Source organism: Peromyscus maniculatus, chromosome 4 (genome assembly GCF_049852395.1).
Source record: "Peromyscus maniculatus bairdii isolate BWxNUB_F1_BW_parent chromosome 4, HU_Pman_BW_mat_3.1, whole genome shotgun sequence".
Lineage (NCBI taxonomy): Eukaryota > Metazoa > Chordata > Mammalia > Rodentia > Cricetidae > Peromyscus > Peromyscus maniculatus.
Window position 1 is genome coordinate 129,873,620 of NC_134855.1, and position 70,306 is coordinate 129,943,925.

The 70,306-nt window shown below is 51.8% G+C and overlaps 2 protein-coding genes and 1 long non-coding RNA gene across 3 annotated transcripts; all 3 read left to right on the forward strand.

Moving 5' to 3' along the window:
* Window positions 1-6,334: 6,334 nt before the first annotated feature.
* Scrt2 (scratch family transcriptional repressor 2) lies at window positions 6,335-23,956 on the forward strand. The gene is made up of 2 exons (XM_042277084.2): window positions 6,335-10,297; window positions 21,159-23,956. The coding sequence occupies exons 1-2, from the start codon at window positions 10,165-10,167 to the stop codon at window positions 21,971-21,973; spliced, it is 948 nt and encodes a 315-aa protein (XP_042133018.2). The 5' UTR covers window positions 6,335-10,164; the 3' UTR covers window positions 21,974-23,956.
* A 9,755-nt stretch (window positions 23,957-33,711) lies between these two features.
* Srxn1 (sulfiredoxin 1) lies at window positions 33,712-39,079 on the forward strand. The gene is made up of 2 exons (XM_006985505.4): window positions 33,712-34,146; window positions 36,885-39,079. The coding sequence occupies exons 1-2, from the start codon at window positions 33,883-33,885 to the stop codon at window positions 37,086-37,088; spliced, it is 468 nt and encodes a 155-aa protein (XP_006985567.1). The 5' UTR covers window positions 33,712-33,882; the 3' UTR covers window positions 37,089-39,079.
* An 11,874-nt stretch (window positions 39,080-50,953) lies between these two features.
* Window positions 50,954-58,676, forward strand: LOC121828897 (uncharacterized). The gene is made up of 3 exons (XR_013050862.1): window positions 50,954-51,134; window positions 57,918-58,043; window positions 58,131-58,676. It is a non-coding gene; the product is annotated as an uncharacterized LOC121828897 (long non-coding RNA).
* The last annotated feature ends 11,630 nt before the right edge of the window (window positions 58,677-70,306 follow it).

Consider the following 70,306-nt stretch of genomic DNA (forward strand, 5'->3'; position numbering starts at 1 on the left):
CACACCACACGGGGGATCAGAAACACTGACTTTGTATGTGACCCCTGAGGTCACAGAATGACTGGACTAGCTCCTACTCTGATTTCCTGTTTGGCTTCCTCGTCTAGGTTCTGAGTGCACCTTGGTCGAGGAGTCAATGGACTTAAAGAGGGCAGGTTCCTCTAACCACCAGCACCAATCCGGGGCTCTGAAGAACACATTTTATATAAAATAAAATTATATCTAGCAAAAAAAAAAAAAAAAACCACACACACATACACCACACATACATGCACACCACATATACATGCACACCACACACACACCACATACGCACACACTACACATACACCACACACATGTATACACCACATACACACACCACACACACCATACACATGCACACCACACATACATCACATACATACACACACCACACACACACCATACACATGCACACCAGACATATACACACACACACCACACATGCATACACTACACACACCACACACATGCACACCATACACATGCACACATACACACCACACACATGCACACCACATGCACCACACACACACGCACACACACACACACACACACACACACACCTAGAACTTCTATATAGGACAGGAACACATGCACACCACATACACCACACACACACACACACACACACACACCTAGAACTTCTATATAGGACAGGAACACATGCCTGATTTCCATCAGTGACGAAGCCACAGGTCCTGCTGCTGTCACTACCTAAGTCTGTAATCGTAAAGACATACGTAAGAATAGTGAGTTTCCGATGGACATTAGTTGAAGATGGAGTATGCCAGGCATGGTGGTGCACACCTGTAATTCTAGTACTCAGGAGCAGGAGGATTGCTGGACTAGCAATCCTGGCACTGTCACATATATATGATATATATGATATATATATATGGGGGGCAGAGGGGCTGGAAAGATGGCTCAGTGGTTAAGAGCACATGCTGCTCTCCCAGAAGGCCTAGGTTTGGTTCTCAGCTTAGAAGCTAACAATAGACTGTAACTCCAGTTCCAGGGGATCCAGCCCCCTCTTCTGGCCTCCTCAGGTACCAGGCATACAAGCAGTGCACTTACATACATGCAAACAAAATACACATACACATAAAATAAAAAAATAAACAAATCTTAAAAAGAAACAAATAACTCTCAAATTTATAATGCTTTACTAGCTGAGTTAATGGTAGGCTTCCTGTTCTTCCTGTGAACTCCAGCTTTAGAAAAAAAAAAAAAAAAACATACCACAAACGTATTAGCGCTTTCCTTCCTTTGCAGACATCACTAGTCAATTACTGCACTCTTTCTCCCTTAACTCAAACTCAGTTCAGGGGGATATCGACACCAAGCACCTGGCAACCGCTACCCAAGTTCTGCTCTTAAGCTGTAATTGACTTGTCATTCCTGGGGCAGGGGCTTAAGGGCTAACAGTGAAATGAAGCTTGGCAACAGCACAGGGAGAAGAATAAAAAGGACGCTTGAGAACAGGGAAAACGAGAAAAGCTTAAGAAGTGTGGTTGGGGGCACGCGAGAGATGGCTCAGTGGTTGAAGCTAAAAGCAGTGTCTGCTCTTCCAGAGAACCCCGATTTGATTCCCAGGACCCATGTGGTGGCTGACAACCGTCAGTGACTCCAGTTCCAGGGAATCAGGTGTCTTCTTTTGGCCTCTGTGTACCAGTCACACACATGATGCACAGACATACATGCAGGCAAATTACCCAAACCCGTACCATGAAAATAAACCTTAAAAAAAGAAAGAAATGTGGTTGGGAGCCCCATCTACAGAGTAAAGACAATGCCACTTCCTTTCTCCTTGAACCTCCTCATTTGTCTGAAGTTCTCTCGGTTCTGGGTCCTTCCTTTCAAGAACATCAGCCAACTGGACCAAGGCTTGGGGAAGAAACCAGGATGGACAGACTCATGTATTCTGCCTCTGGCTGGATCACACCGTGAAGATGCACTGGGACTGTCCTCTGAGAGACTGTGTGAGGAACTGGAGGCACCAATATGAGCATGCCCAGGCTCTTCCCTGAATGTGAGGACAGGGGAACAGGAGAGCTGCAAACTCCAGAGGGGGCCATCTGGGCTGGGTGCAGAGGCTGACCAGGAGGAACTGGTTACCACAGGGTCAGAAGCATGCATGAAAAAGCTCCTTGGGCCGGAAAGCACAGGAGCGCAAATATAAAAGAGTGGGTTTGGGGCTGGGCAGTGGTGGTGCACTCGGGAGGCAGAGGCAGGCAGATCTCTGTGAGTTCAAGGCCAGCCTGGGCTACAGGGTGAGTTCCAGAAAAGGCTCCAAAGCGATACAGAGAAATCCTGTCTCAAAAGAAAAAAAAAAAAAAAAAAAAAAAAAAAGAGTGGGTTTGGGATTCACAAGGGCTGACCTGCACTTGGGTAAAGTAACAGAGATGTTCCTGTCTGGGGACAGAAGTGAGGTACAAAGAGGCAGGTCCCTGGCCGGGGTAGTTGGTTTGTTAGTAGTGGCTGAACAGATTTGAGCCCAGACCACCATGCCTTTAGCCCCTGTGTGCCCATCCCTCTGCTTTTTTCTGGTGTAGATAACAGGGAGGCTGGAAGGTGAGCCATGGGGACATGTGAGGGGGTCCTGACGCCTTAGGAGTCATCTGCCCCACCAAGTTTGGGGTCAAGTACAGGTGAATATCGGTAATCTCCAGAAACTGGTGGAGTCCAGCTGGTGTGTGAGCAAAGTGGAAGGCAGGAGGCAGAGCCAGAGGTGCTGAGCAGGATTGATTCCTCTGTGCCAGGAATCCTGGGAGTTCAGAAATGCCGACTCTGCAGCCCTGACAGCCGCCTTCACATCTGCCAGGGATGGTTCTGAGCTCAGCTAGTGGGGAAATGAGGGAGGCAGGAGAGGCCATCACTGGTGAGAGCCAGCCTTGGCCTGGCAGGGAGCCCAGATAATCCGGAGGAAAACACTCCGCTGCCCCGTGCCTCAGTTTCTCCAGCTGTCAAATGGGGATGAGAGGAGATGATGTCAAGATCTGTGAGGATGCTCAGGCAATGATCTGATTTACTTTCAGGCTGACTCTTCTCTAAGTCTGACAAAGCAACTGCGACCCTGGGCCTCAGTCTCCCAACGTGCAAAAGTTAGCGGCTCAGTCACACAGCTTGAAGAGGCAGTGCTGGGGTTAAAATTCGGCTTGCCGTGCCCCAGGCCCATGCTTTGAGCCTCCAAACCAGCTCACTTGTTTTCATGAGAAACTCTCACAGTTAAGTCCCACACACTCATCCCAGCTGGTGCAGAGGCCTGTCCCAGGTCCCTTGGCCCCCAGAGCCTGGCGATTAGCCTCCTACCAGCCCGTCCCTTCCAAAAGACCTCGGCAAGGTGCTGAAATGCGAGCATTTCAGGAACAGAAGAAGAAAAGGCACTTTGCGGGGGAGAGTGGGGGGTGTCTCTGATCCAGTGATCTTCCCGAAGCTCAGGGCAGCATAAGCGTGCAAAGTACAACCTGGCCTTGGCTGAGGGTGAGTGGGGGCGTGGTCACAGGAGGGAGTCTTTCATTGGTTGGTTTGCTCCCTGAGCTCCCATCCCTTGCCCAGCACGGGGCCAGTGGTGGGGATATGGGGAGGGGGAGGGGCAATCTTTGCAGGAGTCCACCCACTCACCCAGCACTGGCCTAGTGAGACTTTTAGAGAGAGGCTCTGGTGACTTATGTCAGCGAGGCTTTGCAGCTAGGCAGACACATGGCAGGTTCTCCGCTGGGGTCAACTTGGGCAAGTTTTGTCACCTCGCTGAGCCTTGGTCCCTTCATCTGCAAAATGGGGAGACTGATAGAATGATAGAGTAAGATAAGCAGCCCGGAGGGCTAGTTTGGGCTCCTGGAATACAGTAAGTGCTGGGGAACCATCTGTTTGTATTATTAGCCTTTGTGACTTTGAAACGTGTTCTCCTCTCCCATGTCACTCAGCAAAGAGGAAAGAGAAGAGGGCTCTAGGCAGTGGAAACAGAATGCAAAGGGTCTTGAGGTGGGAGACAGAGGAGCTTAGGGGACATAGGAGTCAGCTCTTTCCTAAAGTCTGTGAGGAATCTGAAGGTCTGAGCCAGTATGAGTGAAAACGAAAGACGTTCCCAGAAATCTCTGCCCAGGTCTTTGCAGCTGGAGAGGAGGCAGTGCGTTGGAGAGGTGTCTAGAGTAGACTGTCTGGGGAGAATCACCATGTATAGGCCATGAAACCTAGGGCAAGTTATTTACTCTCTCTAAACTCAATTTTCCTTGCTGTAAAACGGGCCCAGTGATATTGTCTGCCTTCCAGGGTAAGTGTGAGGATTAAGTACCATTTGCAAAGTGCATAGGTCTGTCCCTGGCATGCAGCCTGGAACTCTGTGTTTACAAAATGAATTAAGGAAAGCATGAGGTCGCCGTAAGGTGATGCCCTTGGCTTTTTCTCTGGTGTCAGCTCTCTGAGACCCTCCGTTCGCAGCCCCTTCACCATCCACCGTAGTGTCCAGCGGGGGCCTGGACTCAGCACTGACCTCTCAGTCCCAGGCGGGATTCCTCCTCCAGCTTGCAGGACTTCCTCTGAGCTGCCTCAGCCGGGCCTGCTCTGCTCTGGTTTTCCTTTCTTCCTCTTCCGGCTTCCCAGGGCCAGACCACAACCCTGTGGGATGCTCTTCTCCCGTGGTCACAGATGCTACTCCAGCACCTCTCCTTGGCTTCCCCTCCACCCTCACATCTGTTCCTGGGAAGACCAGAGAGACACAAGCAGGAAGAGATAGCATCTATCAGCTCTTCAAAGCTGGGGGTCTGGCTTCGAGATACTTCCAGTCTCGTCCTTCTCCTCCTCTAAGGAGCAGGGTCTGGATCAAATGCACTTGAGACATGGGGCAGAGTACATGAAGCTTCCTGGAGAAAGCCCCATCAGTGCAGGGCGGATGCTTTTGTGGCCACTCTCCTCTTTGGAATTCATACAGAATTCCATTATCAGCTCTGGACAGCAGCTCAGGGACCATGTTGTCCCTTTGCCATTCAGCAGACAAGAAAGCTGGGGCCCAGAAGGGAGAAAGGATGGAGAAGAGTGTGGCAGCGGCCAGGCTCCCAACCCCCATGACTGTTCCTTCTGACCCCTAGAGTGACAGGTGCAAAATCCCCGATGCCCACCCCCTTGTCACAGCCATGCAGGGTGACCTCAGAACATACTGCCAGCCATCTAAGGTCACACAGCTGAGACTCCTGTCCAGATGCAAGGCAGGACAGAGGGAGATGCTGGGGGGACAGAGCAGGCTGGGCAGGCAGCTTGAAGCTAGATGTATCCCAAGCCTGGGAAGGAAGTGGGTGGTGGACCACATAGACATGGGACACCCCGCCCCCAGCTTCTCTGCATATGGACCAGGAGACCTTAAGCCAGTCATTCACCCAAGTGTGCAGACTTGGTGCCAAGGCTCAGATAAGTGAAAGTGAACAAAGCCCAGATAAACTCTGCCACCCTATCACTGTGGGCCAGGCTTTGCTGTGAGCACTGCACCAGTGTGCTGACATTTGGTGATCACGGCAATCTTGCAGCAATGCCATTGTGTCCAAGGCAAGAGGACTGTAGGCTATACTTTACTGAACTTCACGTCTTTAATTCGGAAGTAAATAGAAACGCTCAAGAGGAGCGTTTGTTGAACTGAACAGTCTTTTCAGTCTTTGGAGAAAACACACAAAGGATCATGAAAATGACCTGAGCAGCCACCTTCCTCTCTGTGCCTGTTTGTTTGGTCTTGGGCTCATTGCCGAGAGAGTTCTGGATGCTGCATCCTTCACTTAACATAAAGCCATGTGCTTCCCAATATGGTCGTCCACATCCATAGAGGATGTCTTCTTGGAAACCCCTCTCCACTCAGGCCAACTGGGATTTTCACCCTGACTTTAATACTGCAGCAGCTGCCCTTGGGAAGAGAGCACTTTTTTCATTCTATGTGATTTGGGGACAAACCCAGTAAGCTCGTATTGGGAAACACGAGGTAGAGGGCCCTTCTTGGTGTCCTAGTGATGAAGCGGCACCACCACAGTATAGTCCAGTATATTCCAACATCCTGAAGAGGTACTTTGAACCTCAGGTCCTCAGCTGGTTTCTTCTTAGCTGCTCTCTTACCTTCATGTCTGTTGCTATGATAGAATATCCTGATAAAGCAAGTAGGGGAACTGGAGAGCTGATTCCGCAGTTAAGAGCACTTATTACTCTTGCAGAGGATCTGGGTTCAGTTCTAGGGGATCCAATGCCTTCTTCTGAGGTGTACATACACACAGGCAAAACACTCATATCCATAGAGTTGAAAACAATAACAACAAAAGAAAAGTTAGGGAGACAGGGTTTTATTTCAGCTCAGAACTCCGGGTTACAGTTCACCATTACAGGGAAGTCAAGGCAGGGATTTGAAGTAGCTTCGTTATACCCAGAGTAAAGAGCAGAGGAAGAATCGAGTGTGTGAATGTTTCTCTTCAGCTTACTTTTTCTGCTAGTACATGGTCCAGGACTCAAACCTCCAGTGGGCTGGATTTTCCCACATCAATTAACGCAATTAAGGAAATCCTTCATAGGCACTATCAGGGCCCAGGATGATCTAGACAGCTCCTTACAGAGACTCTCTCCAGGTGGTTCTGGAGCATACCAAGTTGACAATAAAACTAACCATCACATCTGCCAAAGATGTGTATGTCACCTTCCAAGTGGGATCTTAGCCTCAGCTGGATTCTAGTGGACTGAGATGCATCACTTCCGTGGGGGTTCTACTGGTCAGTGAATGGATGGGCCTGTCCGATTTGAAATCCTGATGAAGGAGAATTCAGTTCCAGCTCCTTCCAGACTTTGTGGACCCTTGGAGCCTTGGTAAGCAATCTGGGCTCTGTTCTGCCATCTCTGAGACAGAGGGTGGAATGGCATGGGCGAGCCTCTTGGCACCCACTTGTTTTATGTATCCTCGGTGCCCTGGACACTCATAGAGGAAATAAAGTCCAAGACCCAGCACAGAACAAGAATACAGCTATACCACAAATAAGGGCCACACCGTACAGATAGTTTCTTCTAGACAGGGAGCCAATGCTACTCTGCAACCAACAGGGCCATCCCGTCTCAGGCTCAATGTCACACTGCCGTGCACTCACTCATTCAGCACTCATTCTGGGCTTCTTGAGAACCCTCTGCAATCTGGCCTTATCACCTCTCACTTCTTGTCATCCCTCAACAAATCCCAGCATGTTGTTCCAGAGCCTTTGAACATGGGGTAGCTCCTGGCCCTGTCTTTGCCTGGTTTTCCTATGGCTGGTTTGCATCTTGGCTTAAGAGGCACCTCTCCTATGAGATCTTTGCTGGCTCCTTGTCTAAAGGACCCACCAGCCTCCATCATCTGTTGTTAGGTCCCTCCCAGCACCAAACACCTCTTTGAAAGGACGGTTTTGACTTAAGCACTCCCTGTTCAGTGTCCATTCACTGTCCTTTGGATATCATCTCCAAGACAGTGGGGACTAGGAATACCTACCTCTGAGTGCTAGGTCCTTCAGGCACAGCTGTATAAACAGAACCTGAGTGTACCGAGCACTTCCTGTATGCCAGTCTAACACATCACCAGTCTAATTTCTTCATAGGCGACAGCTCCTAGAATGCTCCCAGCAACACCTGAGTCAGCAACAAGTATTGTTTCCACTTATTTTTTTTTGGGGGGGGGGTTCGAGACAGGGTTTCTCTGTGTAGCTTTGCGCCTTTCCTGGATCTCACTCTGTAGCCCAGGTTGGCCTCGAACTCACAGAGATCCACCTGGCTCTGCCCCCCCCCCCAGTGCTGGGATTAAAGGTGTGTGCCACCACTGCCCGGCTTGTTTCCACTTATAAATGCAGAACTGAGGCACATATCAGCTGGGCAACTTGCCCAAGATTCTACAGCTATATGGAGGCCTGGGAAACCTGGGCACACATGGTTGAAAGTATGCTGTGCCATAGACGGGCAGTCCTTGTCCTCACAGACTCAGAGACTGGTGGGCAAACAGGCTTTGTCCACAATAAAGGAAGTCAAGGCCACCATCTATAGGATATGCCACCTCAGCTAAGTCATGAGGACAAGTAGGGTTAGCTGAGGTAAAGGACACTCTGTCATCCTGCACAGAGACCAAGAGGGTAGCCAGGCTGAAGAGCTGGAAGCAAGCTCCTTAAGTCTGGAGCACAAGATGATAATGAGGACCATGAGTTGAGGATTGTGGTTATCTGAGGGTAAAAAGTGATAAATAATAAATAACAACAACAAAAAATAATAAAATAAAGTCCCAAGGGACAAAACAGAAAGCCGTGTGACTAGGAAAATAAACAGGGACTCCCAGATTATGCAGAATCTTGGCAAGACCAGGTACCCAAATGTTACTGGGAGATTTCTTAGCCACACTTCCAGGACTGCCATAGCCCTTGACTTCGCGTGGTGCCAGAGGACACTTTGGAAACTGCTGCTGACTCGCTGGCTGTGTGACCTGGTCTTTCACTCCCAACTGGCACTGGAGGACCCAGTCCCCAAGGACATCCCCACTCCATCAGCTTTGCATCCATAATAGATGATATCGGCCAGGAAGAGCCCGGCATTCCCAGAGGCCGGTGCTGGGACTCCGGCACACTGACCTTACCCCACATTTGCTCCGGCTGATCCACCACCCCCGGGTTTGCCTGGCTGCCTCTGAACAGGAGACTGAGCTTCCCAGCTCCTTAGTCCTTCCAAGGAATGAGTGCTCCCCCAGGTTAGGATTGGATTGGCTGGTGGAGTGGGGGGGTCTGCTTAGATCCTTCCAGAGACAAAGGAGCTGACCTGCAAAGAGTTCCAGCAGGAGCCCCGCTTCCCCTCCCTTCCCCCCTCTCCCTTCTCAGTCCACGTGTCTCTATTGTCTGCTCCCCCGCTTCAGGGAAAGACACAGCCTCGGATGTGTCAAAACCACCACCCCCCGGCAGCAGGGAAATTAATTACTGGGCGATTTTCACTTCCTCTCGCAGCGCTCGCTTGAGCTAGGCACTGGAACAGGACCGGCTGAGTGAGGCCGGCATCGGCATGGGGGACCCGCTCCTTCCACCAGTTCTGGAAAAGAAAGTTGAATCCCAAACCCAACAGGGGGCTCTAGTAGCAGCCCAAGCTGGGGGCAGGGAGACTTCTAGTTAAATCTGGGTATCCACACTGCCACTTCGGAACTGGGGCAGAGAGAGCCGGCAAAAGACAGAGGGTGGTGGCTGGCCGCCTCACTCTTTTCATCCCCCTCCCCGAGGCCCCCTGTGCCTGATCCCACCTGCGCGGGGCGCTTACCCTTCAATCTCCTTGTCTTCTCCCTCTATTTCGCACCTTTCTTTCCCTTTCTTCGCATCCCCCAGAGGGTGTGTGCGGGGGGTGGGGGTGGGGGTGACTTCCTTTTTATGTGTCCTGACCTCTCTTTTTCTCCTGCGGGTGCCTGAGTGTGTGTTGCCACTTTCTCCCTGTGCCTTTCTGGTCTGTTTCTCTCTCCTGTCTTTTTGTCCTTCTCTTAGTCTCTCTCTCTCTCTCTCTCTCTCTCTCTCTCTCTCTCTCTCTCTCTCACACACACACACACACACACACACACACACACACACACACACACTTGCGCACACATTCTGATTCATATTCTCTCTCTCTCTCTCTCTCTCTCTCTCTCTCTCTCTCTCTCTCTCTCTCTCTCTCTCTCTCTCTCTCTCTCTCTCTCTCTCTCTCTCTCTCCCCGCCTGTGTGTCCCTCTCACTTTCTCCCCTCCTGCCTGTTCGTTCCTCTCCGCGCCTGGTCTGCCCCCACCGCCGGTTCAGGGGAACGTGTGCGGAGCGATTGTCCTGGGGGACATTTGATGGATTAGAGCGCTGAACAGTTCCATTGCTGGGGGACCACCTGATCTCCTCCAGCCTGCGTCCCATATAAAGCCGGCAGCCGGAGTGCTGAGCACAGCTCCAGCGACCGCCAGTGTGCGCGCCGCCGCCGCCGCCACCGCCGCCGCCGCCGCCGCGCCCGAGCGGCACCCGAGCCGGAGCCGCGGCGGTCGCCACCCAGCCGGCTCCGCGGCCGCCCGCCCGCTGGGAGCTGTCCAGTGCTGAAGCCGCGCCGACAGCCAATCGCGCCGGCCGGCCGCCTCCCCCACCGGGCCTCCAGTGCCCCGCGAGCCCCCCGCCCGGCGGCACCATGCCGCGTTCCTTCCTGGTGAAGAAGATCAAAGCGGATGGCTTCCAGTGCAGCGGGGTGCCAGCCCCCATCTACCACCCCCTGGAGACTGCCTACGTGCTGCCCGGTGCCCGCGGGCCTCCAGGGGACAACGGTGAGTGGGCCCTAGGGGTGAGGGGGGCTCCCCAACTTGGGCCGCAGAAGGGAACCCCGGCGGAGACGTCCCTGGCCGAGTGCGCCCCTGGGACTTACTGAAGGCCTGCCGGGCGGGGCTGGGGCTAGGTCGTACAAAGGAAAGTGGCAGGGTCGGCTGATCCCGCAGCCACGCGCCAGCCGGGACTTTGAAAGTTGTGGCCCTAGAATACGGCTGGAGTGAGGGGGTGACAGAGAGAGGACGCCCCTAAAAAGCTAGTAGGGGCAGCTTGGAGTACCCCCTCACTGTCGAAGGAGAGCGACTGGCTGCCCGTGTGATCCCTGATGGGAAGGTAAGGGACCAGGACTGCCGGTCCCTGGGGAGAGGAGATTGGCTCTCTGGGGAAAGTGGGAGCACCCCGCCTCCCTTCAACCATACTCCCCCTGGCAATGCCAGACAAGTGCTCTCCAGCCTTCCTCTCTCCAACTCTTTTGTTACCCTCTGCCACATGCCTGCCAAAGGCTGGGCCTGTCCTAGGGACTCAAAGGATGAGATTATTGGGAGAGGTTCCGCCCGCGTGTCTCGTGGTCCACTGGACTGCACTCCTCTCCGGCTCCTCACCCCCAGCAACCAAACCTGCTGCTCCTCTGAAACCCTCCACGTCCTACCCCACCCCCACTCCCCATCTCTTCTTAGAGCAAGTTCTTATAAAGGAGAAGGGTTTGGGGGACAAGAGAGGTCATTCGAGCCCCAAAGGGGGTGACATTCTGATGTCAGGAGAAGGGTGCTTCTGGGAGCCGAGGGGCTCGCCGAGGGGGCGATGGTAATAGCACTCAACAGCCCCACCAGGACGGGTGTCTGGGAAGGAGGAGTCACTTCGGGAGTGAGACATCTGACATCACAGGGGTGGGAGACGAAGGGAGACGAGCAAGGCACTAAGAATGAGTCTGAACTGGGAACTGAAGTGGCAGGCAGGAACCCGGGAGGTTGGGAGCATCTCCTAGAGGACTTCCAGGCACTCCGCCACATGCCAGCACGCTGCCAAGCCAGGTAGAGAAGGTGCTGAGCCAAGGGCTCTGTGACCTCATCAAGGTCACAGAAGTTAGGCAGCGATCACAGTGCTTCGTAGAGCCCCTTGGCCTCTGGCTCCACTCAGCTACCCGCACAACCCTCCACTCCTTTGCCCACATCTTCCACTCCGCTGTCCTCTTTTCTTGACCTCCAGGACCTTGGGGTGGAAGCTCAGGGAGATGTCTGGGCTGAGGGCTGGCAGGACCGAGGGTGGACCTGGCGGCGTGCCAAGGCTGGGGAACATGTGCCGGGAGCCGGTAGGAAGTGAAGTCTCCAAGGGTCTGGGATCCATAGGATCCCTTAGGAGACTGACATAAAAACTCTCCTGAGGCCCCCTTGATCCTGTCCCTGAGCCAACTGAGGAAACCCAGAGAATTTCACAGCCAAACTGCAGGCTGTTCCTCAGGAGGGAGGCAAGAAATGCCTGGCCTTGAATTTGGTCCAGGCAGGCTTTGTAAAGAACCTCTGCCTGAATGATGGGGGGTGCAGATGGAGACGGAGGTGTTTTACAGAGGTCCCGTTGGGTTCAGCAGCCTAGAACCACCCCTGCCTTTGTCCCTTTCCTAAAGGGATCTACTCCCTGGCCTCTGGGAAAGACTGGAGCTGCTCTAACCCACATGCCTGGCTTGGGACTCGATACAGTAGCTCTGGTCTGTGACTTGCACCGTGACCTTGGGCAAGTGCCTTCCTTTCTCTGGTCCTCAGCCTCCCCAGCAGTGCAAGAGTTTAGATGTTATGAACTAAACATCCTTCCAACTTTGACAAGCTCAGTTTCTGTGGAAGGTGAGCTGATGGGGGGAGACACTGGATCTAAGGGAATGCTGGGATCCACGGTCACTGTTTCCTTGAGGCTCTCTTCACCTGCTATGAGAGGGGAAGTCTTCCCAGATTTGGTCTCTGCCAGCTGCCTCGTGGTAGAATAGGGTACCCATCTTGCCCTGTCCGCTGTGAATGGCCAGTGTGGAAATCAGGAAGGATGGCCCTCTAGCCTTTCAACTAGAAAGCATAGGGTCTGTTCTGTCTTGTTTTTCAAGGGCCTCTTCCCTCGATGGGGTGTGGCCAGACTGGGCAATGAGGGCTCCCTGAGTGGGTAAGTGTTCTGAGGGTCCTCAGAGAGCCTGCTGGCTCCTGGTGGCCTGTTGTCTCTCCGCTCTGCCGGAAATAACCTTGCTGAGCATTTGAGGGAAGTGTGAAAAATTGCTGAGCTGACGATTTTCCCCTCTCTCCCAGCGTGTGTAAGTGTGCTGGGTAAACAAGGAGAAAGAAAGGAGGAGGGAGATGAGGAGAAAGAGGGAGGGATGGAGAGAGGAGGAGGAAGGAGGAGGGAGGGCCAGGGGCTGGAGGTAGTTCCAGTTATTAGAAAGATCCTCTTACAAGCCATTTCTGCAGCTTGGGCTGCAGGGTCAGGATGAGGCTGGGGGTGGGGGCCAGGAGGGAGGGAACTAAATGTAAAAGTCAGAGGAACAGGCTTCCTCATAAAGGCATAGGACCCCAAATGAGGTGGATCCCAGCTCTGGGAGTGCCTAAAAATTCTAGAGAATTCCTGAAGAACCCCACACACATCACATACATGCACAAGCTCCCTCCCCCTCCCCCACTCTCTTTTTAGCCTCTAAAGGTAAACATCATGTGTACATGGTTCCAGACCAACTCCAGGCCTACAGAACCTCAAATAGAGAAGGGACACCCCTCCAAGCTGGAAGAACTCAAGAGAAAGTCTTTCGGAGCTCCCGGAAGAAAAGAGACAAGGTCCTAATTCCCCCAGCTTTCATTAAGATGCACCCTCCCCTTGGTCCTGTGTCCCCCTCTACAGTTGGTTTTCTCCAGGGAGCCTTCTCCTTTCTCTGTTCCCAGGGTGACTCTGAGCATAGATTTATCCCTCTGAGAAGTGCCAACGCCTGTTCTCCTTCGTCCTCACAAAACCTAGCCTCCAACTCTACCAAGGCCACCCTCTTGGCTCCAGAGTCCATTGCTGTGCTGGGACTCCGCAGTGAGGAGAAGGCAGCTGCTTACTGTCTGCTTATCAGTGGTCTCTGTGGACCCCGGCCAAGGACATCTCCTCTAGTGCCCACCTCCCTTCACACTTGTCTCTGACCTCCAGCTGGGAGCCAGGGCCCCTCCCTCTCTACCCCAGCCTTGTCCTCCCCACACCCTTCCAGAGTGTACCCTCCCTGGCAGACAGGGATCAATGCCGATCCAATAACACTGTTGTCTGCCCTCTGCAGCTACATTAAGGCTCCCCTAGCCGGCTGAAGAGCGCGCCTCTCCTACCCCTGGGCTTATCTAGCTGACCACATTATACTGGCTTCCACTTCCTTTCACTGCCTCTGATGGCGCCGAGTAGTCGCTCCAGAGCTAGGCTTGGGAGCCCGGCTAAATAGACCCATCCTTCCCACACCTCAGAAAGTCCATCTGGGGATGCAGGGGGCTATCCCAATCCCTCAGCAGAGGGAACCCAGAGAAGGCTGGGTAGGTGCCCAAGAACACACAGCAGGCCCATGTATTTGTAACCACATAGCCTTTGGCATATTGATCTTGGTCTAGAGTTGAGGTCCAGATTAAAGACATGTACATGTCCAAGTCCAATATTTATATCCAACTTCAGATTGAGGACTAGGCCCAAACTCTAGGTCCAAGGTGAGTGTCTAAGGTTATAGGACCAGGTCTGATATCCAGAACATATTCAACGCCTAGAAACTGGTCCAGCTCAAGATTCTGGGTCCAGAACTAAGATCTAGGTTCAATTTCCAGTCCAAGGTCATTCCAGATCATCTTAAGCTTGGCCAGGGTAGAATTTTTTGGATGGCTTTAGCTCATCTCCCTCAGCCTCAGTTTCTCTCTCACGAAAGAGTAAGCTGAGCATGACCTAGTTCAGCTCTGACTGGGGACTCAAGAGTCAGTTTACCTATCGGGGCTCAGTGGGAGTATGGAAAAGTAGGGCCCTTACAGACTATGTGATCTGGGTCCTCTAGGAAGTCGGGAGCTGGCAGTGACTCCTGAGAGAAGGCAGGACAGTACTCAGGGCCCTTGTACCGGTCACAGCACACAGTCTCTGGGGCCACACACGTGTGCACACGTACTCACTCTGCTAAGAAAGGACAGCTCAGGAGAATTGCTGCCGTCTACGGAGCAGAAGAGGTAGGGAGGGGGGCTGGAATCTGAAGAGCATAGATGATGGAGCCTATCACACACCACAGCCTGGGGGCCTTAGTGGGAACAGGGTTGAGAGGCTGCTGAGAGAGCTGGGGGCCCCAGGCCTCTGGGCCTGCTTTCCCGGGTTTCCTCCTGGAGTGGGTATCTGCTGCCAGTCTCTGGGTAAGGGGCTTTGGAAGGGGATCTTTTGATTGTACCCCTCCGAGGCAGAGAAAGGGAAGGGCAGAACCCAGAAACACTGAGGAGAAGGTAGGCTGTGTGCACCTGTGTTCAGGAAGCCCAGAACCAGCCAGGCATAATGCCTTCCACGGGGTAGTAGGACATGGTCTCACCAGCCAGGGCTAATAACTCCAAACCTGGAGCCACATACTCCCCTCACCACAGCCCCTCACAAAGTCCTTCCTATTGATTCCCACAGAGCTGTGGGCCTCCCTATGAGACACAGGAACTGGGTCACCGACAGGAAAGCCCAGAACACAGGGAATTTCAGGAGTCAGGGTGGGGAAGGAAGAGCTGGAATTCTCTAAAAGCCTTTTGGGCCTGGGTCAGTGGGCATCAGCCCCAGGCTCTGCAGCCCTGGTTGTGTTCAGCCAGACCCCTCATTCTGCCCCCTGCACCCCTGTGGGCAGATGTACAGATGTACCAGCTGCCAGGCCTTTGGAGAAGGTGGGTGTCATTCTGGTCCAGTGCCCAGGGAACAGCTAACAAAGATGCTATAATAGGGGGAGGGGGAGGTACCCAGCCCCTTTGCCCAGCTCTCTGCGCAGACAGGAGAAACTATTTTTATCCTGCTTTGCTGCTGACAGACCTGGCTTTCTGCTCAGCTGGCTGGCGCTGATTCTTGAGGCCTGAGGCCCTGGCACAGCAAGGAATCGCTCTAAATATACCCACGCAGCATCCCCACGGCCCCCACTGCAGCCCGAGGAGTCCTGTCCAGGAACCCAGCAGCCCCCTCTTCTGCCCATCTCAGAACGGGGAGGTGGGACTGGGGCTAGAAATTCCCTGGGGAAACTTGGCACCTTGGGAGTCTTGGGAGACACTGGGGAGAAGAGCTTTGGGCCGGGTGCATTAAGAAAAGGAGGCCACCAGGCAGGCTCCCATGAGAGCTGGTTGTGTGACCAGGGAAGGTTCAGGGCCCCTCTCCAGGTTCCAGCTTCTGCAGGAAGGTGTGGGAGGCTATGACCTCAGACTTGAGCTAATGTCATCAAGCCTCAGCAAGGGCCTCACACGCAGTAAATGCTCAGTGTGAGTCACTACTCTGGAGTATCATTTACAAAGATGAACAGGGTGCTGGACCTTTCTCCAGGGTAACAGCTTCTCCCCAGCCCATCACATCAATACCCCATGAGACACAGGCCAACTGTCGTGGGAAGACACCCCCTCCCAGCTGCTTCTCTTCCCTCCCCCACGGGCCTCCAGTCTCTCTCTGGTGCTCTGGAGGAAATGCTGGCTACGGATCCTGAAGCCTGACTCCCCATCTAGTGACCTTGGGCGAGTCCTCTGCCCTCACCAGGCCTCTGGCAGACTCTAGCACCTGTCCCCAGGGCTGGCTGGTGCTGACTTCAAGGCTAGCGGACACGGTGGGACTTGTAAGAGTCCTCCTCTCCGACCCCAGGGTCAGGCAGGTGCCTGAGGCAGTGTGCAGGGGCCCCAGAATGTTACTCGTCATAATTTCTCCTCCTATCACTCCTGTGGCACCAGAACTTTTTTGAATTGGATGTTGCTGTCTAACACGTGCAGACTCTTGGGCGTCCTCAGGTGGTACGCACCCCACCTGAGCCCTCCCCACAGTCATGGAAGAGGCTCTTTTGGTCCCTGTGCCCAGCATTTCGGCCTCAGGACTTAACTGAGGTCACACAGCCAGAGTCTGTGTACAGGAGTTGGGGGTGAGTGAGCCAAGTGTCTTCCACTTGTGTCCCACTTCAGCAGGACCCACTCAAAAGAGACCCTTTCTCTTCTTGTCAACTGCAGGACAATCTTCTACAGCCTAACCCTGAGTGGGTTCTATGCTAAGGTTGAAAACCTGATGTACAGGGTTATAAAGGATTTTCCAGGGTTCAGGCCAAAGAAGCAAGGTGGCTTTCCCAAGGTCACACAGCAGCCTGAGACACTACGTCTCTGGACATCACCAGAAAATACAGGAATAATAATGGCAATGGCTTGAGAGGCTGGATGCTATGTGCCTGGTGCTGGCCTGAGCGCCGTCCCATACATTAGCTCATCCACTTCTATTAGGAAGTCCCTTGTGAGGATGGGGTGGACTGATCCTGAATCCTTTGCCCAGTGTCACACAGTGGGGAGACATCTGTGGATCTGAAGAGAATGGGGAGTGATGAGGGAGTAAGATGTAGAAGGGACAAAGAGCATCACATAGGGATTGATTCCACCATGATACAGAAAAGTCTTCCATGCATCCTAGTCAACATTCTTCCCATGTATGCTGAACCCAGAGGTTAAGCTACCTGGCTAGCATCACAAAGTAAGAGCCACCCAATCCTAACATGACCAAGCAAAGTGTCATCATATGATGTTCCAAAATGATGCTAAATCTCATAGACACTGGACATCAGGCTTGGGCCAGCGGAGCTGGTCCTGAAGGCAATCTCATATGCATCCCTAGGCAAATGAGCGGCTGTTGTTTGAGGAACCCGTTTCCATAGGGAGAGAGAGCTCTCTATCAGGATAAGATGCTGCAGTGCTGCAAGACGACAGCAGGGGGCAGCACAGGCAGCACACGCTTCTGAGCCAGGGCTGGGGGAAGATCCTTGAGCTCCTACTGCACACTAGTTTTTTTTCATCAGAACATGATGGGGAAATTATACAACCCAGAGGAGGAAACAGAGGCCCAGAGAAGCAGCAAGATGCTCCCAGATGAATGCCAAGGAAACCATAGACAGAAATCCAGGGGGGAGACTCCAGACAGTGAACCGGTGTTAGAGCCCTCTAGTATCACTTAACTTCCTTGGGGCTGGGTGCTGATTAATCACACTGTTGCGAGGACAGAATGCAGTCACGCATGCAAAACACCTCAAACAGAGCCTCACATCTCAATGAGGGTCCTTTACTGATGCTGTACAGGCACAGAGGAGTCATGTATTTTGTCCAAGGGCACACAGCTATGGCCGGGAATGTAACTCAGGATCAGAGTGCTCGTCTAGCATGCACAAGGCCCTGGACTCAAAGTTGGGGGGGTGGGGGTGGGATTGAGGTACGATCTGATGGACCAAGGTCACTGTATTAGTTACTTTTCTATTGCTATGTGCTATGATAATGATAAAACACAGTGAACAAGAAAACTTATAAAAGAGTTTTAAGTGGGCTTATGGCTCCAGAGAGACACAGGTCCATGATGGCAGAGTGGAGGTATGTGGCTGGAGTAGGAAGCTGAGAACGTACCTGTTCAATGGCAAGCACAAAGCAGAGAGCATACTGGGAATGGCATGAGGCTTTGCAACCTCAAAGCCTGTCCTCCAGTGACATATTTCCTCCATCAAGCCACACCTCCTAAACCTGCCCAAACACTGCCACCGACTGGGACCAAATATCCAAACGTCTAAACCTACGGGACACAGCTCATTCAAGCCACCACAGTCACACAGTTGGGACCGGTAAGAGGAGAGCCCCATGCAGGCTGACTGCTTCCAAAGCCATGCTTTTAACCAGTGTGTCGCCATCTATTAATACGAGCATACAAAGCGGTGGTTACTGCGTGGCATGGTGGCGCACACCTTTTTTTTTTTTTTTTAAGAAATTTTTTTTATTCATTTTACATACCAAAGATCCCCCTCTTCCCTCCTCCCACCCCTCCAGTCTCCCCCTCCCACCCCACCCCTCATTCCCTCCTACAAGAAGGTAAGGCCTCCCATGGGGAGGTACATTTAGTAGAGGTACACTTAATCCCATCACTTGGGAGGCAGAGGCAAGTGGGTATCTGAGTTCAAGGCTAGTCTGGATGAGCCAGAGCTACACGGTATGACCATCTCAAAAATAATAAACAAACAAATAAATAAATGATGCTGGTCACATAATCAGATCAAATCACACGACCACTCCCAACAGATATCATCTCACACCTCATTTACAGGGACCCAAGGCACAGAAGGACAGATGACTAGCCCAAGGTCACTCTGCTAGTACCTGAGTTCTGGCATCAAACTGCCCTCCAGTTTCCATGGCTGGGACCCTGGGAGGTGCGGGCCTGTCCCGAGAACAGGTGGTCACGACTGCAGACAGCTGCTGGGATGGTAAGCCAGGCTATCTGGCACATCCCTGAAACCATCCCACAAGCACTTACTAGGTGCCACTGGCAGGGGTCCTGGAGATGGGAGGGGCCCGGCCATTACCTGTTCTTGGGGGCTCCCTAGGATACAGGGAACAAGCAGACTGATACAGTGGGTTCCCCCTCTTTGTTCCATAACATGAGCAGGTCCCACCACTCTGTACCTCAGTTTCCTCATCTGTCAGATGTTTGTGTAAGGATTCAGAAGTGGCAGTCGAGCTCTTAGCAGAGAGCCTGGCCCCCCGGGGTGTGCTCAGCAGACAGCGCAGTGGCCACAGCATGTGGGGAGGCTGAAGAAGGGGAGGGTCTGGGAGTACCCACCAAACAAATAACCCAGCCCTTGTCAGAAGTGGCAGACTGGCTCCCGGCATGGGCAGTCCTGGCCTTCCAAACCGAAAGCAGATGGGAGGGGAGGTGAGTGGTTCCAGGCTAGTCACCCCACCTCTTTAATTAAAAAAGTCACCACTACTGCCCCCCTTTGTCCTGACCACAGAGTCCCTTACTGTGGAGCCACCCACCCTGATTCCCCAGTCAGTTCTGTGTGCCGTGGGTCCTGAGCGGGCCACACCCAGGACGGAGAAATACAGACACAGACTAGCGGTGCGGAAAGGTCGTTTGTCCAGATTTCAACCTGGGATCGTCCCAGATGCCAGACAAGGCAGAAGCCTGGAGGATGGTCAGCCAGGCCCTATAAGGGAAAAGCAGCTTGCCAAAGGGCCCAGCCTGCCAGACATGGCTGGAATCTGCTCACAAAGCCCTCTTCCAGCTGCTCCTTCATGGGGGAAGCCGTGGGCAGAGGGGCGTTGCAGGTCCCAGAGGTCAGATGGAGAGGGGCAAATGGGAATGCCACTCCTCAGCTGGGAGAGCGGGGAAGGGCCTAACCTCTATTGTTCTCTGGAATCAAAGGACAATGGGAACACTTGGTAATTAAGTGCTGGATGATAAGTTTGCTCAATGTCTGCCAGGAACCCTCCGAGGAGCCCAGCCCCCAGAGTCCCCAGGGAAAGGACTAAGATCAGAAGAGGCCATGGGAGTCAGAGACAAATGGTGTGGCCCCTGCTCCCAGAAGCCCCTACAGAGTCCCCTGAGAGCCTCAGCCTGCCCACACAGCAGTCACTGAAACACATGACAGACAAGATTTCTCGTGCAAACTCCAGTAGAGCAGGTGGAGAGTGAGTGTCTGTCTGTCTCTCTGACACACACACACACACACACACACCAGGGGTTCAGGGAGCCTTCTAAAGGAATACTAGGAGCTTTCTACCCCGGAGTAGTTACTACATGCCACACTCTTGACTGCTAAGTCCTCCAGAAATTGGGGCAGGCAGGTCTAGCTGGGCTCTGATTTCTTCACCGCAGCATTCACGCATGGCACACCTGCTGTGTTCCAGGCAGGGCCTAGAGAACGCCTCTGTAGTGTAGTGGGAGAGGTAGACAATTCATCTTCATCGAAGCCACTTTTCAAGGGAAAAAAAAGAAGTGTAATTATAATGCTAACATTTGTACTGTGATTGTTGTGCATTCTCTCAGTTTCTTTACGTGTGCAATGGGAACTAGAATATTATTTCCTGTGATGATTAAGTGAGATAACTTTTGTAAAGCATGAAGTTCAGGTTGACATACATGTAAGTGCTTAATACTTACATGTTTATCACCCATCACTTTATACTGGGGTCTACCAAAGACCTGGAGCTGGGTGTCTAATTACAAGCTCCATTGAAAGCAAACATTTTTAGAGATGGGGTCCTCGCTGCGTTGCCGAGACTAGCCTCAAACTCCTAACCTCAAATGATCCTCCTGCCTCAGCCTCCTTCATGTAACACCTATAAGCTCCATTTCGAAGATAAGAAATACGATGAAGGCAAAGGCTGTTTTGTAGTATTGAATGCCTTTAATCCCAGCACTTGGGAGGCAGAGACAGGAGGATCTCTATGAGTTCGATGACAGTTTAATCAACTACATAGCAAGTTCCAGGCAAGCCGGGGCTACATAGACTCAAAAAAGAAAAAAAAAAGAAAAAAGGAAACAAAAGAAAAAAGAAAAAGAAAAGAAAAGAAAAAGGCTGAGATTTGCGCGAGTTACAGAGGTGGAAAGGCAAAATGATCTTGGGGTGGGGGAGGGCATCTTTGGATTGCAGAGCTTCTGCACGCTTAGATTGCTTGCGGTCCCTCTGTGCCTCAGTCTCTCCACCTAGAGCGAGTAAAAGGCTACTTCACCGCGCTGGTGAGCACGCTCGTGACAACGAAGGCCTAACGGGCAGAACCGAGCCAACCTCTGCACCCACAGAGGTTCACCCAGGGAGGCCCGGGTGGGCAGGCCGCAGAGGCGCCGCCTCTCCTCACTGCCCCGCGACCTCACGCCCCTCCTTGTCACCCGCAGGTTATGCGGCGCACTGCCTGCCCCCCAACGGCTACGATGGCGGCGAGCAGAAGCCTGGGCTGGAGCTGGCGCCCGCCGAGCCCGCATACCCGGCCGCGGCGTCGGAGGAGTACAGCGACCCCGAGAGCCCGCAGTCCAGCCTGTCGGCGCGCTACTTCCGCGGGGAGGCGGCCGTGACCGACAGCTACTCCATGGACGCCTTCTTCATCTCCGACGGGCGCTCGCGGAGGCGCCGGGCTGGGGCCAGTGGGGACGTGGCGGGCGCGGGCGACGCAGGCGGCGGGAGCGGCGGCGGCGGCGGCGGCGGCGGGGAGCGCGCGGGTCGCTCGGGCGCCACCGCGGGCGGCGGGCACCGGCACGCATGCGCCGAGTGCGGCAAGACGTACGCCACGTCGTCGAACCTGAGCCGCCACAAGCAGACGCACCGCAGCCTGGACAGCCAGCTGGCGCGCAAGTGCCCGACGTGCGGCAAGGCCTACGTGTCCATGCCCGCGCTCGCCATGCACGTGCTCACGCACAACCTGCGCCACAAGTGCGGCGTGTGCGGCAAGGCCTTCTCCCGGCCCTGGCTGCTGCAGGGCCACATGCGCTCGCACACCGGCGAGAAGCCCTTCGGCTGCGCGCACTGCGGCAAGGCCTTCGCCGACCGCTCCAACCTGCGCGCGCACATGCAGACGCACTCGGCCTTCAAGCACTACCGCTGCCGCCAGTGCGACAAGAGCTTCGCTCTCAAGTCCTACCTCCACAAGCACTGCGAGGCCGCGTGCGTGAAGGCTGCCGAGCCGCCGCCGCCCCCCGCCGGCCCGGCCAGCTGAGCCGCCGCCTCGCGGGGCGCCCGCCCGCCCGCAGAGGCCTCTCCCACCCCTCGGTCTGCGTCCCCCCTGCCTGCGCCCTCGGCGGGGTGGGGGTGAACCCCATCTTGGCCCAGAACTTTCTTTTCTGAACCCCGACCCAGCCCACCACTCACTTCCTGCACCAGATCCCCCCCCACCCCGCATCGCACCCACCCACATTGTCCATTCTGGCCACCACTCGGACCTTGACCCCCCCATGTCTGGCCTTTAAAGGCTCCCAACTCAGGCACCAGGTCCGTACTTCTTCGGGTCTCGGCGCTGGAAGTTTCTCCGGCCCCGACTCTAGGCTGTGCTCCTTACTAGATGTTTCTTCTCACTTTTCAGCTGAGTCATTGGCCATTCCTCTATCAGAGCCCTCACTCGAAACCCGAATGTACCCTTGACTTCCTGTCTGCCTCAGTTTCCCTGTCCACCCGGTCTAATCCCTTGGGTCTCTCTGCCAAGTTTCCGTGTGTGTGTGTGTGTGTGTGTGTGTGTGTGTGTGTGTGTGTGTGTGTGTGTGTGCGCGCGCGCGCGCACGCGCGCGCGTCCATCCAGGAAGCTAATCTTCATCCCTGGAGTCCCCTGCCTGTCCATCCCTGATCCCCTCGATACTTGGGCCTTAGATCCAGCCACCCACATGATCCTACCTGACATCTCCACCCTCTCAGTCTTCCTGGATCTCATCAGTCATCCTAACCCCTGCTCCCTCCAGCTCCTTCCCTCTAGTAGGCTCTCCATCCCTCAGTTTACCTAGACCTGGGAGGCAGCCCAGGGCCCTGCCTTCTCAGGTGACCCTTCTTACCCCAGGACAGTTCCTGCCTAGGCCTCAGGCCTGGAGCTGCGCCTTTCCCAGATTATCTGAGCACTTTCCCTCACCCCAGGACTACAGGTTTGCCTCTGCACCTCACCCATGGACCCAACCCCTCGTCTGGCAGGGCCCCTTCAGCTATTTATTTGTGTATTTATTTATTTATCTATTTATTATTCTATTTAATCTCTTGGCTTTACCCACCCAGGGACTGTCTGGCTTCCCCAGCTGGACTGGGAAGCCGAGGAGCAGGGTCAGCATGGCCATAGCTCGCTGCTCCTCCCCTATGGGTATGGGGGGAAGCCCACCCTTATCAGAGCCTGAACTCCTTAGGATGAGGCCTGGAGAAATGGGGGAGGCGGAGCCTGCTGAACCGCAGCGGGCAGGGGAGGGGCCATCAGAAGGTCCTATTTCGGGGCAGGTCCCCGGCCTCCTGAGCCTTCCACTCCTGTCCCAGGAAGCCCTTCTGGACCCTCCTCTTTTGTTTCTTATTTATTCCTCTTTCAGAGGGACCCCAGGTTCCAGGGACCGACTGAGCCCCGGACCCCGCTGGGGCCTCTGGCCTGCTTCCGGGAGGAGTGCTCTCTCCCGGCCGGCCACGACTATGCAACTCTCCCGGGCAGAAGGGCCGGGACTGCCAGCCAGGCGCCTATTGGCCACCACTACCTCCTCCACCGCGCTTTTGCATGCCCGGGCGAGGACCGAAGCACACACCTCCGCGCGCGCACCGGCCCGGCCCCCTCTGCTTTAAGCACACGCCTCTGCCCGCATCCTTCTGTGTCCCCTTTGTGGACGCGAGTCCTGGACACTCAGACCTCCTCCCCCTCCCCCTAGCCACAAAAGAGGGAGGAGACTGCAGACCCCTCCAGGCCCCTCTCCGGGGCTTGTGAGGAGCGGAGCTTCATTCTGCCCCGGGCTCCTGGGAGGGAGGGCTGCAGAGATGGTGGGAGAGAGAGGGGTCACCAGAAGCAATTATGGAGGGTGCTGACCCTGTAAATAGGAACTTCTGACAGCAATAATTTCCCGTGCATGCTAAGCCTTTGGACCCTCCCTTGCTGTACCCCCAACTCATCCCCCACCCCTATTCCTTCCCCATCTTCGGCAGTATTACTTGTAACGCAATTCAGGGATATTAAAGGGACTTTGGCCACTCACTCACCAGTGCCTCCAGACCTTTGACGGGGACCCGTGTTTAGGACCTCCCCTTCCCCCAGTGCCCCTAGATACTCTATAGGAGCAGTTGAGAGTGGAACGGTGTGCTAATGCCCCAACCGTGACAGCAGTTACGGGACAACCTACCCCCCCACCACACACTGTCTCCAGTGGGGTCTGAGGAGCGCGGGCAGCGGTAATATTCGTCATCGTCTCACCTGCAGCCTCTGTGACTACGCACTGTCCTGGTCTGCTGCGGTATCCAGTTTGGGAACAAGCTCCGTGCTAGACCAGGGGCTTATTATACTCTAGTTAAATCTTTATGAAGCAGAAAGGCAGTTAGTGCAAAGAGCTGGCGGCTGAAAAGAGGCACAGGAAAAGATGGAGGGCGTCCTCGGCTGGCCCCCAGAACTCCATCCCAGAACCTTCACCAAGACAGCTACTTCTTCCACAGTTAGGCGGTGGTGGTCAAGAGCCCACACTGAGGCCAAAGGAGGGCAAATCTCTTGTGAGTTCAACCCAGTCTAACCTGGTCTACATAGTAAGTTCCAGGCCAGCTAAGGCTACATAGTGAGAACTTGTCAAAAACAAAACAAAAAGCACTGTGGACACTGTCCAGGGGTCAGAAGGCCACTGCCGCTGCCTTGACTGATACCTCCGTCTCTGATATGCTGGTGGCCTGTTCTGTAATGCCACCTCAGAGGTCAGCTCCTCCAAGGCCATCTTGACAGCAACCAGAGCCAAATAAGAAAGTGGTCCCTGCCCACATCTATGAACCAGAACCCAGGCAAGTGCATTCCACTGGCAGAATTTAATTTATGGTCAACACTGAGAAGTGGTTTTAACTTCTCAGCCCCACACTAGAGCCAATGCTCTAAGGGAGGTGGGAATGGATATTGGTGCCCATCAGGCTTCTCCAGCCCCATCACAGTGGTCCAGCACCCACCTTGCCTTTTCCTCAATTAGCAGCTTAAGGGATATCTGTAGCTGACTTTCTTTTGGGCCACCAATCAGCTCCCAAATCATGACTCAGAGACTTACTATTAGTTTTGAATACTCAGCCTTAACTTAGCTCTTAATTTAATCTGTTTCTCTTTACCTTTTGCCTCAGGGCCTCTCTCTTTCTATCTCTCTCTCTCACTTACTTCCCTGCTGTCTCCATGTCTGGCTGGTGGCTGCCTGGCTTCTTTTCTGGCCCCAGGCATGCCCTCTCTTTCTCCCTCATTCTCTCCTCCTTCTCCTTTGGCTAGATTTCTCCTACTTATTCTCTCTGCCCACCAGCCCCTCCTATCCCTCTCCTGCCTAGCTATTGGCCATTCAGCTTTTTAATTAGACCAATCAGGTACCTTAGGCAGTCAAGATGAAACAAATGCAACACATCTTTACATAATTAAACACACACCCTTACATCGTTAAACAAATGCAACATAAACATGTAACATACCTTTACACGGTTAAAGTAATATTCTACAGCACAAACAAATGCAACATATCTTTACATGGTTAAAGTAATTTCCACAACAGATATCTTCATTGAAAGTAGTAACATTACCCAGGAGGTTAAGAAAGTAATATACGAACCAGTTCTGGCCAGTGAGATTTAAGGGGAGGGCACTGGAAGCTTGCGGGATTCTTCACTACCTCCCCCATCTTAAAAGTTATAGGCAGTCTCTCTCCTCCTTACATATGAGCAGAGGATCACGTACGGCTGTGAAGGGAACCAGAACTTGCATGAAGCCATGCCACAGTGCAAAACAGGGACAGAAAAAGCCTCTGTCCGTGAGGACGCTGAAAATTGACAAAAAGGCCACTCTACAACTTCATGGTTGGTAGACTGTTTCAGTTGAATAAGGCTCTTTACCCACAGCTCACGGCCCCTGACTCCCTGACTGGCATATGGGTATAGCCTGCTTGTCTTTGTCCCCCAGAGGCCTTCAAGACTGATGCCACACCGGTTCTCTATCGTCTGGCTGCCTACCCAGCAACTGTGCAGCCACACCTAACAGTCTAACGGAGGAGCCCAGGTCCTGTTCCTGTAGTCACTTACCCCTGAGTCTTAATTTCCACCCACATGCACGTGGCCCCCAGCTTATTGTTTGAGTTCCCAGCTCCTCTCTGAACTGCAAGTCCACATCAGCCTGCAGGATTCCTCCACTTGAGACCCAAAGCACCAGAGACCAGCCAGAGTCTGAAGCCAGAACGCAGTCCCCCTCCATAGTTTCCCTACAAGGGGCTGCCCCGCCCATCTAGCTGCAGACACAAAGCCCAGAAATTGCTTTACCCATTCGCCCCCTACCCTACCGTCCAGTCCACTACCGGCTCCTGAACCTTTTTCCTCTCCATGTTCTCAGTCTCCACCTTAGTTGATAACCACCATCACCTCCTAACTGGGTCACTGGACCAGCTTCTCATTGGTCTCCTGGGATCCACTGTGCCTCCTTAACCGCCCCTCCTTAACGCAACAGCAGTGGAAAGGTTTCCCAAAGTGCAGGTCTCCTATCTACCCGTCTTTGTTTGGGCAAATAAACTACGCAGCTGTTTATTTCCCTAGGTGAGCATGGTAGCTGATGCTGGTAATCCCAACACTCGGGAGGCTGAGGTAGGAGGACTGTCTGAAGTTCAAGGCCAGCCTACGCTATAGTGATTTCTAGGTCATTCCAAGCTATAGAATAAGGGCATGGCAGCATGTGCCTGTACCCCAGTGCTGGTGTGCATGGAGGAGGTAAGACAGAGGCTCACTGTTCAGCCACTCTACCCAAAATGGCTACAAGTTCAGTGCACAGTCTCAAAGCTGTAAGGTGAAGAAGAATAAAAGAAAAAACTTGAAGCTAGCCTCCAGCCTCCACTCACATACTCACAGGCGAGCCCAATGGCCCACATACAGTTTTGGGGGTCTAGAAGTCCTAGAATGAAGTTCCAGAAAATTCTGTGTCTGTTGTGGTTCTGCTTCCTGCTGCACAGATGGCCATCCTCTGTCTCAGTCACATGGTGCAGGGACAGTGGAGCTTTCCAGGGACTTAGTGTGTGTGTGTGTGCACAAGCATACATGTATGTGTGAGAGCATTAGGGATGGAGCCCAGGGCCTCAAACATGCTTGCCTTACAGGTAATCGCTGCCCTCAGCTCCCAGCAGGCTCTTATAAGGGCACTGATCCCATCAGCGAGGGCTCTGTTGTCATGATCTATTCCTCTTCTAAAGTTATCACTTCCTAAAACCACGCATTTGCGATTAGGGTTCCGACATATGAAAATGGAGAGACAAAAAAATGATCCCTTTGGGGACAACATTCTGTCTCTGCCTCTCAATCCCTGTCTTCCTCACTATGTAGAGATTAGGCTCTGCAGAACAGCTAGTCCACCGGCCTCAGCCTCCTCTGTGCTCAATTCATGGTCTGAGCCCTGAATAAGTGTCCTATCAGCATGAGCCTGGCCTGTGCCCTCAGTGTTGTCCCAAATACCTGCTCTCTACTTGCAGCTGGATAGGCTGGGTATTTTTCCATTGGATATTTTTGTTTCTTTTCTGTTTACTACATCTCATCTCTGCATCATTTCTTTTGGGGGGAAGAGGTTGGGTTTTGGGATTTTCGAGACGGTTTTTCTGTGTAGCTAGCCCTGGCTGTCCTGGAACTTGCTCTGTAGACCAGACTGGCCTTGAATGCAGAGATTTGCCTGCCTCTGCCTCCTGAGTGCTGAGATTAAAGGCCTGCGTCACAATTGCCCAGCAAAATGTATAGCCCAGGCTGACCTCAAATTTGTGATCCTCCTGTCTCTGCCTCCTTCAGCAAATCCTACCAGTCAGTGTGTACCACCACAGCTGTAGTCTGCATCATTTCTTGCTGCCAAAATTTGACTATGAAGAGTCCTGCACACACACACACACACACACACACACACACACACACACACACACACACACACACACACAGCCCTTTGCTTAGAAAGAGCTTCACTAAATATAAGGTCCTTGCTCCCAACATCTATGGCCCACAGAACATCATTGAACCCATGCAGCCAAGTACCAAAGATGGCCTTTCACTGCTGTCTAAAAACATGCTCCTGTTTCTGAATGACACTTTATCAGTGTCTTATGAGGCTTGTGCTCCAACCAGCACGATGTCCAGGGCTCCATAGGTATCCTCCTGAGGGCTCCTTACAGCCTCTTCGCTTTGAACCTTCATCAAAATCACCTGTGAAGGCATCGCCAAGTCCTTGCCTCTCCTGTTACTAGGTCCAAAGCCATTTCCATATTTTCAGATATTTTAGTATTGCCTCCCTTCTCCCAGTACTAATTTCTGACTACCACAGACTGCTTACAAATGGCTGAAAGTTGTTTTTGCTTTTTCTTTTCTTTTCTTTCTTTCTTTCTTTTTTTTTTTCTTTTTTCTTTTTTTTTGCCTCTAAGTTTCAGAGAATGGAAGGGCCAGCACATTCTTGGTGAACAGCAAGGGCCTACTTACTAGTTTATAGACAGCTGGGGGGGGGGAGGTTGTTTTGTTTCATCTTTTGTTTCTTGTTTTTGCTGTCTCCTCTCACAGTGGAAGGAGAGAACACCCCAAAGTCTCTCTTATGGCACGCTCATCCAACTTCTGACCCCTCTACCCTCATCAACCATTCACCCACTCACCTCCCAAGGGCTCCTGATACCATTATAATGAAGGACCAGACTTTGGAAGATTTTTTTTTTTTTGAGACAGGTTTTCATGTAGCCCAGGCTGGCCTCAACTCTACATACAGTCAAGGCTGGCCTTGAAATCCCAACCTTCCTGTCTGCTCATCAAATGCTAAGATTTCAGCACAGCCAGTGAAGGCAGGTGGAGCCCCCTGGAGGTGGGGTGATGCAAAGGTACCCTGTGCTTGGTCTCAGCCTCCAGGACAGTAATAAAATCCTGAGGTTTACAGCTGTGCCATGTATGGTGTGCTTGGATAGTTGCCAAGCGGATCGGGCGCTCTCAGGAGCCAAAGGTTGTGTTTCACCCACTGGCACCCTTCTCCTCCCCCACCCCAGAGGACCAAACCCAGGGCTTGGTGCTTGCTAGGCAAGCGCTCTACCACTGAGCTAAATCCCCAACCCCGTTCAGCACCATTCTTTCCCAAGAATTGATGGGCTACTCAGTCATGCCCTCTCTTCCCCTACTAGATCGGAAGCTCCATAAAATGCACTGGCAGTGTCCTTTTGCACATCATTAAACCCTTTGGGTCTAGCACAATGCCTAGACAATAGCAACCAGTAGTTGTTCTTGGATGAACTCCACACATTTAAGTCATTCATGATTAATGACAATGGCTCCTGCTTTTAAGAGTTGCTGATATTTTTTTTTCAGATGCAAGCATCTAAGTAGAACCTGCAAATGTCCCCTCTCTCCCTCTCTCTATACCGTGGAACTTAGAAGCTATGGCTTAGACTGCCGGCTACTGACTGACATCTCTTCACTCCTTGCTTAGTGAGAGAACTCCCACTGCAGACTGTCATTATGAATAAAGACTACATATCCCAGCTGCCCTAGCAGTCAGGGTGACCAAGTTGTAGAGACCCAAGGGAAGGTATTACATGGAACTTTTGGAATAGCATCCAAGGAAGGGATGGTCATACCCTTTACTTTTCAAAATGTCCACCTCCTTCCAGGCTCAAATCCACATGAGGTGACTGGCACTTAAGCAGCAATATTAAACCAAGAGGTGATCTGGAGAATTAAAAACCTTTCTCTAAAACAATGAGGCAGAGCCAGGCACAGTGGCCCACACCTATAATCCCAGCAGGGACAAGAGAATCATACAAGGTCTAGGCCAGTCTGATTATGCCGCAAGGTCTAAGTCGGCAAGGGCCATAGACTTAGACCTTGCTCCAAAAATAAACAATAAAACAAAATTGTAGAGCAGAAAGATAGGCCTGTGCCCACTTAGTAACCATAAGGCAGCCATCCCAGCCCTGGACTTCCAACTTCCAGATGATGACGACCCCTTTTCCTCCTCCTTCTCCTTCTATGAGAGAAGACACCAGCCTCTATGATTAGGTCTCTTTTATAAGATGCCATCACCATCACTGTTGGCAGCCATGTTCTGGCCAGAGAGTTAATCCCTCCACTGAGTGAGGAAGAGCGATTCAGCCTCACCCACAGTCAGGGAAGTGACCACACACCCCTAGGTTCATTATACTGATTCACACCAGCTTTCTGCCACACAAAGGAGAGTCCAGACTAAGCCTGGGCTGGCAGGGCACATCTGTAATCCCTGTACTCGGGAGGCTGAGGCAGGAGGTTCTCATTAGTGAGATCCTGTTTTGAAAACCAACTGGGGAGTCTGGCCTAAGACATGGCTACAAAGAGACCAGTACGGAAATGCAGAACTGGACAGACCTTCAAGACAAGTTACTAACCTAAAATGCAAACAGCCAATATTTACTGAGCCCTTACAAAGGTGCTGAACCATGTCTAGCAATATTACCTAACATATCTCTTTTTATCTCCCAGTAATCCCACAGGTTGGCACTACTATGCCCATTTTGCAGATTAAGAACTGAGGCACAAAGGTGACTGTCTCCAGACCACACATCTCATACTGTGTGATTTTAAGCCAGGTGGGGTATAAACTACAGGTCCTCTTAGCTGAAGGTCTGGTTCCCCACTAGCAAAGGCTGAGGCTCCAGGCTCCCTTGCAAGCTTAGGTGGGGGCCCCAGGGACAGAGTGAGCAGCAGGAAGCGTGAGTCTGGGCTATGCCTGCCCCTGCTAGAGCAACAGGCCAGTTACCACTGATCTCTGAGAACAGTCCAGAAAGGCCCAAATGATCAACATCGCCAACCCCTGCTGGTGGAAGATTGGCATGTTCTGTTCCCACGGTAAATATGATACCACCGGCATGTGCTATGTGTGGGCAGAGATCAATGTGGGAGCTCAGGGCACCTGGGTTAAGGGCTGGTGAGTCAGCTGCTGAACTTTCTGGCACAACTGCAGCTAACATCATCAGGGGAAGGGGGGGCTAAAGGGACAGAGCACTGATACCCAGGCATCCGCTGCATCTTTCTCTTGTCAACATCCATCTCTCACCCACTAGCCTCAAATTCACCCAGCGTGGGCCCACATCCTTAACCCACATCCAGGTGACTCAGAGGAGGCTGTACCCCAGGTGGGTGGCTGATTGTCCCCTCTAAATTCATCACAGTCATCCCCTTTGGTGACAGACTCCATGGTTAAACAGCTCAGTACATGGCATCTCCCTGGAGGATGCCAGTCATCCTGGGTGACTCAAGCTAGCCCAGTCAGACTGAGTAGAGAAAGCACTTCATGTCACCACTGCTGATGTAGTCTCTCTCCCTGTGAACAGAGGTGAGTCACACGTCACACTGGCAGCCATCTTGAGACTGTGAGGAAAAACAGACAGAGGCCAAAGCTACCTCTGCACCCCCAAAGAAATGCTCAACAGACACCAAAGAATGAGGTACCCTTCTATGTGAAATAAAACAGGAACCAAGAGGCTGGTGGGACTGGGGGGCAGGGTAAGCAACATGGAAAGCCAGCCCTGGCACCTAAGCGGCAGAAACAGCCAAGCAGGTTGGGCAAGGGCTTCAACCCGAAGGACCCCATAATCCTTTCACCTTCCAAACACGTGGGGAAAGTCATCTGCACGTCCAAATGTTTCACAGATAGGATCCTCTGTCTGCATCACCTCCAAGTTCATCAGCTGATGGGGAGCAGAAGGAATCAGGGAGCTAGAGCCTATGGCGACATAAAGAACACACAGCTCTCACTTCCAAGGGGATACGAGTTTATTCTGGAGCACTTAGGTCACCCCAAAGTCCATGTTCCAACATGATAACAGTTTTGGTGGGTTTTTGTTTTGCTTTGTTTTTTTTTTTTTTCAAGACCAGGCTGGCCTTGAACTCACAGATTCACCTCGATCGGCCTCCCGAGTACTGGGATTAAAGGCATGTGCCACTGCTGCCCAGCATGATAACAGTTTTATGAATTATTAGCACTAACAGAACAAAGAAAGTAGATAAATTAACACACTTAATACATTTGTGGAGGGGCTGGAGAGATGGCTCAGCAGTTAAAAGCACTGGCTGTCCTTCCAGAGGAACCAGGTTCAATTCCTGGCGCCCACAAGAGGCTCACAATCTTCTGTAACTCGAGTTCCTAGTGATCTGATGCCCTCTTCTGGCCTCCACAGACACCCAGCGTACATGTAGCATGCAGACACCAACATAAAATAAATAAACAAAGTTTTTAAGTTAGTCAATGGCTTAAAACACATACATCTGTGGAAGCGCCAGGTAAGGGAGTTACATCAGAGCCAGGTAAGTACCTCTGATGCTGTCTGTGACATCCTGAACTTGTGGGTTTGTGGAAGCTAGTTGTCTATCAGTATATCATAAACGGGTTCACACCATAGTCACAGGAAGTTAGGTCACACGGCGGATGGGCAATAAACAGCTATGGGGGACCGTTAACGATAGTGTAGGATGTTTGGCTTTGGATCTGTAACATTCCAACCTCTCCACAATCACTAAATTTTGATCAGCCTAGAATGTTCAGTGTGGATAGTTTTTTCCTGGGAACTTGACTTCACACCTCTACTCCAGTCAGCCAGCTGGGGCAGGAGTGTAATTTATTGATGTCCTGCTTTGTGATCCTTTAATCACTTCTCAGGCCACCCTAGGCAGACAGCTGTATGCTTCTAGGTCCCTAAGACGCCTTCTCCATTCAAGAGCAGGGTAGTCAAGAAAGGCTAAGCTCAGCACCTACAGCCGCCCTTGCCCAGGGAAGAGCAGGGGGCGGGCAGGGTCTCCGTTCCCAGGGTGATTCAGGATGGCTATTCAGAGTCCTCAGCGGGAACACCGCCCTGTTACCCGAGTCTACCTTCTCACTGGTGACCCACGTCCGCAGCTCTATCTCCTAAACGAGGTTAGCACACCAGGTTCTTTCAGAACCTTCCTGTCCCCTTCCTTCCCTTGGGCCTGGGAAGGCATGTATCAGCTTCCGGAATAGAATGTTGCAGAGACGATCCTGTACCGCATCCAGGCTGACTTGGAATAGGCCCAGCCTCTCTAGGGACACTCATTGTTGGACACCAGGAGCCACGCTGGGAGGAAGTGCAAGCCACAAGAGAAGGAATGCGCAGCTGTTCGGGCTGACACCCCACCACAGCTCCTGCTGTGTAGTCGGGTGGCCTCACTTTCGTTTTTTTTTTTCCTCGCTCCCCCCTCACCCCGCAGCGGACCTACTTTGGTGAGCTCCTTCAGTAACCAACCACACCTACTTCTACTTCCTGGATATACTTTGAGGATAGGAGACACGTGGAACTTCATGGCAGAACCGAACAGAATCAGCGCGATCCAGAAGGCGCTGTGGCTAGTTCTTGTTCCTGAGCCCAGGGGAGCCCGCGGTGGAATCCAGAGCGATCCGTGGAGCAAAACTGTCCGGATTTGAGCCCCAGCTCACCCACTCATTAGCTCCAAACCTTATGTATGTGTAGGGGCGGGGGTGACATAACTTCTCTGTGCCTCAGTTTCCTCCTCTGTAAAATGGGATTGACAGCGTTCCCAGCTAGCAGGGTGGCTCTGAAGTGTGTCATCACACTCCTGCTTTACCATGTGGGGGCCACTGTTCCCAGCTCCCACTCAGAGCCAACTCATCCTTGCTGGGCAGGTCCAACCGCCCGCGCGCGTCCTTGCTTCTCAGGGCCTGAGTCACCGCTCTGTGCGTCACTCGCGACTCTGCTCCGCGACTTGCAGACTCACCCTGAGTCAGCGGCCGGGCGCGTCCACTGCGTGCACCGCGAGGGGGTGGCGGGGCGCCGCAGCAGGAAGTCGGCAGCTGGGTCGACGTGGGACACCGGGCTCCGGTCGGGCGGCGTGGGAGGCGGGTACGGTCACCTTGCGGGCCGAGCCACTTGGACCGGGAAAGCGCAGCTCCGTCGCCCCCCGCGGCCGCCGATGGTACAGCCCGGTCGGGTTAAGCAGGCGGGCAGAGCTAACCTCCAAGCAGACAGTATGGGGATGCGCGCGGGTGGAGCGCTCCGCAGGGTGGGCACCGGGTCGGGGGCGCCCGAGGGCCGGGACCCCGGCGGTGCTCAGGGAAGCAGCATCCACTCGGGCTGCATCGCCGCGGTGCACAACGTGCCAATCAGCGTGCTCATCCGGCCGCTCCCGTCCGTACTGGACCCGGCCAAGGTGCAGAGTCTCGTGGACACGATCCTGGTGAGCCCGCGGAGCCTGCTGGCCCGCGCGAGGAAGAGAGGGCGCGAGGGTCGGGGTCCAGGATCTGCGGGAGCTCAGCTTCGGCTGTGTGACCTTGACCGACGGGCTGAGCCTCCCTGGGCCTCAGGTTCCGCACTTGGACTTGGCCATGAAAGTAATGATCTGTGACGCACATACTCGAAAGTGCTGCAGTCGCCCCGGATCTGATTTCAGCCTCTCGGATCAGCTCTATGAAGTAGCTGCCGTTCCTCCTGTACGGAGGAGAAACTGAGGCACAGGAAACTGGGGTTGTCTTGTTTTGTTTTGTTTTTTTAAGCAACCTTCCCTAGGTCAAGCGCTTTCAAGATAATACAATGAGACTTTATACCTAGACAACCTGGGTATCCTGATGTCTCTTCTGGCCAGGAGAGTCGTGGCAGTGGCCTGGGTGTGTCATGTCTGTTGGGAGGATCTTGTCCAAATGGGAAGTGGGAGAGGATCAAGGTCAGTCTATCATGGAGGGAGAGTCCCGGTAGGAACTAGGACATTTGTGTCAGGTTAGCCTTATGTGGCTTACTATCTCTTCTTCCAGATTCTTGAGCAGTGGGCCCCGAGACTTGGGAGGATGTTTTAGTCCTAAAACTTGCACCCCTGTCTTCCTGTATGAATTTCACAAGAGCAGGGATTTTGCCACCTTGATGGTTGCCTTCAAGCTGACAGTTTGCGAGAAGGAGACTTAGCCCCGGGATGCTCTCTGAGTACCACTGGGCCTTTGCATAGACTTGCCTCACCCCAGGGAGGGCTGCCATGCCCTCCTTTTTTGTCATTGTTAGAGTTTTTGTGTGCACATGTTGCTAAGAAATGCACTCAGGACCTTGGCACGTTCAGCAGGAACACCACCAGTGTGCTGCATCCCTAGTTTTTTGTTTTGTTTTGTTTTGTTTTGTTTTTTAATCTCTTTGTTGCTTCTCACTCCTTAGTCTTTCTGTGTCAGTGACTCCCCTGCCCACCCTATTGGGCTTGGCCATCTGTGACCTCACAGCCAGCCACCTGGATGCCCCCTAGCCCAGCTGGGATCCTGGTGGGTTTAAATGACCAGTTTAGACACCTCTGTCCCATGCCGGAGCCACAGGCTCTGTGGAGACAAGAACTTGTCTGCTTTGGCCACCTAACCATGTGGCCACAAACATGGTGGCTTAAAACAAGACAGGAGTCCAAAGCTGTGGTTTTTTTTTTTTTTTTTTTTTTTTTTTTTTTTTTTTGCCGTTTTTAAGACTGGGTGTATCCCTGTGTGGCCTGTGCTGAAACTCATCATCGTGTTTCAGTCTCCGGAGTGCTGGGGTCACGGGTGCCCTCCATCAGGCTCAGCTCAAAGTGTGGTCTATTGAGCTAAAATAAGGCGGGTTTCTTGAGGCCCTGAGGGAAAATGCATTTCCTGAAGTCTTAGTTACTTTTCCCTTTGCTGTGACAAAACACCCTGACAAATATAACTCCAGGGCGACAAGGTTTACATTGGCTCCCAGTTCTGAGATAGAGCCCATCATGTCAGGGAAGCCATGATGGCAGGGGCTGGAGACATTGTATCTCCACATTGTGTCTCCACAGTGTATCTATGTAGCTCACTTTCTTCTCTTTATACAGTTCAGGGTTGTAGCCTAGGGAATGATGCCGCTTAAAGTGGGTGCATCTTCCCATCTCAATTAACCTAACCAAAACAATCTCCTGCAGGCAAGCCCAGAGAGGCCCGCCTCCAAAATGATTCTGGATTTCATCTAGTTGACCATTGAACCTTTTAGCTGAGGGCTTCCTCTTCCTCATCTTCTAATCAGCAGCAGCTGGTGGTTCCTATCTCAGGTCACTGTGACCTCTTTTGCCACAGCCTTCTGCTTTCAAAGAACCTGGTGGTTACATTCAGCCTGCCTGGGCAACCCAGGACAATCTCTCGATTTCAGGAGCCCACTCCTGTTAGCAAATTTCCACTATGTAAGGTGGGTTTCACAGGTCCTAAAGACTAGGAAATGAGCATCCAGAGGGACCATTCTTGAACCCACCCCTATCATACTTTCAACACAAGGCCTGCCATGTGCAGCTGCCCAGGGCCGCCCCTCCAGGGAGTCCTCCCGTGTATCAGCTCCCGGACTTGGCCCGCTGCCCTGCTCTGTTGAACATGGGAGGTAACCTATACAGCACAGGTCCCTAGCTGTTCTGCAGAGGATCCACACTTTGGCACTTGGGCTCTAAACTAATCTGTAGCTTCCCCAGTGGTTCTGTGCCTCTTGTCACTTCAGAGAGACCCGTGGCCTCCTTCCTGGCTTGTCCTCTGTTGAGACTGTCTTCACAGTATATGTCACGCCATTATTTACTTCCTCCTTATTGACTTCCTCCTTCACTCTGTTCCTGGGACAGAAATCGTATCAGGGTGAGGCCGTCCTCACCTCCTGGCTTGTGCTGTGTCCCCCAAGTGTGGACATGTGGGTACGGGGTAGATGGTTCACATGGATATAAATACTCCGCACCTAGTGTTTGGGGGAAGCCCCTCACTTACAGCATCTGCCATTGCTCTGCTGGAAATACTCTGGGGGCCGATTTTCAAGCTGCCAAGGCGCCACCCGCCAGCTTGCAGAGCCCCTAGGTGGCGGAGAGCCTGCTGCTCCCGCCAGCATGAGCCCCTTATAAGAGCTCAGCTTGGCTCAGCAAACCATTTTTCGCGTTCTCCAGCACGGTGCCATGCCCACTCACCCTGTGACCTTTCTCTCTAGGAGGACCCTGACAGCGTGCCCCCCATCGATGTCCTCTGGATCAAAGGGGCCCAGGGCGGCGATTACTACTACTCCTTCGGGGGCTGCCACCGCTATGCCGCCTACCAGCAGCTACAGAGAGAGACCATTCCTGCCAAGCTCGTGCAGTCCACCCTTTCAGACCTGAGGGTGTACCTGGGGGCGTCCACACCAGACTTGCAGTAGAAACCTCCAGCTCACCCCACCCCCTGCACAGCAGCACCACCTTCCGGAGCCCAGAAGATACACGTGGCCCGCAGCGGGGCGGAAGCTGTAGCAGGGATATGTTCTCTCTATTCCTAAGGAGGGCGGTCTGCCTCTTGGTGCCTCTGCACTAGTCCCCAGGCCCGAGAATAAGGGAGCCCAGCTCCCCTGGATGCGAAAAGATGTCATGGCCTTGACCCTGAAGGCGTACCAAGAGGAGGAAGTGAGAAAGGAGATGGACATGGAGACACGGACTTGTTCCCTTCTTATCTTTATGATAGCCTATCACTTCATGAACTAGGAAGTAGAGGAAAACTTAGGTCACCAAGGCTTACGTGAGAGAGGCTTGTTTTCCCCATAGCTTGAGTCCCGGAACAGATGACTCACACAGTATTGGGTCAACAGCTCAGTGAAGGTGGGGCCTCCTCTAGGTAATCCTTTGGCCTTGCCCTCATGGCCCCTTACTTCGTGGTCACAAGATGGCTACCGTATCTCTAGGAATCGTGTCTGTGCTCAAGGAAGAAACCCACTAGACCTGCTTCTATCAGAAAGGAAAACCTTCAGAGTATCTGCACAGAATCCTTGGTCAGAGCTGGCCACCACTGGCACCCACAATTGCAAAGGGAACGCTGTCACAGCTAAGCATGACTGCCTTGTTCATCCCTTGGGACTGGCCCTGTGTCCCCTGCAACCAAACCGGGATCCCGTTAGCAGGAGAGGAAGAAGTATGTATCAGTTAGCCCTTGCTACATAACAAGCTGTTCCCAAACTTAACGGCTAAAAAAAAAGTATTCATTTACCCATGATTCTGTGGGTGCGCACTTGGGGACTAGGCTCCCTAGGGCAGCTCTGCTGGTATGGCCCGGTCCTGCTCATGAGCCCACCGTCAGCTGTCACCTCAGCTGGGGCTGGCTGGGCTGGGATCACCTTACTCCTTCTGTGGCACATGTTGACTGGATTGGTTTGGTCATCCTTGTTGCCTCTAGAGGGTCGGCTCAGGCTTACTCTCAAGATGGCCTCAGGGTTCCAGTGAGCGTGACAGTGATGAGGCAGGTATTGGCTCGCTGTTAAGGGCACCTACATGGTTACTCATGACTGTAACCCCAGCTCCAGAGGACCTGACACCCTCCTCCAGCCAATGTGGGTACCAGACACATGGTCCACAGACATACATATGCAAGCAAAGCACCCACATACATCGTTTTTGTGGGTTTTGTTTGTTTGTTTGTTTTGTTTTAAGGTGACAAGATATCATCAGCCCTTGTCCAGGACAATGTCACTGCTGCTGAGTTCATTCCTCAGATTCAAGGGGTGCAAATGGACCCCAGCTCTCAACAGGAGGAACTGTAAAGAACACAGGGCTATTGTTCGTTCAGCACAGATGAATCTTGGTGGGCAAGTGACAGTATGTCTCGCTCCCACCCATAAGCAGTCTTAAGTTACTGTTCTTGGGACCTAGAAGAAGTCATGGCATGATGTCTCCAAGAGCTGGGTACCCCATCCTCAAGGGTGACTCACTAGCAGAAAGGGATGGGCAGTGGGGCATTCAGAGGGGCTTCTGCAATCCGAGAGTCCCGGAGGCTGAGGCAAGGCCGAGGAAGCAGCAGAGAGAGGTGGCACTTGCGGCTTCTCTCCCAGAGAGCTCAGTCACGTGTCACCTTCTGCTCTCCCAGCTCAAGTGAGGACAACCGCTTTCCCACCCACCGGGTGTCCAAGCAAATGAGACTGAAAGAGAAGAAATGCAACATGGTGCTTGGGTTGACTCTTAAGACCAAAAAGGGATGGGGGAGCATTAGCAGGTCAACCAGGAACTCATTCCATCTAGATTTAGTTATCTTCCAGTTTGGGCAATCAAACTGCTGGGGTGGGCTGAGTGGAGAGTATATGGGAACTCTTTAGTCTGCAATTTTTCTGTAAATCTAAAGTCATTCCAAAATAAAAGTTTATTTAATTTAAGAAAACACGCACAACGATGTAATAGTTTTGCCCAGTATTTTTGGTTGGGTTTGACGGACCTTGCCCCTGAAGCTGAAGCCCCTGGGTCTGGGGCCCAGAAACATGCATTTCTAGACCTCAGAAACAGCTGGGGGCCCAGGAACATGTATTTCTAGAAGTTTCTCAGGAGCAGCTGCTGATAAGGGTCACAGCCAGGACTCTGAAACCTGATGACGCAGCTTGCTTTTTGTGCTGGGCCCTTGGGCTGTGTTCAGAATACTTGGGCTCTGGAGCAGCCTGAGTACTCCCCACCCCTGGCAGGAGGCTTCTCCAAGCGGCCAGAGAGGCTCTGCAGCCCTAACTTTGTGACCAGGGTCAGGCGAGCAGAGGGTGTTCTTGCAACGTGCTGTCTTGAAGTACCACTGTCACCAGTGAAGGAACCTTCCGGCACCTGCTGGGTGGAGGTAACTGCATTGTAGTCAGTAACCCAGGCACAGACTCCATTCGGAGGAACCTACAGGCCCCAGGAGGACGGGGTGGAGGCACAGGTCATTTAAGAAAGGCAGCTGGAAGCCAAGCATGGCCCCTGTCTGTAATCTGTGCACTGGAGAGGCTGAGATCAGATGACAGGTTCAGGATCAAGACCCTCGCGGGCAGCACAGCGGATTCCAGGCTACCCTGAACAATTTAATGAAAACCTGACTCCACATAAAATTAGAAAAGGGTAGGGGCTGTAGCTTGGCAACAGAGCATTTGGCTGACATACTGGTTCAATAAGAGAGAGGCCAGACAGGGAGAGGGGAGCCGTGTGGCTGTCAATTGGTACTGAGCTGCATTTCCCTCTTGCACCAGCAAGTGGCGCTACTTTCCCGTCCCTAGAACAGAGCAGCGTTTTGAGGAAGGCACTGTCAGAGGGCATGGTTGAGGGAGGGATTGTTGGTCGGGTCCTCAGCAGCTGCTCATCCTGCTTCCCCTTTACTTGTACGTACCTTGGGCATGCTGGGTTCCTCTACAGAGGGGGCACCTCCAAGAAGCTTTGGGCCCCTCCGCGCTGGGCCGTGAGCTTCTGGATTCTCATATCACGTGTTCCTTCCCCTGCACTCAGAAAGGGTAGTTTGTAGGGGTCCTTGGGGCTCCTTAAGGCCCTGGAACCAACCCTTCTTCGGCAGATTTAGATTTTAATTTCTCAGTTTTACCACGATTAGACATTAATGGGTGCATGCCTGTGATCCCAGCACCTCGGAGGGTGAGGCAGGAGTATTGCAAGTTTAGGGTAAGCCTGGGCTACATTATGAGACTGTCCCCAAAAAGCCCCAAAATCTTAAATAACTAAATATTTTCAGTTAAAACACTAGGAGCAGGCTGAAGTCCATCATGGATCTTTGACCTGGCTGGCTTTGAATTTTAATGCAATGAGTTTTGGCCCTTCCAGAAGTCTGCCTACTGCAGAACACACATTTGTATTCATTCATGCATGTCTAGAACATTTTTGCGGGGCGCGCATGCGCGCACGTGTGTGTGTGTGTGTGTGTGTGTGTGTGTGTGTGTGTGTGTGTGTGTGTGTATCAAGTGTGAGGTCAGGGGTCAATGTTAGGTATCTTCCTCAGTCACCCCTCCCCCCCCCTTTTTAAAGGTTTTTCTTTTATTTTTTAAAATTATGTGTGTGTGCACACATATGTATGTGTGCATATATATGTATGTGCATATGAGTGCAGGTGTCTGCAGATCCCTCAGGAGCTAGCGTCGTCAGTGATTGTAAGCCTCCTGATGTGGATACAGAGGAGTGAACTCCCGTCCTTTGGAAGAGCAGTACATGTTCTTGAGGGCTGAGCCATCTCTCCAGTCCCCTCCACCTTATTTTTGAAACAGAGTCTCACCATGTAACTGTTCAAATGCTGCCCCAGTAGGGTCTCTCCCTGAACCTGGAGCTCACCCACTCAACTAGGCCAGCTAACCAGCAAGCTCCAGCCATCTGCCTCTACCTCCCCAACACCGGGATTACAGGTGTACACAACCACACCCAGCTTTTCAGATGACTTCTTGGGGAGTCTAACTCAGGTCCTCACACTTCCACAGCCAGCACTCTCCTGACTGACCCATCTCTCCAGCCCCACTCTTCCCCCCCAAGATTAACTTTTATTATGTGTATAGGTGTTCTGCCTACGTGCATGTCTGTGCATCACACGTGTGCCTGGTGCCCACGGAGGCTAGAAGAAGTCATCGGTCCTCTGGAACTGGGCACAAACAGTTGTGAGCTGCTGTGAAGGTGCTGGGAATTGAACCCCGGTCCTCTTTAAGAGCAGCCCATGCTCTTAACCACTGAGCCATCTCTCCAGCACCCACCCCTTTTCAAAACACTATTTTCAGATTGACGTCTCTTGGCACTGGCCACTGCCTTCCCTGGCAGCTGAACTCCTCTCCAGAACTCAGGCTGGTGTCTGCTCCATGGCCTCTTTTTCTGAAGGCCTTCCCCCATATGTTCTTCTCTTTCCATTTGATTTTCTGCATTACTGTCCATGGTTCTCTTCGGTCTCCACTGATGTCTTCCCTGCCCACCGGAATGTAGATCCCGGCAGGTCTTCCCTGCTTACCACCCTGGGCCCAGCGCTGAGAACAGTGCCCAGCCCTCAGGTGTTCCTCAGACAGCTGTTGAGCAAGTACATCCCACAGGAGGGAGGCCGATCTTTTTTATCGCTGCCTGGTGTTCCAGGGTATGAATGTGGGATGTATCAGCCGTTCTCCTGGTAGTGGACACTTGGGAGTCCGCTGGCTGCTTGTGCAACGTGTGATTCCCACATCCCCTCTGTTCTACCAGCTGGACACCTAGAAACATAAGAGCCTGGTGACACATAGCCTCCTACCTAGTTTCTCCTTATTGGTGACCTCACCGGAGGAGATGATCCAAATGCTACCCAGGCAGAGCTTGGAGACTATTCTTTCTAACTCCAGCCCTTTTTTTTTTTGGACCATGATCATAGTTGAGAACAAAAGAAAGCTATGAGCCCTTTCCCCTAGCCAGGCAGCTCACAACCACCTGTAATCCCAATTCCAGGATCTGATGTCCTCTTCTGGCCTCCAAGGGCACCTGTACTCAAGTACACATACACACATACAAATATACATATAATAAAAAGAAAATACATACACTTTGGGCACTTTTTGAGCCTTCCTAAGCTTCACAGACATCTTGCAGGGTCATTGTGCCCAGCACTAACAGCATGTCTCAGAGGGAGATACCTGTCCGTGCAGAGGTGGAGCGAGGGACTGAGTGGACTCTGGTTGCCAACTGCTCGGTGAGGATTCTCAACCCCCATCAACCTACAGTTAGAATAGCCTCCCTGGGTGGTCCCTGAATGACTACCCTGATCCCCAGAGCACCAGGCTTCCACTGGATCCTAGTCTGGGTCAGAGGGGATCCTAGGAGAGGCTATGACTGCCCTGGCCTGGAAGGGACCTGGAAGACCTCCAAACTTCGTGGTGGGTATACCCACCACACCTGCTTCCAGGTTCGCCCTTCCGTAGAATAAAGGATCCAGCCCTACAGCCAGCCCTAGAAGTGGGCAGGACAGACATGATTTTCCTTGTTGCTCAGATCGGAAACTGAGTCCCCAAACAAGCAGCCACCTGCCTGGGTGCTCCAGCCGGCTCCGCCCCGTAAGGCGGCCCATGGAGACTCTTGCCCTGGGGCCCCATCCTGAGCCTGACCCCCGGCTTTGCCTGGCAGATGACCTCAGCTGCCGCCAATCCATTGGTTCCAGCTCCGGGGGGAGGGTAGAACAAAGCACGCTTTGTGGCCGGCTGTCCCCTCCCCGGCGCGGCCGCCTCCGGGACCCCCTCCGGAACTCGCGGCGACGCCCCCCGGCCGACAGCCGTGTAATGTCTTCCAGGCGCGGACTCCGCACACAGCCGCGGGGCCGCCTGCCGGCCGCCTCCCTGGCCCCCAGCCGGCTGTCTCTGCTGTCTCTGCGCTGAAAGCTGGCCCTGGGTGCCAGGCAGGTGTAGCCACCTGACAACTCAATGCACCACCTTGGGGTTACCGGCTTTGGGGTGAGAAACACTGACCTTGTTCATGGTGTCGCTGTGGCCGCTGTTTTGTTCTGTGGCTAGTCACTTCAGATTGACAGCCCTGGGTTCCGATGTCCGTGCCACTGACTAGCTACCAGCTCTTGCGAGCGTCATCCGGTTCAGAACAGTAAGAACCACCGACTGGGGGCCTACTGTGTGTCAGTGGTAGTGTGGGGTTCTAAGGCTGTCTTCTGCCTTTGTCAGGATCACCTTGGCAGGGGTAATTTTATCCCTCATTTAACAGAGGAGAAAACCCAATTTCCAGCTGCCCTGGACATAGAAGAACCTCTCCAAGTCTCAGTTTCCTTGTCTATGCGGGAAGGCCGTGTATAGGACGTTCCCCTCTCCCCACAGGGCGCTCCGATGTAGCCCATGCTGGCCCTCCTGCTCCTCCCCACTCAGCCTCCTCGGTGCTGGGATTACAGGCATGGACTACCATCCCCAGGCTCTCCTGGGTTTTTAGAACTGTATTTCTTCCCCTGTCTTATCCCTGCTCAGATGAGCACCCAGCGGGAAGCACGGCCTGAATGGATCTATCCAGAAGCCCGACACTTTTAGGACTCTTAAGAGGGCGCTGCAGCAGCCCGCGGGCTTACAGAAAATTGAGAGGTTCTGCCCTGACCCGAAGATCTCTCCCCTAAGTAGCAAGTACACAGCCTTTCTGTGGCTCTAAGCTGTGGAAGGAGGTGGCCTGCCTAAGGCCACTGAGAGGAATTCAAAGAGAGGCCAAGGCTTAACCCTGAGGAAACACCATCATAACTGCCCAGGTGATGCCCTGCCCTTTCTGCCCACAGGCAATGGAGTATGATCAGGATCTAGGTGTTTTTCAAGGTGGAGCCAGGGTCTTGCCCGTGGCTGGAACTAGATCAAAGGAATATCAAGGCATGAGCCTCACTCAGCAGCTAGTGCCCTAAGAGACTCAACCAAGCACAGGACATACAGTGGGGCCTGGTTCCCAGGAGTCCAAAGGGTAGGGAAGGAAAGAAATACAGTTCTGAAAACCTGAGAGAAACTGGGTATGGTAGGCCATGCCTGTAGTCCCAGCTGAGGAGGCCGAGACAGAAGGATCAAGAGACCAGCATGGGCTACATGGAAACACCCCATCGAAAAATACCAACCAACCAACCAATCACACAAACAAATAAGAACATCAAGTGTCACCTTCAAGAGAAAGCCACGGGGACTTGGAGGGCTTGCTGGTGCCTTGGGGGATCACTGATCCTGAATTTCGGAATCTGTTTGCTGTTGTCTTAGATAAAAGGAAAGAGAACCGAGGAATGGCTGAGTGCTATTCTGGCGTGTGGGTGGGTATCCAGTGGCTACTCCCTCCCTCCAGATCCAGCTGCGGCTGCCCTCCTTTTTTTGTTGTTTTGTTTTGTTTGCTTGTTTTTTGTTTTTCAAGACAGAGTTTCTCTGTGTAGCTTTGGAGCCTGTCCTGGAACTCACTCTGTAGCCCAGGATGGCCTCAAACTCACAGAGATCCGCCTGCCTCTGCCTCCTGAGTGCTGGGATTAAAGGCGTGCGGCACCGCCGCTGCCGCCGCCGCCGCCGCCACCACCACCACCACTGCCCTCCTTTTGTTAGCAAGTATCTCACTGGACCCCTGGCCTTCCCTGCAGGAATCTGCCTGGACAGCGGGGTTGCAGAGGGAGCCTCTGGCTCCTTGTCCTGTGCCCTCTCCTGTTTTTCTGTATGTAAGCACACACAGTCTCCTGCATCTCTTCTCCAAATGCAATCTTTTGCTCCTCACAACAACACTGCGAGGCAGGTGCAATGGCCACCTCAACCTTGAAGATGAAAACCCAAGGCTCATATAGGTGAGGTCCAGGGGCCTGTCCTGGAAGACACCCCGGAAGCTCACCTGATCCAACCATGGGCTGTGTCTCTTGAAGGCCTGTTGCTCTAGGAAATGCCCAACGATTAAAGTAAGGGCCTTCCACTTCATTCAGTACATATGGAGTACCTACTAAAATTTTAGTCATTTCATATGGCCCCTTGCCTGAAAGTGTTTGAAGATCACATTTAGAAACCGTTCCTGACTGAGCTGGAGAGATGACTCAAAGGTTAAGAGCATTGGCTGCTCTTACAGAGGTCCTGAGTTCAATTCCCGGCAACCACATGGTGACTCACAACCATCTGTAATGAGATCTGGCGCCCTCTTCTGGCCTCCAGGTGTACACATAGGCAGAACACTGTATACATAATAAATAAATAAATAAATAAATAAATAAATAAATAAATAAATAAATAAATAAATAAATAAATAAATAAGAGGGAGGGAGGGAGGAAAAAAGGAAGAAAAAAAGAGCCAAGTGTTGGTGGTGCACGCCTTTAATCCCAAAACTTGGGAGGCAGAGGCAGGAGGATCTGTGTGAGTTCGAGGCCAGCCTGGTCTACAAAGCAAGTTCCAGGACAGGCTCCAAAGCTACACAGAGAAACCCTGTCTCAAAAAAATAAAAAATCTTAAAAAAAGAAAGAACCCCCAGAATGCCCTTCCTTGGGGTAGCCCAGCTCATTGGCATCTTTCAGTTTTCAGCTGAAATATCTCCTCCCTGAAGAGGTCTCCCTTACCTCCAACCCTCTCTACCACCCCAGCAGCCACCTCACCCACCCACCCCCCATTTCTTTTCCTTCCTATTTATAAGTAGCTAGTTTGTTCCTAAGCTCGTGTTCTTGTTTTCTTTCTTGCTGGCCCTCCAGGATACAAGCTCTGTGCAGTCAGCCTGGTGGGCAGAGTGGCCAAGCAGAAGCGGCTGGGGCAGAGCAGCCTAGGGAGAGCAGGTCAGAGAGTGGACATCCAGGTGGAGGGCTGGAAAAGCTAATCGTGGTTGTCAACTTGACGCACCCACGAAGAGGGGAACTCAGGTGAGGCTTTGCCTCCATGAGACTGGCCTGTGAGCACTCTGTGGGGCATTTTCTGATTGTTGGGTGATATAGCATGGCCCTGCCCACTGTGGGTGGCACCATCCCTAGGCACGTGGGCTGCATAAGAAAGGTAGCTGAGTGTGAGCCGGAAGCAAGCCAGCGTGTAAGCCGTGTTTGTTCCTCTGGGGTTTCTGCTGCAAGCTCCTGCCTCGGTTTCCTTGGTGGGCTGTAACTTGTAAGATGAAATAAACTTTTTCCTCCCTAAGTTGCTTTTGGTTATGGTGCTTAACACAGAGACAGAAATCATACTAGGACTAGGGCAGGTAAAGGTGCTTTTCCGAGCATGGGGGCTTATGTCAGATCCTGGGCAGCCACGTAATGCAAGGAGAGAACAGACTCCAACACATGTGTACCGAAGCACATCCGTGAGTGAGCTGTCATGTGCAGTCTCTCAGGGTTATTATGCACACACACATAGTAGAAAAACAATGTAAAAAAAAAAACATTCTAAAACTGCCACACACGGCTTGCATGTAGCGTTCCTTCTCTATGTAGGCATGAGATAAATTTGGGCTTCTATTACTGGGTCCATCTAGAAGACACAGGCTTTGTGCATCTTAATTTTCTGTCTATCCATTTATTCATTAACTACAAATTTCACTGTATGGTAGACATTCTTTGGGACTTCGGCTACCTCCTCAGGACATCTGTACTGCCACTTAACACTGACATGGGAGTCTGACTTCTAAGTTTATTTTTTAATTTATCTTTTCGTGTGTGTGTGTGTGTGTGTGTGTGTGTGTGTGTGTGTAAGAGAGAGAGAGAGAGAGAGAGAGAGAGCGCTTATGTACCCCACATGCATGCAGAATCCTGAGGAGCAGAAGAGGGCATCAGATATCCTTGAACTGCAGTTACAGACAATGGTGAGCTGCCATGTGGGTGCTGGGAATTGAACCCGGGTCCTCTGGAAGAGCAGCCAGTGCTCTTAACCCCTGAGCTGTCTCTCCAGCACCCTGACTTCTAAATTCAAATGCATATATTTTAAAGTCACTTTTGAGGTACAATTTACACACAACAAAATGATCTCATTTTAGGTGTTAGAAAACTTGTTTTTTTGTTTTAATTTTGTTTACTTAGTTTATTAGTTTATGTATGTGGGTATTTTGCCTCCATGTGTTTCTGTACACCATGTGCTTGCCTGCTGCCCACGGGAGGACAGAAGGTGACAGATCCCCTGGAACTGGAGGTACAGATGCTTGTGAGCTGCCATGTGGGTGCTGGGAATTGAACCCAGGCCCTCTGGAAAAGCAGCCAGTGCTCTTGACTGCTGAGCTGTCTGTCCAGCTCCAAACATTTTGACAGACATACACAGTCATAGAACCACAGCGGCAGTCAAATGCAGAGCATAGAGGTTACCCCCTGAGTGAAGCCCCCAAATCCCTTCGACATAATGTATGGAGGGATGCAGCTCAGTGGTAGAGCATTTGCCCAGCATGTGTGAGGTTCAGGGTTCAGTCCCCAGCACCACACAGAGCAAGAGGACAGCCGAAAAGCCAATGGAAGGGGGAAGTCAGAAGCCTCGTCACATCCCACGGAAACTGAGCACAGGAATGACATGGAAACGAGATGCACACGCATCAGGGTCAGATCCTAATAAGACAATGTCTGCAGAAGCTGAGAGCCCGGATGAGAGAGCACAAAAGCTCGAGAGATGATGGCCACTGGGTAAAAACTGCGCAAGCCTGATGATCTGAGTGGCCTGGTGACAGGCACACAGCAGACCCCCAACAATGATCTATTGACATTGAGTGGAGAGCTATAAAAATGAAACAGAAGGCGGACTGGTAAAATACATGCCACACATGCATGAAGACCTGAGTTCGATCCCCTAGAACCCACTTTAAAAAGCTGGGTGGCACACATTTGTAATCCCAGTGCTGGGGATGAAGGGACAAGCAGATTCCTGGGGCTTGCTGGCTAGCCAGCCTAGCCAAGTTGTCAACCCCAAGCCAGTGAGAAACTGTATCCAAAAAACAAGATTAATGGTTCCTGAGGAATAACACTCCAGGTTTACCTCTGACCTCCACATGAAAATGCACACACACACACACACACACACACACACACACACACACACACACAAAAAAAAAAGACTCAGACACCCATGTCCTTCTCATGATACTGAACTGTTGCTCTAACAATCTGCCCGTGCTAATCAAGGAAGGCTTCCCAGAGGAGGCGGCCCGTGAACAGGAACTTGACAGAGTGCATTCTCCTACTTACCAGACAGATAGGGAAATAGAAGCACAGAGAAGTAATCAAACTTGTTCAAGGACACGCAGGAGGAAGAGAGAAACAGGGGCTAGACAGAACCCAGCCCTCGGGGTCCCAACCCATTCCTCCCAAGCGCCAGGTGGGTCCTAGAGCAGCAGGCAAGAGGGGACCTGGGGAGAGACTCCCAGCCAGAGTCTGGAATCCATTTGCCAGGCCAGCAGTGTTTTCCCAGGGAGAAGTGAGAGGCCCTGGCCTGCCCCCTCCCCAACACCATCTGTTGCCTGTTTATTTATTTATACTTAAGTCTCACCCTCCAGCCCTGCTGGGGGCACCAAACATACCAGCATCCCTGCAGAGATGGCTAAGGGGCCGGAGGGACTGCCAGACCCGTAGGATTGGGCCTAAAGGGTTCATGCCCCAGCATGGCTGCCCCTACTGTGACGCTGCCTTACCTTAGTTCATGCTAGAGGTCCCCGTGTGAGCTTGGAAGGGCAGAGCCAGCACAGCATGGTGGCCTGAGCCCAGCGTGGCCACCATCAGCCAAAGACTGCTGCCCAGTTCAGTGGCTCTGCTCCATTCCATCTCTGCAGGGTCAGCTCACACATCATTGAAGGCCCACCAAGACACGGCCCCTGTGCCCTCTCCAGGACCCTCCCCCCAGGCCCTGGCCTTGTGGAGGTTAGTGATGCTGCTGCTCCTGGGGTCAAGATTGTCCGCTCATCTGCAGGGAAGGCACAGGGACATGAAGCAGTGATTTCACCTCTGTTCCCCGGAGGTCGCCCTGGTACCGGCTGCCTGCCACAGTGGCACCAAATGCAAACTTCAGGAAGCTGGATCCCACTGTTCACTAACCCCAGTACACTGAAAGTCTAGCTGGGAAGAAAGCCCAGGCTGCCCCAGGGCTTCTCGGTAGTCACCCACTCCAGCCCTCTACATACAACCTTCCTCCTCTTGATCTATAAAGCCAGGGTACCTTCTGCCTTTCCCAGAGACCTTCCCGGGGTCCTTTCCTGGTTTGAGCCTTACTCTATTTTGAGTGCCGTCCTCTCTGTCCCCATTGTCCTCTTTGAGCCGTGGCCTGCTACACAGCCTCCCTTGGACCCCACAGGAGTCCCTGCTTATTTCCCCGAAGCCTGGGTCTCCTCTCTTGCTCACATCGGCTGCTTGAGACTTCCTCCCTCACTGAGGTCCCTATCTTCAGGCAACCCCGTCTCAATGTCCCCTCTGGGCTCAGGCCCCTTTGCATGGTACACAGGGCTAGAATCCCATGGTACCCTCAAAAGGCTTCTTGGAGTGTCATGGGGCATCTGGGCAGACCCCTCATTCTGAGGTCCGTACTGCCCTTTCGAAGCTATGGGAGCAAATGCCTGCAAGGCGAGGGAGAACTGGATGGGTTCACTGCGTCTGGGGGCTTCCACAGCTGGACAGGAAACTGCAATAGGGAGTCCTAAGAAGCCAGCGAAGGGGGAGGGGACATTTGCTGGCCACGCCCCTCTGCCTGCCGGACCCTGTGGAGGCTATTTTCCTCCTCACTCCCCTGGGGAAACTGAGGCTTATGAAGAGCTTCCATCCACCAGTTTTGCAGAAAATCTGCACTGGTTTTGAACTCAGGTTTGCCCCCATATCCCAGCTACTCTCAGCTACACACCCAGGTCTTCCAAAGCAATACTGGCTAAGTCCATTTGCTTCAGGTCCTGCATTGCCCAGGCCTGGTGAGAGGGGGAAAAGGGAATCTCAGGAAGGATGTGAATTGTGGGGGGAGCAGGCAGGTGTCCAGGGTGCTCTGTCTTACCCTCCTCGGTGCTCGATCTCCCATCACAGTGGGCCCCCGGCCCCCGCAGTGCCTCCTCATCTGGCTTCCATGTGCGCATGCTGCACCTGAGTACACAGGCTGGCCAATCTGTCTTGGACTGTCAGAGGATCAATGGGGCTCCCAAGACCCACACAGCAGGGCGCTGGAGGGGAGTCCCTAATGAAAGGCAAGAAGGGGACCTGGCAGGCATAGCCAGGCAGAAGAGAACAGCCAGACTAAGGGTGGGCTCCAAGGTGGAGCCCGTAGCAAGGGAGCCCCCGCCCCTGAAGGCCCAGATCTCAGTGCTGAGACCTGTGGGCTCCCTGTGTGAGGAGGTGGGAGGTGGGCAAGCAAGCTGGTTTCCAGGCTCACGTGGTCTCTGACCTTGAGGACCCGTCATTTACTCTCTCTGAACCTCAGGTTCTTTACTCTTGGAAGTGAAGGGCTGTATAGCTTAGTGGTCGAGTACTTGTCTACATGTGTGAGGGCCTGGACTTCACGCCCAGTAAGGAGGGCCAGGGCAAAGGCTGCACTACCTGGTATGGTACCACAGGGGGTCCTGAAGGCCTATGCCAAATAAGAGTTCTCTTTTTAGGTACAAAAAGGACTCCAAAATTTGAGCAAAATAAAGCAAGGGATAGGAAAATGCTGCATTCAGCTGAGTCTTACAAGCAGACTTATGGGTATTTTAGTTCGCCTGTGTATCTAGAGACGGGGTGGGAGGTGGGGGGTGGGGTAGGGGTGTTGGAAGAGGCCTGCCTGGGCATGGCAGGGAGGCTTGCCTGGCTGCACTCTGCTGAATTCTTGCTCCTTGCTGGCACTTTCTTTGCCCAGATCACAATGACATCTGATGTCATTGAGGCAGGAAGTATGAGAGCCGCCAGGCAGATGCCACCTTCATCGCTGGCCAAACTGAATAGATGAGAAATGGGACGAAGCAGCACCATGTGCCCCTCCCCCCACAGGCTTCCTGCTCTGAACCTAATCATGAACAAATAACAGAAGAATCAACTGATTTGTAGTCTCCAAATATTGTCAAGCAGGGTGTGTCTGAAATCCCAGTCCTGGGGAGGCAGAGACTGGAGCTTCATACCAAGGTACTGCCTCAAAACCAAACGAATGACTGAATCAAGGTTGTAAAAGTCAAAGAAAAGTTAAGAGACTGTTCCAGAGAAAGGAGACAAAAAAGATCTTAAAAACTAAATGAAAAAAAAAATTAAAATAGTCAGGCAGTGGTGTACACGCCTTTAATCCCAGCACTTGGGAGGCAGAGGTAGGCAGGTCTCTGTGAGTTCGAGGCCAGCCTGGTCTACAGAGAGAGATCCAGGACAGCCAGGGCTACACAGAGAAACCTTGTCCCAAAAAAACAGAATGACAACAAAAAAGAAAGAAGCCCTCTACCTCTGGATCTGGATCGGATGTGTCACTGGTTTGCTGGAGGACCTGGGCGGACAAACTGGTAAAGTGTCACATCCGTGTGTCAGTGCCCAGGCTTTGTGTCTGTGGTGTGATCTTATAAGAGTACATTTTTGCTTTCTAGAAAACAGGATGCATGAGTTAACCTATGGCTGGGAGGAACTGTGCCGGCAACTGCTGGCCACTCGGCAAAAACATGCACCGAGCAGAACAACATGGGCATTTAAGGAGTCCGAAGCCAGGGCACACAATGCTTTGGGCAGCCTTCTAGCCTCTCTGTATATCCGACATTGCCAGGCAAAAGCCAGTTGTGGGTGTGTCCAATTGATGTAACGACAATTCAGTATGCCTGGGTGACACCATGTGACTGCATCCCATCCTGACAACCACCCCGGAAGGTGTGACTACCTCCCTCTTTGTGTGGATGACCCCCAGAGGCTGGGTGTCTTGCCCAAAGTCACACAGCTGGAAGAGGTAAAGCTCACAGATAATGATGATGGTGGTGGTGGCGGTGGTGGTGGTGGCAGTGATGGTGGTGGGGTGGTGGTGGTGGTCGTGGTGGTGGTGGTGGTGGTGGTGGTGGTGGTGGTGATGGTGGTGGTGGTGATGGTGGTGATGGTGGTGGTGGTGGTGGTGGTGGTGGTGGTGGTGGTGGTGGGGTGGTGGTGGTGGTGGTGGGGTGGTGGTGATGGTGGTGGTGGTGGTGGTGGTGGTGGTGGTGGTGGTGGTGGTGGTGGTGATGGTGGTGGTGATGATGGTGGTGGTGGCGGCGGTGATGGTGGTGGGGTGGTGGTGGTGATGGTGGTGGTGGTGGTGATGGTGGTGATGGTGGTGGTGGTGGTGGTGGTGGTGGTGGTGGTGGTGGTGGTGATGGTGGTGGTGGTGGTGGTGGTGGTAGTGATGGTGGTGGTGATGGTGGTGGTGGTGGTGGTAGCAGTGGTTGATGGTGGTGCTGATGCTTGTTAGCAGCATGGTTCCTGGAATGAGACTCTCACAGATGGGCTTATTTATAATCCCTCATAAAAGTGCTGGGGAGTCATCAAAGCCTCCCCTGACCACACTCCCTCGCGTCGGCCCAGACACACATGGCCTCAGTAGCAGCTGAAACAGAGGAAGAGGGGAAGGCTCACAGAAGAGAGGACTCCAACAAGGCAGCTTTTGGTGGTTATCACCCATGCCATTGTGGGTCTTTCTGTGATGCAGCTTCCAGAGTCACCTCTGCGGAAAGTAACCCTCCATGTGCCCCACCCCCACCCCAACTGGTTGGGTAAGCAGGACTTGAATGGAATTGCTTCTCTGGTTTGCGGCTGCCTTCTCTTTTGTATGCTAATGAAAAATTCAATTTCAAATGCTTCCTGCATAAAAAGGTGAGCAAAATGGGAGGAATCCTTGTCCTGTTGGACAGCCTACCATAGGTCAGGCTCTGCACTCACATGGGGAAGAAGGAGATAAGCCAGAGCAGTGGTTCTCACCCTTCCGAAGGCAGAGACCTTTAATACACTTCCTCATGTTGTGTGACCCCAAGCAGAAAACTGTTTCACTGCTACTTCATATCCATAATTTTGCCACTGTTATGAATTGTAATGTAAATATCTGATATGCAGGACATTTGACCCTACCAAAAGGTCGTTAAAACTCAAGGGGTCACAACCCATAGGTTGAGGACTCCTGAGCAAGACTCAATTTCTGCCTCCAGAACGAACCAGAAAGGAAGTCCAAAGTCGTGGCTTCCTGGAAAAGGTTTCACTGAGGTTGGAGGCTCTAGGCTGTGTTTTGATGAATGTGTAGGAGCCCCTAAAATGATGAAAAGAGAAAAGGACTCTCCCTGGGGAGAGCAAAGCCTCAAAGGTAGGACCAGTGGATTTCTGGGGTAGCAGCAGCACTATTCAAGGGGTTAGGACAGGAGATGGCAAGGTATGATAACTCATGCCTGTAACCCCAGAACTCCGGAGACTGAGGTCCAAGGTTGGCCACAAGTTCAAGGCCAGACTGGGCTATGGAGTAAAACCCTATCTCATAAAGATGACGAGGAACTTGAGAAGCAGGCAAGAGCACAGGGGGAAAGGACCGACAGCCAGAGTTCACTGCACTGTTCCTAGAGAGCCCAGCTAAGGCCACTTCTCTCCAGTGTGGTCTCCCCTACACTCGCTCTCTGCTTCTGAGTTCAGCTCCTTTTTCAGGTCCGTACACCTGGTTTCATTGTCCTTTCCCATCAATGTCTACTCTCTTCCTATGCCCTAAGCATTGTGGGAAGCCACCTGTGCACCACCGACACAGGGTAGGAATGGTGGCAGTGGCCGTGGCAGTGGTGGCAAAGCCTGAGATTTTGGAATGGGCCTGGCCCTTGCTCCCCTGATGGTCCCTGCCTTAAGGTTTCTATTGCCTCTGTTAGCACCTGCACTCACATACACAATGCCCCCTCCATATACACATAAGTAAAAGTAAAATTGTTGTAGAATACTATTTTAAGATGTGTTACATTCACTTTTGCTGTGGAACATTTGTTTAATGATGCAAAGATATGTTACATTCTTTTATGTTGCATTTGTTTAACTCTGTGAAGCTGTGTTACTTTGCCTGTCTAAAACATCTGATTGGTCTAAGAAAGAGCTGAACAGCCAATGGCGAGGCAGGAGAAAGGATCGGTGGGGCTGGCAGGCAGAGAGAATAAATGGGAGGAGAAATCTGAGAGGATCTAGAAGCCAGCCACCCAGCTACACAGCAAGCCACAGAATAAGAAGTAAAGAAAGGTATACAGGACAAAGACAAAAGTCCAGAGGCAAAAGGTAGACAGGATAATTTAAGTTAAGAAAAGCTGGCTAGAAATAAGCCAAGCTAAGGCCAGGCATTTATAAGTAAGAATAAGCCTCTGTGTATATTTATTTGGGAGCTAGGTGGCGGGTCCTCCAAAAGAACAAAGAGTTAAAAAAAAAAAAAACAACAACTACATAAAATGATTTTTTTTTTTTTTTATAGATAGGGTCTCACTATGTAGCTTTGGCTGTTCTGGAACTCACTCAGTATGTAGACCAAGTTGACATCAAACTCACAGAGATCCTCCTGCCTCTGCCTCCTAAGTACTGGGATTAATGGCATGAGCCACTACACCCTAAAATAAATCTTTAAAAGAAAGAGAAAAAAAATTAAATGTAGACACTTGAGTTTTGTTTTTTGTTTGTTTGTTTGTTTTTTAAGACAAGGTTTCTCTGTGTAGTTTTGGTGCCTTTCCTGGAACTCACTCTGTAGCCCATGCTGGCTTTGAACTCACAGAGATCTGCCTGGCTCTGCCTCTCAAGTGCTGGGATTAAAGGTGTGCACCACCACCACCCGGCTAGACACTTGAGTTTTAGAAAGAAACTTAGTTCCTGACAGATAATCACTGTTGGATCCTGCATGTCCCTGCTGTGCTGTGTTTCTCTCTCTTTATCTTGACAGTTGCTCCTGGGTTTCTATAAGAGACAATTTCAGATCCCTTGGGGTGGCTTAGATGAGATGCCCCTCATGAATCGCATGCATTTGAATACGAGTTGTTAGTTGGTGGCTGTCTGGGGAGGATGAAGAGGCCTTGCTGGAAGACGTGTGTCGCCGATGTGGCTCTCCAGTCCTACCACATTAGTTCCTACCTGGCTCCCTTCCCACTTTCTGGGCCTCTGTGGATCCACTCTGCAGGGCTCCTTAGGCATGTCTTGGTGGCATACAACATCCTGCTGAGTGTATTGTTGCTTTCTACGTGTATAGGTTGTGTGTGTGCAGCCATAAGTTTTCCTGTGTCCCGCCTGGTCCCGCAGCCACTCAGACCCAAGTAAACACACAGAGGCTTATATTATTTATGAACTGGATGGCCTATGGCTCAAGCTTCTAGCTAACTAGCTCTTTCTTCTTAAATTAACCCATTCCTATTAATCTATGTTTTGCCACGTGTTCGTGGCTTACCAGTCTGCTGGCAGCTGCTTCTCCTGGTGGCGGCTGGCGTCTCTCCTGCCCCTCTTTTGTCCTTTCACTATCTCTCTTGGATCTTCCTGCCTGGCTCCATCCTGCCCTGCCACAGACCAATAAAGCTTTATTTATCAACCAATCAGAGCCACACACATTCACAGCATACAGAAAGATATCCCACAGCATATATGTGCTCATGTTCATGTTATCAATGAATGCATACGGTTGTTCCAACACTGCACTCCACTCATGCCCCAGGTATGGGCTTGCTGGGGGCATGGAAGTAAGTTTCTATGGCTATACTGAAATATATACAAATGTCCTTGTTCCCTCAGGAGCATATAAACTGAGGTTTCCAGTCCCCCTCTCCCAGAGGTCTCTCATGAACATCTGATTCAACCCATCTCTGTGATGCTTACTGTTAATTAACTGGCGCCCACTGTGTGCTCTCTGGGCACCAAGAATTTTGTGGTTCCTATCCCTCAGCAGCACTCATTGTTGGTGGCCTGTGTAAGATCCCCAGCTGGGCTTTGTCCCTTGTGCCTGTTCCCACTCACAGGTCCCCAGAGCCTTTCTGTTTACAAAGATTTTGGCGTTTCACACTCTGCAGCCTACCTTGCAGCCTACACTCCTGTCAGCCCCATTTCTCCGAGAAGCAACAGAGACGTGGCACTCTGCTCTGGGCCAGGCACAGCTCTTCCCTACAGATCTGTCTGCCTCACTCCCTCGGTAACTGCAGGATGTTGCAGTTATAAGAAAACTAATTTACAACACAGGAAGGAGCCAGTCCAGGCCCTTGGAGCCCTGGAAGGGCTCTCGGGCAGTTGCCTGGAGATCCTGTTTATGGGCAAGGCTGGAGACAGAGCAGGAAGGAGGGCAGCATGGGAGATGCCTGGGTGTGCAGCTTCAAAGGCTTCCCGGCCTTTCCTGTCCTCAGGGCCCTCAATGCTGCCCCTTCCATGGAGTGTTCTTCAATCCTGGCAATATCAGGCAAGCCCAGCCTCTCCACTGTACCCTTTTCAAAGCTCCATCCACCTCCCCAGACAGAGAGCAGAAAAGACACCAGCATCCCTCGGGTTCCCTCAGTTCATCTTTTACTCAGGGGAGGGTAAGACATGAATAGGTGAAGATTCCCACCATGTATGGCTGGCTTTCTGGGATGGAGAGGATGATGCAGAGCAGAGAGAAGGAATAATGGATGTGTAAATACAGCCTCATGTCTTAGGCAGTTAAGAGCTATGGGGTTAAATACAACAAAGAGAAGGCAACATAGATACTTGACAGATGAGGGACTGGGCCAGGAGGACTCTCCGTGCCATGGAGCACTGTCCAGCACAAGTGCATGGGCCTTTAGCAGAGCACATGGTGTTTGAGGAGCAGCAGAGACCAGTGTAGTTGGAGAACACTGGCAAACAGAGAGAGTGGGACCCGGGAGAGGGGTGCGGGACCCAGGAGAGAGGTGCAGGACCCAGGAGAGAGGTGCGGGACCCAGGAAAGGGGACCATTGCACAGGTCAGGAGCCCTGTGTGGTCATAATCTGGTTGTTGCTCCAGTGATCTGGGAACCAAAGGAGGGTTTTGGGGGGGGGGCATCCAGAGGATTTCTGTGGCCCCCAAGTCAGCAACACACTGCACAGTGAACAGAGTGCAATGGGGGACCATGGACCAACTGGGCTATAGGAATCCTCCCAGGAGAGGCAGGAGCAGGTCCCCATGGTAGCAGTGATTGCATGCATACAAAGCATCTCAACATGACACCAATTTCATCAGCTCGTGCGTTCAGGCTGGGCACAGCAGGGATGGAGCTGTCGTAACCTTAAGGGATCTTGGACCTCAAAGGCTGGATAAGAGTCTACAGGTGACAGTTACAATTGTCAGGGGCCTCGGGACCAGATGATTTAGCAAACAAGACTAATGACAGGGATGCTTCCATGCAGCCGAGCCAGTGGTCTGGGCACCCTCAGAGCACTTGGCCTTTCTGTAGCTCTGTACTCTGAGAACTGGACAGCCAGGGAACCACCTCAAATGTCATCGAGTCACCTCTGGCCCTTTGCGTTGGTCAAAGGCAACAAAGCCCACCCAGACTCGAGTAGAGTGGACACAGACCCCCCCCTCACTTCTCTAGGGGGACCACTTTCTAAAAGCATCACAAACACTTTGCATCTCTGGGACAGCTGAAGACGGCTGTGTGGAATGGTGCTGGAGATACGGCATGGACTTAAAACCGTTTCTGCTCCCAGGGGCTCAGAGCCCAGTGGCCAAACATCTCAGGTGTGTAGGCAGCCCACCTGGTGAGCCAAGGCAGGCTTCTTGGAGGAGGCAAGCACAAGCAGCATCTTAAATGACCATGTCCTTGGGGACAGAGACTGGGGCTGCACATGCGCAGAAATGAGAGAGGGAAAGGTGGTGAGGTAGACCCTGGCACCTGCTGTCTAGGTTGGAACTCTGCATTGCTCTTTACAGTGGGTGACGTGGGGCAGAGCACCCCATCCACGTGCCATAGGTTGACATTTGCCTTGTCTTTTCCAGGTGGGAAATGCCTGTGAGATACCTGCTAGATAGACAGAGTACTACCGTGGGCTCTGCACAGAAGAGGGCATGGGGCAGAGATGCTTGCGGTTTAGAAGAGGGACCTGAGGCACAGGCCAGTGGCTGGTAACAACTCCTCCTGTCTCCGCTCACTTGAGAACAGGTAAGGAAGGGATCACTTCTTCCTTGTATCCTCTTGCTCTGTCTCCTCAGGAATCCGAGGTGGTCTGTGGAAGAGATCACTGGCCGGGAATTGGGACCTCAAAGGTAGTCTGTTAGATCCCTGCTGGCTCTACCCCACCCCCAGCCTGGACTCTCCACAGCCCCTTCAGCGGGAATTCCTCAGTCCAGCATGGAGTTCCGGTGGATTTTATGGGCCAGCCACAAGCAGACAAATGGAGAAGAAAAACATCCCCCTGGAGCCCACTCGCCTCTCAGAACCTCACTTCCGCTCAGCCGGAAGGATGCTGAGCTGTTTTAACCCTGTGTGGGAGGTGACCTCGGAGACGGATTCAAGATCCTCCCTGCCCCCACCCTGAATTGACACTGGTCTTTCCCAAGGCTCTACTTTCCCCCCAAGCATTCGGCAAAGCTGTTTCAAAGGTTGGTGAGATGTCTCGGAGGATGAGGAAACCTGCCACCAAGCCTGACAACCTGAGTTTGATCCTTGGATCATAAACGGTGAAGGAGAGAACTGACTCCTGAGTTGTCTTCTGACCTCCACACAGGCATGATGGCATGCATGTCCAATCCCCCAGTAAATAAAAAAACAAACAACCAAAAACATAAAGGCTCCTGATGCCTGTTTGTGATCACGGCAAATCGACTTATTGGGTAGCACAGTATGGCAGACTAGCAGCCAGCTGTCCTGTGAGAATGGATCCGAGACAAGATAGGAAATAGGAGAGGCACTAAGGTGGGTCAGCGTGGGATTGCGCTACATGGGAGCTGGAGACCCAGCTGGGCCTGTCTGGTTGGAAAGATCTTAATCCTGGCTGTGCAGATGGAGCTGTCTCTCTGAAACCGGCTTCGTGAGAGAGAGTGTGCCATTGGTGGAAGGGAGCAGAGAAGGATGCCAGGCAGACACACGGCTGGGACTTGACACGTCACAGCCACTGTTACTGTTGCTGTCCCTCTTGCGTCCTTCCTCAAGCCTGGCAGGGAGACCCCAGCGCCCACATTTCGTGAGTGGCACAAGCTCCCGTACTTGCCCTCTGCCCCACTTCCCCACTTAGCCACCCAGATTTGAGGACTGAGCATATTAAACTCCAGTCAGTCCCTACAGGTTCTGTGCAAGTAAAATTTGTCTGAACTCCACATCGACACCAACGAGAGTGTGAATGGGGAGATTAGGCAAGGGGTGGTGATAACATGAGTCACCTGAGCACAAGTTCCCAGCTAAGGCCGGACAGATCGGCATCGCCTCCCGCTCAGCTTTCCCAACCTGTTGAGCTTTTGGGTGGTGACTTGACTGTTTCAAATGATCCTTTGCGTAGCATGGCATCCCATCTAATGTTCCTTACTACAAAAAGATATGTGTGTTAAATCAATTTTGTAGAAGTGTGAGGCATGATGTCACAGTGACCTCAAAGTGAGTGACAAGGATTCACATTGCAAAAAGGGGTCCCTCAGCAGAGGCCCCCATCACCAAGGAATTGACTATTGATAAAAAAAAGTGACTAGCAGGCTCCTGGGAGCAAGTGCTGAACATCACTGCTTCAGGGGAGATGCATTTGAAGCGACCGAGCAGCCTAGAATCACAGAGCATAGTGAACCCCACAGTGCTGACAGGCTTGGGGGATCTGCAGGCATGGCCGTGAGCCACAGCGCAACCACTGTCACCAGCCGGTGTGTCCACCACAGCGAGGGCTGGTTCTGTGGTGTCTACAGTCTCACCTGGGAAGCTGTCATCTGTCAGGACTGGGCTACAGTTGATGGCTCTGGACTCGTGAGAATTCATTTACAGACCAGCTCCCTGGACCTGGCCAACAGAGAGAACAGACCAGTCAGAAGTACTTCATCCGGTCTCCAGAGCCATAGCTTCCTCTCGGTGTGGTAGCCCCAGGACACCAAAATTCTTTCAGTTGCAACTATGAGCCCCCAAAGCGAGTGGGACCCAGAGAGCAAACAGAAGCAGCTGCACCTGTGGCCCAGGGTCTAAGGTCACAGACTGTCAGCTCTACCACGTGACTGGAGCTGCTCCTTTGCCTGCCCAGACTCACTGAACAGGGACAGAGAGCTGGGATTTCATTTCATTTCCTCTCAATGGACAGGATTGTTCTAGGTAGCCCAGAGAGCCTCAAACTTGTGGTCCCTCTGCCTCAGCCTCATGTGTGCTACAAGCCTTATTCCTGGCTCAGACCCTAGGTCTTTTTTTTTAAAAAAAAAATAATTTATTTTTATTTTATGTATATTGGTGTATTGCCTGCATATATGTCTGTGTGAGGGTGTTAGATCCCCTGGAATGAGTTGACAGACAGTTATGAGCTGCCATGTGGGTGCTGGGAATTGAATCTGGGTCATCTGGAAAAGTAGCTAGTGCTCTTAACCATTGAGCCATCTCTCCAGCCCCTCAGACCCTAGATCTTTTTTTAAAAAAGTTATTAGTATATAGTAATTATACATAGTAGCAGTTTTTGTTATGACATTGTCACATATGTCTATAATATAATTTTGTTACAGTTACCCCTGTTCCCTTCTCTTGTCTCATCCCTACTGGTGCCCCTCCCCTTCCCAGTTAGTCCTTCTTCTGAACACAGGCTCCCTCCTGCAGGGAAGCTCCTTAAACAGGAAGGTAAACAACTCAAAACAGCTTCAGGAAGTCCCTGAAACTGACTGGATTCACTAGTCCCTTCCCTGCCAAGTAAGCAATGAAAGCTGAGAGTCCTTCAGTAGCTGAACTGAGCTGAGCTAAAAAGAAGACCCTCAGCCAAGCGAGGTAAAAGAAGCAGAAACCAGCTGAGCTGCCTGAAAGAGGTTTAGACCAACTGAACTACATGCAAGGATGCTTTTCAACCCATTGAGCTGCCTGCAGGCTGTGCAGTGTGCTCCAGGTTCCCAGCTCTGTGAGCTGTCACCCATGCTGGGGTGGGCTTTGGTGATGCAGCTGTCTTTGAGACATTTTTGCTCCTATAAGCAACCCCTCACCCATACTCCTGTAAGTAACCCCTTAAAACTCATTGGTTCACCAAGTTGGACCTTGATGGCACCCGTACTTTGGTTTGTCACAGCTCCCTATCCGGGTGAATAGATGTGTGTTGCATCTCCTCAGGAAAAGTCTTGTCACAGAACTGTGTGTGTGTACATGTGTGCTCTGGAATGTTGTTCTGTATGCTGTGAATGTGTGTTACTCTGATTGGTTGATAAATAAAATGCTGATTGACCAGTAGCCAGGCAGGAAGTATAGGGGGGATAAGCAGACAATGAGAACTCTGGGAAGAGGAAGAGCTAAGTCAGGAGTCACCAGCCAGACACAGAGGAGGCAAAATGACAAGGCAGAACTGAGAAAAGGTACCAAGCCATGTGGCTAAACATAAATAAGAATTATGGGTTAAATTAAGTGTAAGAGCTAAGAGCTAGTCAGTAATAAGCCTGAGCTAATGGCCAAGCAGTTATAATTAATATAAGCCTCTGTGTGCTTAGTTGGGGACATGAGCGGGAGAGATTTGTCCTGACTGCCAGCCAGCTGGGACACAGAAAAACTTCCGACTACACGTGCGTGCATGTACATGCAGTGGTTTCATCAGCGTTGCCTGCAGAGCATATGTAAGAGGCTGTCTACCCAAGTACAGCAGCTTATGAATAGCTACACCATGGAGGAAAGCATCCCTCCTTTCCCCAAGGACCATTAGCCGTCAGGAGAGGCGGGGCTTCACATGATGGACTGTTGGTTGGCCCAATCTTGTACTTGTGTGCAAGTGACCACAACTCCTGTGGATTCAAGAGTGTAACAGCCATGTCAGGCTTGGAAGACATTGTTCCACAACATTCCATGCCTTCCTCTAGCCCTTAGCATTCTTTCTGCTGCCCCTCTTCCATGATGTTCCCTGGGCTTTAGAGGGCAGACCCCATATCTTGATAGGCAGAGTGGGGGTGTCATGTTTTTAAGCTACTACACCTGTCAACAGACAAGAAAATGAGAGGTGTGGGCATCTGCCTGTACCTCTCCCTAGCTGGAATCCTGCATGAGCTCCCTAATACTTCCAAGACCAAATTCCTAATCTGGAGCATGATGGTGATAATTACCACACCCAGTTTCCAGGATGTTGGGGATGGAATAAGACAGAGTATGCAGCAGTTGGTTCAGTGCCTGGTGCACAGTGTGTTATGGGTAGTAATGGCATTGACATTCTTCATAATAACACCTGGATATATCAGTAATGTTTTGCTTTTGGCTACATGTAACAGAAACCTCTATAACTGGTTCACCAAATAGGAACTTTGGAATTTTTTGTGAAGCTGGAAACTACTATGACTGTTTAAAGAATCACCAAAGGCCCAACTACCCCATCCTTGGCATGGGACTTCTGTTTTCCCAGCCTTGAGCTGGTGGCTGTGGCCCCAGGAATTCATCTCTGTTCCAGGCAGGAAGACATGGAGGGTAAAAGCCAGAAGCCTTCTCAGGGAAGTGGCCCTCCCTAGGAATCTCTATCCTCATCTCACTGGCCAGCCCTAGCCACACGGCCACCCCTAGCTGTGAGGTAGGCTGACAAGTATTTCCAGCTAGGCTGACTGTCACCCTAGACACACTGGGGATCTGAAGAGGCGGGACTAAGGTGAGGCAGAGAGCAGCGTCTGACCACGCCCACAAACATACCTTTCACGCCAGGACTGCCATGGACCACATGGGGTAGATTGAAGTGTTTTTGTATCATTAAGCACTCTCACTTAGTATAAACCCCTAAACTGCACTCAGGAAGCTAAAATCTCACCCGTGTAAGCTTTCCTTTCTATGACAAAATGCCTGGAATCCACAACTGAGAAGGGTGGAGGATTTATTTGGACTCTGAGGGTTTTTTTTGTTTTGTTTTGTTTTTTGGTTTTTTGAGACAGGGTTTCTCTGTGTAGCTTTGTGCCTTTCCTAGATCTCCCTCTATAGACCAGGCTGGCCTCGAACTCACACAGATCCACCTGGCTCTGCCTCCTGAGTGCTGGGATTAAAGGCATGCGCCACCCAGCTTGGACTCTGAGTTTTGAAGGATTCCGTCTATGCCTACTGGGTCTATCTTTTTCTTTTTTCTTTTTTTTTTTTTTAACCTAGGTCGAGGGTGAAACACTGTGGCCAGTTAGAATCACTCATTTCATGGTAGCTAAGAAGCAGAGAAAGACCAGAAAAGGACAGGATCATGGATATCCTTTTAGGCATGCTTGAAGTCACCAACTTCCTCCAGTCTGGCCCCACCTGTTAGTTTCTGCACCTCCCAACAATGCCATCAAGTTATAGATCTTTCAATGGTGTCAGAGTCCTCATGAGCCAAGCATCTCCCCAAAGGCCTGTAGCTGGCACCAAGGTCTTTATGTAGGAACCTTTAAGGGACATTGAAACTGTAACCCTCTCTGAAATCCTCCTGCCCAAGCTGGACAAACTCTAGACCACTGCTCTATCACCAAGCCACACCCCAGCCTTTACTGTCTCCTTGACCTCCCACATCGTCTTGGGATGCCTCCATCTCAGGCAACTAGGTGGGCTAAACCATTTGGTGCTCGCTTCTCCTGGATGGCCTTTAGCAACAGCCTGGCATTTCTCATGGTGACATCAGCCTTCTCTCTATTCCTGTGAAGTTCTGTTCTGTTGCCAAAAGTGCATCCTCTGCAGGACAAAATCGAATCATTACAGATGATGATCAGGCCCACTCTCCCTGGGCAGAGCTTTGTGAACATCTGAGCTTGAATTTGCCTGTGCTCTCTGTGAGCAACATACTGACGGTAATGCTAGTCATTCTTAGATATACAGCCTTAGCAAGTTACACGGCCTCCTGGTTCTCTAGTCTACTCATTTGCAAGGTGGCATGCTAACATTCAGCTCACAAGGCCACTCTGAGGAATGAAGGAGGGATCACATCATTGCTTAGGAGAGTGCCTGGCATGGAGCAAGCTCTTCATAATATTATTTAAGGGCTGAGGATATGGTTCAGTTGGTAGGATGTTTGCCTGAAATGCATGATCCCCAGAACCATATGAAACTGGATGCAGTGGTATACATCTATAATCTTGTCTCTTGGATGATGGAAGCATGAGGATCAGAAGTTCAAGGTCACCTTGGCTACAAAGAAAGTTTGAGGCTATAATAAACTGTATGTATTAAACCAGCTATGGCTATATTAAACTGTATCAAGTATATATGCTATTCCAATATACAAAGCAAGAGAATAAGATCCTGCTCTGTCTGGGTTCCTCATTTGTCCACTTTCTGGCTGTACGACTTTAAAGAAACCCCTTGTAGGGACTAAATAATGCACAGGGAGTCACTGGATGCCTGGCCGTTGCAAACATCATATTCCTAAACTCACATAACCCTGAAGTGGCTTTACTGAGGTCCCCTATTCTACAGGTGGAAACACTGAGATGCAGACTTCTAAGCTCACCCAGTGGTATGCGTCAGCGACAACAGTGAATTTGACTGTGTGAAGCTATGCCATCTCAGGAGTGGGCATCTCTTCTGACCGGCTGCATCCTTGTTTCCCACAAGTCAGTCTTACCTTCTTCTTTACTAATAGCAACCCAGTACTCGGTTGCATGTGTGGTCCCCAGCAATAAGGACGATTTTCATCCAAGTTTAGTCAAACCACAAGATTAAGCTAGTGGGGTGTGAGCAGAAGCGAGGCTGTAACTCCCAGACAAGTATCCTCCAAGGGTTGGGGGGGGGTGTCCTTCTGCCTTTTGCTACCCCTGCCCCTGCCTCCCACACACACCCTAGCTGGAAGGCAGACAGCATGGATTCAGCAGTCATTCTGGTCCGTGAAGTCACATAAAATAGAGCAGAGAGGTGGCAACGTGCCCTGCTTTATTGACTGAGCACTACACAAGAACACACCTTAAACCCCCAGGCCTGCGGCACCAGTACTGCTTTTCATCTGTGCTCTGGGCCTGGGCACGGCCAGGTTGTGTAGTTATAAAAGTTCCAGGCTGCTCACGTGGGCACCCTGCACCCCGATGCTGCTGTGTTCTGTGATAGCTATGACCTCCCAGTCACATACACCAGGAGGAAGGATTAAAATATGCAGCTGAAATGGTCGTTGTTATTAATTCTCTCTCCTTATAGCCTTTGTTGATTATCTTCATTGTTCATTAGGATTTCTGCAGCTAAGGACTTCAGGATCCAGTTTGGGGAGATGGCTCAGTGGATAAGAAGCTCAATGTGTTCCCCCAAGCCCACATTTGAAAGGCTAGATGTGGGTCTGGAAATTAGCTTCTTAGTTAAGAGTACCGGCTGTGGTGGCACACGCCTTTAATCCCAGCACTCAGGAGGCTCTAGAGGCAGGTGGGTCTCTGTGAGTTCGAGGCCAGCATGGTCTACAGAATGAGTTCCAGGACAGTCAGAGCTGTTACACAGAGAAACCCTGTCTTGAAAAACAAAACAAAACACACACACACACAAAAGGCTGCTCTAGCAGAAGACCTGGGTTTTATTTCTAGCACCCACAACCACCTGTAACTCCACTCCCAGGGTATCCGATGCCCTCTTCTAGCCTCTGGGAGTACCAGGTATGTGCGTGGTACAGACATATATGCAGACAAACACCCACACATAAAAATTAAAATAAAAAGTTGAGTGTGATGCCGCACTTGAAATCCCAGTGTTGAGAACAAAGACAGGAAGATCCCAGTGGCAATCAAGCTGATGGTCAAGATTAACCACCACAGCAACCATGTGGGTTGGAATTTGTGGCCTCTTCATTCATTAGTTCATTCATTAATACGCTCATTATTGCTCACAGTGTGCCGGGCTCCAGCCTAGCGTGCTGTGCTCTCATGCATTCCCTGCCTCGACAATGCACCCTCTGCTGAGGAAGAAAGCCAGAGATGGAGAGCGAGCATGTCTGGCACGCATTTCTCTCTCATGAGGAAGTCGGCTAGTTCTAAGAGCCGGGGTGAAGTGGACACCACATTTTGCTGAGGGGTGTGTGGATTGAGGCAGGCATCATATGATAGAGTGCATGGTCCTGAGGCTCAGTGTGTGGACCTTTTGTGCCCCCAGCCATGCTGTCCTGGTGTGAACGCCCCAGAATCACACACATGAACACAGTCATACATACACATGTACAAACATATGTGCATACACTCATATATATGTGGTGGTATTGTGTTCCCCAAAATATTGTGCACCCTAATAAACTTTTCTGGGGTCAGAGAACATAGAGGATAGGCAGTGGTAGCACACACCTTTAATCCTAGCATTCCAGAGGCAGAAATCCATCTGTTCAAGGATACAGACAAGGCATGGTGACTCACGCCTTTAATCCCAGAAAGCGAGGCTTTAATCCCAGGGAGTAATGGCAAAAACAGAAAGATATATAAGGCGTGAAGACCAGAAACTAGAAGCATTTGGCTGGTTAAGCTTCAGGCTTTTGAGCAACAGTTCAGCTGAGATCCATTTGGACGAGGACTCAGAAGCTTCCAGTCTGAGGAAACAGGACCAGCTGAGGAACTGGCAAGTGAGGTAGCTGTGGCTTGTTCTGTCTCTCTGATCTTCCAGTGTTCACCCCAATACTTGGCCTCAGGTTTGATTTTATTAATAAGAACTTTTAAGATTCATGCTACATATATACACATGCACATAAGTACACATACATGCACACACCCCCTCACATACACACATACAGGAGTCGCTGAGTCATGTGCCAGAAATTCACTTCCCTTTGCTTCAGGAGAAGCCAGAGGAAGCCAGGATCTACCTCTAAGGATGGAGGCCTGGTGATGAATGCTCACCACACGTGCCTAGCAGCAATGGACATGTGTGAGACTCCACACACAGAACAGTGGCAAGGAAACAAAACCAAACAAAAGGAAATCCTCCAAGGAGCTGGTCTATGGAAAGTACCATCTGCAGTTTGACCTACTCACACGAATCAGCACGCCATAAGTGATTGATAAGGACACATATGTATCCAGAGTACACTTCAAAAATATCAGTGTGGGGCTCTGTGGGTTATACTAAGAGAGTGGGGGGGGCAAAGTTTGGAGTGGGTGGGGGTGGATCTGGCAGGAATTGGGGGAAGGTGGAAAGTGTATAGGCTTAAAAAACATCGGCTGCACGTACGAAAGTCTAAAATAATATATATGTGGTTTGTTCTAGAACTTGCTCTGTAGACCAGACTGACCTGGAACTCAGAGATCTGCCTGCCTCTGCCTCCTGAATTCTGGGATTAAAGGTGTGCACCACCACCACCCAACAAAACATTATATTTAATAAAAATAATCAAGTGGGCATCTAGGTGGGGATCAGGATGAAGAAAGAACTCACGAGGGACCAGAAGATGCTGCACCAGGCTGGGGTTGGAGCCACAAAACAGAATATAATGAGAGTCTACACTAAATCCAGGCACAGGTTTGTCTGGTCCCATCTAGAGAGACAGGCCCTCCAACCAAGAAGGATGGTGGGACAAAGACCCAGAGGTACATAGTTGGTACCTCTGAACAAATGCAAGAGCTTCCATGGCTCAGAAAGCCAGGCTGTGCTCAGGCAAGGAGACAGGGGCCAGTTGCTGCTCCCCTGGCCTGGAACCTTCCTTCTCTTGCAGAGTGGTCTCCAGTCAGCCCTCACATCCACTGGACTGCCTCAGATGCCAGGCGATGTGAAAGGAGGGCTCTAGAGTCAGACCAACCTGAGCTCCTGCTCTGGGCGGCTGGTTGATCCCAGGCAAGTCACCTATTCTTCCTTGATGATCCTCAGTTTCTCTGTCTATACAATGGGAAGCGTGGTAATGCTGTGGCAGCAATGGGCAAGAAGTATAATGAGCAAAATCTGCAAAGCCCCTCTCCTATGGAGGTTTTATTCCAGCGGAGTCAGATGGTGTGGGGAGCGGGGGAGAGTGTGTTTACAGCTACATTCCCAGCTTCCAAAACCGCCAAACACGTAGCAGGGCTGTTGTGGTGTCTTCTCATTGCTAGGATAAAAAAAAATATCCTATGAAGGCAGCCTAGGGGGAAAGGGTTGATTTCTGCTTACAGTTCAAGGCAACTAACTGGCTGTCATTGCAGGGAATAACAGCAACAGGAGCTTGAGCAGCCAGTCACATTGTATCCATAGTAAAGAAGCAGAGCGCAGAGGATGGACGCATGCTTGCTGGTGCTCAGCTCCCTCCTTTCCCTTGGTCCAGAGCCCAGCCCAGGAAATGGTGTCACTCACATTCTTCCCACTTCAATACACCCAACTAAGAAAAACGATCGGGCTGGGAGGATGGCTCAGTTAATAAAGTGCTTGCCGTCCAAGCACGAAGACCGGAGTTCGAGCCTCAAATCCATGTAATCCGAATGCTGGGGAGGCAGAGCAGGAGTCCCCGGGGCTCTCTGGCCAGCTGGTTTAGCCTAATGAGAGGCTGATGAGAGACTCCATCTCTAAAACCAGGGTGGGACAGGTGAGATGGCTTAGTGGATAAAGGTGCTTTCTACACACACCGCAATCCATCTAAAAAGCGATCACAGGCATCCTCAGAGGCCCATTTCCTAGTGATTCCAGACTTTGTCAAGTTGACAGTCAACACCAGCATCCATCACCCAGTTAATATCTGTGGACTGTGATTTCTAGCACCGGAAGATAAGGTAGACAGGGAGGGTTGGGGTACTGGCAGGTGAGAGGGACAGTTACTGCCCTAGCCCTGGCAGTCAGAGATGAGATTTGGAGGAAGTGAGGAGATCATTTGCAGGGATGTCTGGAGACCGTTGTGTTCCCAGGAGTGGGCTCCGGGAATAGATAGAGACGCCAGTGTGGCCGGAGCAGAGCAAGGGATGAGGACTGAAAGGAGTTGAGGCTGTCACCTAGATGGCCAAGAATGTGGCAGAAGCTCTGGCCCACTCCTGGTGACAAGTTTTGGAAGAGCAGACACCACTTGGTCCTTCCAAGCCACGGGCAAAATAATATAAACTCACTTCTGGTATGTAGCTCTTGCTGTGTGCCAGGCCCTGATTTCTTGGCATAAGATCTAGGGACTGTCCCTGGTCCTAAGAATGGGAGATATTCTCAACTCCATTTTCCAGAGCAGCAAAAATGAGACCCCAAGAAGCCACTGGCCTTGAACTGAAGCCAGATTTCTTTGATGCCAGACCCTGGCTGGCTCTGACCATATTGTCCTGAAATTCTTTGTTTACAGCTCTCTTTCCTCTGCTGCAGCCAGCCACTCGGTCTCATTCATGGTTTTATTTTACTTCCAAGGTCCCTTGTGTCCAAACCTGCCCAAAGAGCAACTGAATGAATGAGCCTTCGGGGGCGGGGTCCTCCGTCCGGCCTAGCAGGCATCCCCAGTTTGGATGTGGAATTGGGAGGGGGCTGGACAGGAATTCCAAGCCTCCAGAGGGTCAGGAGCAGAGGGGAGGGGGAAACCGGGAGAAAGCGAAAGTGAAGGGAGCAGGGAGCCCCTGTGAGGAGGCGCAGACAGGGAAGGAAATCTCCCGGTCAGTAATAATTCATGGTCTCAGGAAGCTGGAGCTGCCTATGCGGCTGGCCCTGTGGGGAGGGGCCCGAGGAGGCTCCTCACTAAAGCCCAGCCTGACTGGGTCACGGTCAAATGGTATGGGGGTGGGGGAACCAGGTGTAGGGACAGACTATCCCTACAGACCTTGGGCTCTGAAGACTTTAGGGTTTCCTCTCCCAGCGGCTCAGTCCTGGGCCCCGCCTGGGCTAGATCAGGGGCTGGGGAAACACCGGCCTTGGAGCTGGAAGAGGGCTTTAGAAAACCAAGAAGCTCCTACAAGCCTTTCCATCCCTGAGCGCTAGTCACCATTTGAGAGGACAAGAACAATATTTTCGAGGCCAAGTGGATGCTGATTTTACCTGGGATGGGATGGCACTGGGAAGTGGGCATGCATGACATGAGGAGCTCAGTGGCCATCATCTGCTCAGTTATTCTTCCCAGGTCCTCGAAAGAAGGAAACACCCAGACTGCAGCCTGAAATTTCTGAAAGGGGGGGTGGGCAGCGCTGACAGGACATGAAGGAAGCCTGTGGGGATTCGGAGAGTAGTGAAGCCGGATCTGCACCGTGGGCACTGTCCTACAACTTCAGCTGACACAGAACTGTCCCATTGGCCCCGCTAGGCTCCAGGGTCTGAGAAGGCAAAGTTGATTTTGCTCTGATCTTTATCTTCCAACTAAAACCATGCCTGGCATATAGTAGAGCCCCGCCAAATAGTTAAGTAACTGAATGGGACTTGGGTGTTTGTTTTGCTGGGAAGG

Coding starts and splice junctions, on each gene's coding strand:
- Scrt2 (XM_042277084.2), top strand. CDS start 10,165: ATGCCGCGTTCCTTCCTGGTGAAGAAGATCAAAGCGGATGGCTTCCAG. Junction 10,298..21,158: donor CGGGCCTCCAGGGGACAACG/GTGAGTGGGCCC, acceptor TGTCACCCGCAG/GTTATGCGGCGCACTGCCTG.
- Srxn1 (XM_006985505.4), top strand. CDS start 33,883: ATGGTACAGCCCGGTCGGGTTAAGCAGGCGGGCAGAGCTAACCTCCAA. Junction 34,147..36,884: donor GTCTCGTGGACACGATCCTG/GTGAGCCCGCGG, acceptor CTTTCTCTCTAG/GAGGACCCTGACAGCGTGCC.